This window comes from Homo sapiens, chromosome 13, assembly GCF_000001405.40.
Source record: "Homo sapiens chromosome 13, GRCh38.p14 Primary Assembly".
Classification (NCBI taxonomy): domain Eukaryota; kingdom Metazoa; phylum Chordata; class Mammalia; order Primates; family Hominidae; genus Homo; species Homo sapiens.
The window spans coordinates 81,004,579-81,076,667 of NC_000013.11; the positions used below are offsets into that span (position 1 = coordinate 81,004,579).

The 72,089-nt window shown below is 36.1% G+C and overlaps 1 long non-coding RNA gene across 1 annotated transcript, besides 2 other annotated features; it reads left to right on the forward strand.

The window, feature by feature from the left end:
- Positions 11,704-12,205: an enhancer, noted in NCBI's record as "H3K27ac hESC enhancer chr13:81590417-81590918 (GRCh37/hg19 assembly coordinates)". NCBI's record gives its function as "activates a minimal SCP1, AML or CMV promoter by ChIP-STARR-seq in primed H9 embryonic stem cells {active_cell/tissue: H9 hESC(primed)}" and the evidence as "EXISTENCE:reporter gene assay evidence [ECO:0000049][PMID:30033119]".
- Positions 12,206-12,705: an enhancer, noted in NCBI's record as "H3K27ac hESC enhancer chr13:81590919-81591418 (GRCh37/hg19 assembly coordinates)". NCBI's record gives its function as "activates a minimal SCP1, AML or CMV promoter by ChIP-STARR-seq in primed H9 embryonic stem cells {active_cell/tissue: H9 hESC(primed)}" and the evidence as "EXISTENCE:reporter gene assay evidence [ECO:0000049][PMID:30033119]".
- LINC00377 (long intergenic non-protein coding RNA 377) lies at positions 13,813-39,864 on the forward strand. Its single transcript, NR_125770.1, has 4 exons — positions 13,813-13,882; positions 16,028-16,228; positions 39,093-39,272; positions 39,389-39,864. It is a non-coding gene; the product is annotated as a long intergenic non-protein coding RNA 377 (long non-coding RNA).
- Positions 39,865-72,089: the final 32,225 nt, after the last annotated feature.

Here is a 72,089-nt window from a genome sequence, read left to right on the forward strand (position 1 = left end):
ACAATGAAACATGCAAACTTTGTATTTCTGTGCCTGGCTTATTTATTTTACTTAACATAATGACCTCCAGCTCCATCCATGTTGTTGCAAATGACAGGATCTCACTTTTTATAGCTAAATAGTACTCCATTGTGTATATGTACCACATTTTCGTCATTCATTCATCTGTTGATGGACACTTAGGTTGCTTCCAAATCTTAGATATTGTGAAGAGTGTTGCAATAAATATCAGAGTGCAGATATCTCTTTGATATCCTGATTTCTTTCTTTTGGTTATGTACCTAAAAGTGGTATTATTTCATTGTATGGCAGCTCTAATTTTTGTTTTTTGTGGAAACTTCAAACTGTCCTCCATAGGGGTTGTGATATTTTACATTCTCTTTGATGGTGTATGAGGTTTCCCTTTTCTCCACATTCTTGCCAGCATTTGTTATTGTCTGACTTTTGGATAAAAGTCATTTTAACAAGGGTGAGATAATATCTAATTGCAGTTTTGATTTGCATTTCTCTTATAATCAATGATGTTGATCACCTTAATGTATACCTGTTCGCCATTTGTATGTCTACTTTTGAGAAACATCAACTCAGATCTTTTACCCATTTTTTAATCAGATTATTAGATTTTTTTCCTATAGAGTTGTCTGAGCTTCTTATATATTCTGGTTAAGAATCCCTTGTCAGATAGGCAGTTTACAAATATTTTCTCCCACTCTGTGGGTTGTCTCTTCACTTTGTTAATGGCTTTCTTTGCTGTGCAGAAGCTTTTTAACATGATGTAATGCCATTTGTCCATTTTTTACTTTGTTTGTGATTGCGGGGTATTACTTAAGAAATTTTTGCCCACTCCAATGCCCTCATGAATTTCTCCAAAGTTTTCTTTTAGTTGTTTCATAGTTTGAGATCTTAGATTTAAGTCTTTAACCCATTTTGATTTGATCTTTGTATCAAAGATCAAATGGTGAGAGATAGGAATCTAATTCCAATCTTCTGCATGTGGATCTCTAGTTTTCCCAGCACATTATTGAAGAGAATGTACTTTTTCCAATATACATAATTTTTGTCAAAAAAGTACAAAGATGCTTTTGACAAAGCATCCTTGTCAAAAATGAGTTCACAGTAGACATAAGGATTCATCTCTGGGTTCTCTGTTCTCTTCTTCTAATCCATGTGTGTTTCATGCCACAAACATGATGTTTTAATTACCATAGCTCTGTACTATAATTTGAAGTCGGATAATGTGATTCCTCCAGTTTTGTTTTATTTCCCTTAGGATATCTTTGGCTATTTGTGGTTCCATATACATTTTATAATTGTTTTATCTATTTCTGAGAATAATGTCATTGGTATTTTTATTGAGATTGCATTAAATCTATGGGTTGCTTTGGATAGTATGGACATTTTATTAAAAATATTAAGTCTTACAGTCCATTAACGTGGAATATCTTTCCATTTCTTTGTGACTTCTTCAATTTATCACATCAATATTTTATAGTTTTCATTGCGGAGATCTTTTACTCCTTTGCTTAAATAAATTCCTGGGTATTTTATTTTGTAGCTATCATATGGTATTATTTTCTTGATTTCTTTTTCTGATTGTTTGCTTTCAGCATATAGAAATGCTACTGATTTTTGTATGTTGATTTTGTATTCTGCAACTGTACTGAATTTATTTATTAGTTCTAATAGTTCTCTTGTGGATTCTTTAGGTTTTTCCAGATATAAGATTATATCATCTGCAAACAAGGATAATTAGACTTCTTCTCCAATTCGGTTTATATCTTTATATAATGCCCTTTATATCTTTCTATTGTCTGATTGCTCTAAGTAGGACTTCCAGGACTGTGTTGAAGAACAGTGGTGACAGTGAACATCCTTGTCATGTTCCAGATCTTACTGGAAAGGCTTTCAGGTTTTCCCCATTCAGTATAATAGTAGCTGTGGGGCTTATGTACGGCTTTTATTATGTTGAGAAGAAAATTTAAAAATTTCTTGAAACAAATGATAATAAAAACACAAATACCAAAACTTATGGAATTCAGTAAAAAGTAATACTAAGATGGAAGATTGTAGTTATAACTTCCTTCATCAAAAAAAAGAAAAACATCAAATACACAACTTAAAGGTGCATCTTAAAGAGCTAGAAAAGCAAGAGCAAACCAAATTCAAAATGAGTAGAACAAAATAAATACTAAAGATCAGAGTAGAAATAAATTTGAAATAAAGAATATAATACAAATAATCACTGGTCATTCAAGATCATATTTTTTAATTTCCATGTGTTTGTATAGTTTCCAAAATTCCTTTCATTATTGATTTTCAGTTTTATTCTATTGTGGTCAAAGAAGGTGCTTGATATTATTTCATTTTTTAAAATGTTTTAAGACTTACTTTGTGACCTAAAGTATGGTCTATTCTTGTGAATGATCTATGTGCTAAGGAAACAATGTCTATACTGCCGCCATTGGATGGAATGTTATGTAAATATCTTTTTGTCCAATTTGGACTACAGTGCAGATTAAGTCTGATGTTTCTTTGTTGACTTTCTGTCTGGAAGATCTGTATAATGTTGAAAGTGGGGTGTTGATATCTCTGGCTATTATCATATTGGGGTCTATCTCTCTCTTTAGCTCTAATAATATTTGCTATATGTATTTGGGTGCTCTAGCATTGGGTCCATATATAGTTACAATTGTTATTATTTTCTTTTTTTTCTTTTTTTTTGAGATGGAGTCTCGCTCTGTCACCCAGGCTGGAGTGCAGTGGTGCGATCTCAGCTCACTGCAAACTCCATCTCCTGGGTTCATGCCATTCTCCTGCCTCAGCCTCCCGAGTAGCTGGGACTACAGGTGCCTGCCACCACACCCGGCTAATTTTTTGTATTTTTAGTAGAGACGGGGTTTCACTGTGTTAGCCAGGATGGTCTCAATCTCCTGACCTCATGATCCACCCGCCTCGGCCTCCCAAAGTGCTGGAATTATAGATGTGAGCCACCACACCCGGCCGTTATTATTTTCTTGATAAATTGATTCCTTTATCATTATAGTGACCTTCTTGTTTCCTGGACTTTTTGTTTTGAAATCTATTTTGTCTGATATAAGTATAGCTACTCCTGCTTTATCTTGTTTCTGTCGGCATGGAATAGCTTTTTCCATCTGTTTATACAGTCCATGTGTGCATGCATAGGTAAAATGTAGGCAACAGATCACTGGGTATCTTTTTTAAAAAATCCATTTAAACACTCTATGTTGTTTGATAGGAGAGTGATATGGTTAGGTTCTGTGTTCCCAACCAAATCTCTTCCTGAATTTGTAATCCCCAGGTGTTGAGGGAGAGACCTGGTGGGAGGTGATTCGATCATGGAGATAGTTTTCCCCATGCTGTTCTTGTGATAATGTGTGAGTTCTCACAGGATTTGATGGTTTTTTAAGTGTTTGACATTTTCTCCTATACACACTCTCTCTGTCTCTCCCATCCACAGTGAAGAAGGTGCCAGCTTCCCCTTCTGCCATGATTGTAAGCTTCCTGAGGCTTCCCCAGTCAGGTGGAACTGTGAGTCAATGAAACCTCCTTTGTTTATAAATTACCCAGTTGCAGGTAGTATTTTTATTGCAGTGTGAAAATGAACTAATACAGTAAATTGTTATCTCAGAAAGTGGGGTACTGCTATGAAGAGTGGGTATCCAAAAATGTGAAAGCGACTTTGGAACTGGGTATCAGGCAGAAGTTGGAACAGTTTGGAGGGCTCAGAGGAAGACAGAAAGATGTGGGAAAGTTTGGAAATTCTTAGAGACTTGTTGAATGGTTTTGACCAAAATGCTATTATGGTCAATGAAGTCCAGGCTGAGGTTGTCTCAGATGAAGATTAGGAAGCCCCCACACAGAGTTCCCACTAGGGCATTGCCTACTGGGGCTGTGAGAAGAGGGCCACTGTCTTCCAGATCCCAGAATGGTAGATGCACTGAGAGTTTGCACCATGCACCTGGAAAAGCCACAGACGCTCAATGCCAGCCATGAAAGCAGCCGTGAAAGCAGCTGTGGAGTCTGTACCCGGCAAAGGCATAGGGGCAGAGCTGTCCAGGGCCATGGGAGCCCACCTCTTGCATCGGCATGAACTGGATGTGAGTCATGGGGTCAAAAGAGATTATTTTGGAGCTTTAAGATTTAATGACTGCCCCACTGGGTTTTGAACTCATATGGGGCCTGTAGCCTTTGTTTTGGCCAATTTCTCTTATTTGGAATGGGAGCCTTTACCCAATGCCTGTACCCCCATTGTATCTAGGATGTAACTAACTTGCTTTTTTACAGGCTAATAGGCAGAAGAGACTTGCCTTGTCTCAGATGAGACTTCAGACTATGTACTTTTGAGTAAATGCTGAAATGAGTTAAGACTTTGGGGGACTGTTGGGAAAGCATGATTAGTTTTAAAATGTGAAAAGGCATGAGATTTGGGAAGGGCTGGGGCAGAATTATATGGTTAAGCTTTGTGTCCCCACCCAAATCTCATCTTGACTTGTAATCCCCAGGTGTTGAGGGATAAACCTGGTGGGAGGTGATTGGATCACTGGGGCGGTTTCCCTCATGCTGTTCTCATGATAATGCATGAGTTCTCATGAGATCTGATGGTTTTATAAGTTTGACATTTGCTCCTACAGACACTCTCTCTGTCTCTCCTGCCACCTTATGAAGAAGGTGCCTGCTTCCCCTTCTGCCATGATCGTAAGTTCTCTGAGACCTCCCCAGCCAGCGGAAACAGTGAGTCAATTAAACCTCCTTTGTTTATTAAATTACTCAGTCTTGGGTAGTGTCTTTACAGCAGTGTGAAAACGGACTAATACAGAGAATTTAGTCCATTTACATTCAATGTAATCAATAATAAGTAAGGAATTACTTCTGCCATTTTGCTGTTTGTTTTCTGTTTGTTTTGTGGTCTTTTCTTCCTTTTTTCTTTCCTTCCTGTCTTCCATTTAGTGAAGGTGATTTTTCTCTGGTTTTAGAATTTGATGTCTTGCTTTTTATTTTTTGTATCCTTTGCATGTTTTCACATTTGATGTTAACATGAGGCTTGTAAATACCTTCTTATAACCCATTATGTATGCTGATAACAACTTAACACTCTTTGCATAAACAAACAACAAATAGAAAACTAATAAAAATTCTACATCCTATATCCCCCACTTTTTAGCTTTTTGTTGCTTTTACTTATATCTTTTTTTTTTTTTTTTGAGTTGGAGTCTCACTCTGTCTCCCAGGCTGGAGTGCAATGGCATGATCTTGGCTCACTGCAAGCTCCGCCTGCCGGGTTCACACCATTCTCCTTCCTCAGCCTCCCGAGTAGCTGGGACTACAGGCGTCTGCCAAGCCTGGCTAATTTTATTGTATTTTTAGTAGAGACAGGGTTTCACCGTGTTAGCCAAGATGGCCTCGATCTCCTGACCTCACGATCTGCCCACCTCGGCCTCCCAAAGTGCTGAGATTACAGACGTGAGCCACCGTGCCCAGCCCACTTTTCCTTATATCTTATGGTACTATTTTTGCCTTGAAAAGTTATTATGGTTATTATTTTTGATTGGTTCAATGTTTATTCTTTCTACTTAACAGTAGTTTACATACTGGAGTTACGTATTATATTATTCTGTATTTATCTGTGTACTTACTATTACCAGTGAGATTTGTATCTTCAGATAATTTCTTATTGTTCATTAATGTTCTTTTCTTTCTAATTGAAGTACTCCCTTTAGCATTCCTTATACGATGGACCTGATATTGAAGAATTTCCTTAGCTTTTGTTTGTCTGGGGAAGTTATTTCTTCTTCATGTTTGAAGGCAAGTTTCACCACATGTACTATTCTAGGATAAAAGTGGATTTCCTTCAGAATTTTAAACATATCATGGCATTCTCTCTTGGCCTGTAAGGACTTTCAGACATTTCTACTGAAAAGTCTTCTTAAGTTATATTGGAGCTTTATTATATGTTATTTGTTTCTTTTATCTCGCTGGTGTTAGGACCCTTTCTTTATTCTTGATCTTTGGGGATTTGATTATTAAATGCCTTCAGGTAGATTTTATTATTAAATGCCAACTGCTTGGTGGTCAATAACCCTTTTGTATTTCAATATTGATATCTTTCTCCAGGTTTGGAAATTTCTCTGTTATTGTCTCTTTGAATAAACTTTCTAGCCTTCTCTTTCTACTTCCTCTTTAAGGCCAATAACTCAGATTTGCCTTTTTGAGGCTATTTTCTACATCTTGTAGGTGGGCTTCATTGTGTGTGTGTGTGTGTGTGTGTGTGTGTGTGTGTGTGTGTGTGTTTTGGCTCCTCTACGTATTTTTAAATAGCCTGTCTTCAAGCTCACTAATTCTTCCTTCTGCTCAAACAATTCTGCTATTAAGAGAATCTGATGCATGCTATAGCATGTCAATTATATTTATCAACTCAATAATTTATGCTTGATTCTTTTCAATTATTTCAATTTCTTTGCTAAATGTATCTGATAGGGTTCTCAATTCCTTCTTTGTGTTATCTTGAATTTCTTTGAGTTTCCTCAAAAGAGTAATTTTGAATTCTCTGTCTGAAAGGATTGGTCCCTGGTGCCTCCTATAATTTGTTGGTTGAAGTCATGTTTTTCTGGATGGTTTTGATACTTGTTAATTTTTTTAGTGTCTGGGCATTGAAGAGTTAGGTATGTATTGTAGACTTAGCAGACTCAGCTAGTTTGTACCCGTCGTTTTGGGAAGGCTTTCCAGATATTTGAAAGGACTTTGGCATTGAGATCTAAGCAGTATCTGCATTAGGGGAAACTCCAAGCCCAGTAATGCTGTAGTTCTTGCAGAATCATAGGCATAATGGCTTTATGGTCTTGGATAAAACTGAAAAAAATTCTCTGGATCACCAGGCAGAAACTCTTGTTGTCTTTCTTTACTTTTTCTCAAACAAACGGATTGTCCCTCTGTTTTGAGCCATCTCGAGTTTGGGGTGGGATGAAATGAGCACCTCTGTAGCCTCTGCCTCTGAGACTGTGTTAGGTCTGACCTGAAGGCAGCACAGCACTTGGTCTCACCCCAAACCCACTGTAACCACTACCTGGCTACTGCCTGTATTTGCTTACGTCACTGGGCAGTGACGTAAATCAGCAGGCAGTGAAGCAAGCCAGGCTTCTATCCTTTCCTTCAGGATGATGAGTTCCCTTAAGCCCTGGGTGAGTCCAGTATTATCTTCTAGGAGCCAGGGACTGAAGTGATACAGCTTAGAAGTCTACCTGATGTTCTATTTACAGTGCAGCTGAGCTGGTACTCAACTATGGGACACAATTCTTCTCACCCTTTCCTCCTTTTTCCACAGGGAGAGGCACTTCACCTTCTGGTAACCAACACCACAGGCTTATGGGGATTACTGCAAGGTGATGAGAGATGTTCCCTTAAGCCCCAAGTGCTCTTCAGTCATTTTGTGATGAATGCTGTCAGACCTAGGACTCACCCTTCAGTGCAGTGGACTCCTCTCTGTCCCAGGGCAGGTTCAGAAATGCTCAGAAATGCCACCCAAGAGCCAAGGCCTTGAATTCAGGACCCCAAGAGCCTACTTGGTGTTCCGACCTATTGTGGTCAAGCTGGTACCTAGGGTGCAAAACAAAGTCCCCATTATTTTTCTCCAGCAGAGGGAGTGTCTCCTAGTAGCCAACACAGCTGGGATTATGCCGAGTCTCACGTGAAGCCTACATGTCTTGGAGTCTCACCCAAAGCCCACAGCATATGACATGAGTATCATTGCTGATTATTCAGAGCTCAAAGGCTCTTTAGTCAGTAGGTGATGGGTCCTGCCAGGTCTAGATTCCTTCCTGCAGGCAGTGGGTTCCGTTATGGTCAGGATGTGTCTAGAAATATTATCCAGGAACTAGGGCCTGGAAAGGGGGCCTCATGGCTCTGACCAATTTCTCTGGCTACTACTTCCAGTGCTATACTGAATAGGAGTGCTGTTGGATTCAGTTTGCTAGTATTTTGTTGAGTATTTTTTCATCTTTGGTCATCAAGGATATTGGACAGTTGTTGTCTTTTTTTACTGTGTCTTTGCTAGGTTTTAGTGTCAGGGTGATGCTAGCTTTTTAGATAACTTAGGAAACAGTCCATCTTCAAATTTTTTGGAATAGTTGTAGCGGAATTGGTACCAGCTCTTCTTTGCATGTCTGATAGAATTTGGCTGTGAATCCATCTGGTACAGGGCTTTTGTTGATTTATTTTTTTAAAATACTGCTTCAATTTTAGAACTTGATATTGGTCTATTAGGGTTTCAATTTCTTTCTTGTTCAATCTTGGGAGGTTGTGTGTTTCTGGGAATTTATTTTCTCTATATTTTCTAGTCTTTGTGCATATAGGTGTTCATAATAGTCTCAGCATATTTTGTATTTCTGTGAGATAGGTTGTAATGCCACCTTTGTTGTTTCTGATTTTGCTTATTTTAAACTTTTCTCTTTTGTGTTTATCTAGTTATTAGTCTATTGATCTTGTTTATTCTTTCAAAGAACCAACCTTTGGTTTCACTGACCTTTGTATTAAATTTTGGGTCTCAATTTCATTCAGTTCTGCTCTGATTTTAGTGATTTTTTTCTGCTACCTTTGGGGTTACATTGTTCTGTTTTTTTCTAGTTCCTGTAGGTGTGACTTTAGATCATTAATTTGAGATCTTTCTAACATTTTAAGGTTGGTGATTTACACTTTAATCTTTCCTCTTAACACTGCTTTTGCTACGGCCCATAGATGTTGGTATGTTGTTTCTCTATTTATTTCAAATAATTTAATTTCTGCCTTATTTTGTCGTTCACCTAAAAGTCATTCGGGAGAAAGTTGTTTAATTTCCATGTAATTGTGTGATTTTTGAGATTTGTGATTTTTGGTATTGGTTTCTATGCTTATTCCACTCTGGTACAAGAGTATGGATGGCATGGATTTCATTTTTTTTTTTTTTTGTGGAAATTATTGAGGCTTGCTTTATGGGAAACTATGTGTTTGATCTTGGAGTATATTTTGTGTGCAGATGAGAATTTATATTCTGTGTCTGATAGGTGAAGTATTCTGTAGAAGTCTATTAGGTTCTGTTAGCCAAATGTTGAATATAAGTCCAAAATTTATTTGTTAATTTCTGCCTTGAAGATCTCTTTAACACTGTCAGTGGGGCACTGAAGTCCCTCGCCATTATTGTGTAGTTATGTATGTCTTGTTGTGGGTTTAGAAGTAATTACTTTATAAATCTGGGTGCTCCAATGTTGGACATGTATATATTTAGAATAGATAAGCCATCTTGTTAATTGAACACTTCATTATTACGTAATGCTATTCTTTATCCTTTTTTATTATTGGATTAAGGTCTGTTTTGTATGATATAGTCATAGTGACACCTGCTCATTTTTGTTTTCTTTTTCTTTTTTCTTTGAGATAGAGTTTCACTCTTGTTGCCCAGGCTGGAGTGCAATAGCATGGTCTCAGCTCACTGTAACCTCCACCTCCTGGGTTCAAGTAATTTTCCTGTGTCGGACTCCCAAGTAGCTGGGATTACAGGTGCCTGCCACACCCAACCAATTTTGTGTTTTTAGTAGAGATGGGGTGTCACCATGTTAGTCAGGTTGGTCTCAAACTCCTGACCTCAGGGGATCCACCCTCCTTGGCCTCCCAAACTGCTGGGATTACAGACGTGAGCCACCGCACCCTGCCTTGTTTTCTTTTTATGTGGTAGATTTTTTTCTCACTGTTTACATCAACCCATGTGATACAGGTCTTTTGAAAATAGAAGATGGATGGGTCTTGTATTTGTATCCATCCTGCCACTCTGTGCCTTTTAAATGGAGGCATTTAGACTGTTTAAATTCAAGGTTAATATTGATATGTGAAGTTTTAATCCTATCATGAAGTTGTTAGCTGGTTCCTCTGTAGTTTCTACTGTGTCATTGCTTCATAGGGTCTGTGGGCTATGTTTTTTAGTATGGTTTTGTGATAGCAGGTTTCATTCTTTTATTTTGACATTTAGAACTCCCTTAAGGATCTATTGTAAGGCTTTTTTATTGGTAACTAATTCCCTTAGCCCTTGCTTGTTGGGAAAAGCAACAAAGCAAATAATCAAATTTCTCTTTTGATTATGAAGTTTAGTTTGGTAGGATATAAAAATTCTTGGATGAAATTTTTCTTAAAGAATGGTAAAAATAGACCCCTAATCCTTCCTGGATTGTAAGATATCTACTGATAAATCCACTGTTAGCCTGTTGGGCTTCCCTTTATACATGATCTAACCTTTTTCCCCTGGCTGCCTTTAAGAATTTTTCTTTAACATTGACTTTGGAGAGTCTGATGACTATATACCTTTGGTGATGTTTGTTTTCTACACTATCTTGCAGTTATTCTCTGGATTTCTTGCATCTAGATACCAACCTCCCTAGGAAGAGTAGGAAATTTTTTTTTGAATTATTTGTTCACATTATTTGTTTGTCTCCTTCTCTTTTGGCAATACCAAATAATTTTTAGGTTTGCTTACTTTGAATTATCCCAAATTTCTCAAAGACTTTGTATATTTCTAAAAATTGTTTTAAAAATTTTTGTCTGATTATATTTGTTAAAAAGACTGGTCTTCAAGCTCTTAAATTATTTCTTTTTCTTGGCCTGACTGTATTAGTTAGAAAGACTTGTCTTCAAGCACTTAAATTGTTTCTTTTTCTTGGTCCAGTCTAAATTGCTAAAGCTCTCAATTGTATTTTGAAATTCCTTAAGTGAGTTTTTCAATTCCAGATGCTCAGATTTATTTCCTTTTAGAATGTTTATCTGTTTCATCATTTACTAGATTGCTTTAGAAGTTTCATCATGTTGATTTTCTTTGTGTTGTCTTGGATCTTTTTGAGCTTCCTTGCAATCCATGCTTCAAATTTTTATCTATAATTTCTCAGTTTCCATTTTGATTACATTGCTGGAGAGCTCTTTCCATCCTTTGGTGTGTCATTACATTTAGATTTTTCATGGTGCCCAAATTCTTGTGCTGTTTCCTTCTCATCTGGGGACATTAACATTTACAATTTTGTAATTATTTTCATACAGGTGAATATTTTATTTTTGTTTTATTCCCTATATATTTTTTTTCTTTTCCTTTCCCTCTTCACTATAGGGTGTGACTCTTGAGAGTACTGAGCAGGGTCTTTTGGCTTTGTTTCTATAGCCCTATGCACGTCTGTCACTAGGTTTTATACTGGGCTGTGCAGTTTGACCTACAAGCCAGTAGATGGTACTTACAGGTAACAGCCAGCTGCAGCCAATGTGGCTGAGTATATACTTGATCTTGTTACTGAGATAATCTCTCTGTTTCCTCAGGAAATGGGCTGATTCATGAAGTACACAGTGGTCTTAGCTCCCTGCTTAGTCTTGGGGGACTGGGGCCAAGATAGGCAGGGCTGGCCTAGGCAGGTTCACCTACAGGTCCCCCAATTGCCAGCATAAGCACCAAAACTGAGGAAGAATTCAGTGGGTGGCCACCAAGCACCCACAAATATGTCTAAATGTGGATTTAGGAAGCCTTTCTGGCCCCAGGTTCTCTGCATTGGGATGGTGGCTGGTCTAAACTCCTAATTTTAGAACAGTGGGTGCTCCAGATGCCTGGAGATCTCCCTGTATATCAAGCATGGAGTCCCCTCCATGCACCAGGATTTCTGCACAGGAAGTGTGGGGTAGCTCAGGCCACTATTTGAGGCAAACAGGTGCTCTAGATGCCTAGAGATGGGCCTGGGTTGGAGTAGAGAGGGCTTCTATGCAAGAAGATTTCTGCATAGGAAGAGTAGGGTGAGAGAGACTGCCAATCCCAGTGAGCAGATGTTCTGAATGCCTGGATCTCTGCCTGGGCTTAGAGCAGAAAGAACCTCACTGCACCATGATGTAAGCCCAGGAAGAATGGGGTATATGAGACTGATGAACCAGTTGAATGATTACTCCAAATACCTGGAGATCTGCCTGGGCATGAAGCAGAAAGTTCCTCCCTGCACCATGATCTATGTCTAGGAAGAGTGGAGAAGGTAAGGCTGTCATCCAGGCAAGCAAGTGCTCTAGATGGCTGGAGGTATGCCTGGACATGGAACAGAGAGAATCCCACTCACCACGATCTACATCTAGGAAGGGTGGGGCGAGTTGGGCTGCTAATACAGCTGAGTGGTTGCTTCAAATGCCTGGAGATCTGTCTAAGCATGGAGCAGAGAGGGCCCCACTATACCTTGATTTATGTCCAGGAAGAGTGGGGCACCTCAGGCTGATGGTCTAGGCAAATGATGCTCCAAATGCCTGAATTTCAGCCTGAGGTTAGAGCAGAGAGGATCTTGATGCACCACTATTTCAGGGGAGCAGGCTGGTAAACCCAGTAATAGCACATGCAGACCAGGTCAGCACAAGCTGACCCTGGTGGCAAGTCTTGCCCAGGCAAAATTGCAGCTGTAGCAGCTCCCTTTTGCCCTAGGTTTCTGATGTGGGAAAGCACAATTCAAAGACATGTTTCATGTTATTTTATCTGTTCTTATAATACTATATTTTATTCTATATTGAATAAGAATGAAAATAGTAAATAATGACTCAATGTAGTATCAATTAAATATTGTAATTAAAATGCTTACACAAGTGATTGACAAAAACAGACACTAAATAAATATTGGCAATTGTTATTTGGTGGGTCCTCACTGAATTTTCAACTTTTGTTCTTTCCTCTAGGTCAGTCTTGTTTGCATTTTGTTTCAAACTGGGTTAACCTAGCAGTAGTGTGCTATTCATTTGAGAACGTAGAAAATAGGAATACACATTCAGTACGAATAATTCCTAATCCTAAACACAGAAATGTAAGATAAATTATACTACATAAACACCACAAGTCATGCCAAACACAGACTTATTTTTGTTCACTGTCGTGACACTAGGGAGACATCTGACTCTTTAGCTCTGTGACACTGACATTTCCGGCTTAGAATTCATTTCCGTTAAAAATCATCTTAATATCATTTAAAATAATATGCTGTGACTTTTGGGATCTGCAAAATTATTACCGGTTAAATATAAAAGCAAGTCCATAAAAATACAAAATAAAATGAATATTGTTTTTACCTGGCAATCCTTTGTGTCTCCACGGCATGTAATTTAGAAGAGGAGGACATGTTCTAACAGAAGGAAAGGGTGCCCTCTAGTGTTTTAGTTAAAAGTGAACAATTAGCTAACATACCTCTCAAACTTATATTTATTAGATTCTCAACTGAAAATAGTCTCTAGAGTAAAGATTAGACTAAAAAAAAATAAAGCTACTAGTAGTATAAGGTGTTAGGAAAACATATGGTATTTATGATGCATTCTTCTTGAGCTTAAACATAGAAAAGTGTAGAATGAAAGATTAAGTCAATCTATCATGTTCTCCTTTTCCATCACCTAATAAATTACAGTTACTCTATCTGTGGAGTTTGCCTCAAGCTTGGAATTGCTAAACATTTATGATAATATTGCAGCTGTCATTGTCCAAAAATACATAGATATGAACATTTTTGTCACAAAATGTTGACTGTATACATTTCCTTCAAACTGATTTTTTCAATATTTTTAGTAATAATTTTAGCCAGATTAGATTAAAACACAATATAAATTACTTTTTATATATTTAAAATACTTCACTAAATATTTTATGCATTTCTATGTCCTATTTTATTAGAATTAATAATAATATAATGTATTGTCAATTTTCTCCCTAAATTGAATATATTTCTCTACAGTTTTCTCAAGAGGGATTTGCAGAGACAGGATGCTATGAAATTACCTCTCCCATGCCCTCCACAGTACTAAGACTGAGGTACCTGTCTACATCAAAAGATGAGTACTACAATGCAGATGACTTAGCCAGGTGATTCTTTACCTTTACACCATCTCCTATTATAAGCTGAATTGTCCCCTTCCCCAAATTCATATATTGAGTTTCTAACATTCAGCTCCTCATTTAAAGACAAGATTTTTTAAAAGGTGATTAAAGTAAAATGAGGTCACTGATGTGGGCCTAATCCAATAGGACTGATATTCTTAGAAGAAAAAAGATTAAGACACAGACAGAAGAAAGACCATGTAAAGGCACAAGGAGAAGACAGCCATTTACAAGCCAAGAAGAGAGGTCTCTGAAAAACCAACCCTGCTGGCACCTTGCTCTTGGACTTCTGGCCTCCAGATTTATGAGGAAGTAAATTTCTGTTGTTCAAGCAACCTGAATTGGTTTACTTTCAAATGGCAGCCCCAACAAACTGATAGGTCCGCAGAGTTCTTTTTCTTTCCACGATGTAAACATTTTAAATTCATTTTTTTCAGAAAGCATTACTTCCACCTCAATTTTGAGTTCCAGTAAACAAAACTTAAACATCAAATGGTGATAAACAGTATAAACTTGCATCTAATACATGATAAACAAATATTAGCAATAACTTTTATTAGCTGGGCCAATGGCTTGCTCTTTCTCCGTCATTAAAGTGTCCCCAGTATATCCTCTTTTCTCCTGTTTTCTTCAAAGCCAGACAAATTGGCTCCACTTTCCAGCAAAACAGTGGGTCCATCTGTCAGTAGAGTACAAAAAGAACAGAAAATTCCGTACCTCTAACTATATTAATCCATAGCTACATGCAATTTGCACAATCTCAGTGTGCACATATAATAACTCATATCTTACTTTCACTTATATCTATAAATCATGGTGTCAGGGGAAGCAGACACGAGTAAACCAAAACAGATAAAGATATGTACTCACACATAAATTAAAATTCAAAAATAACTTTTTGATTAAATAGTTCATAATTTGGAAACCTCTTTACTCAGTTTTGATTGTAAAACATAGGGATATCTCAAATAAATTGAGATCTCTATCATTCTCCTATTCATTTGTCATATTTTCAAAACAAAATTATTGAACACCTAATCTCTGCTTCACATTAGTAAATAAAAATAGATAAGTCAAGGAATTAGCATTGGGTTGGTCTTAGAGAAAAGCAAAAGAAGTGTAGTACTTGGTCAGGTAACTCTCTGATGTAAAATGTATTTTCCCCCTGTGTGTTTATCTCTCTCTCTGTATGTGTATTTCCCTAACTAGTTGTAGCCATAACATTAGGTAACATGTATAAAATGCTTAGGAAAGCTCCTGGCACAAATTAAGTATTTAATAAACCAAGATAGTTAACTAATTAGCCTATTTAAATTCCAGTTTCTACATCCATGAAAAGAAGAAAAATATATTTATTTGATGCGGATGTTGTCGGGATTGAATGAGATAATGCATGTAGCCCAAATTTTACATATACAGTTTAATTAATATTAACCCCACCCCCTAAAAAACTGCATATGATATGAACACAGGATGATTTCCACAAATTATGTTAACATCAACTGAAAAATTATTCATTTAATTCTCTTATGCAGTTGATAAACTCTGAAGTCTCAAATATACTTTGAATATAAACAACACTGATTTATCAAGCTTTCTGATTATCCTATGGGATGAGATCCATATCTAATCCTTTAGAAAAGTGAAACTTTGAAAAAGTGTCTAGTTAGTGGTGAAACGGTATTTTGACAAGACAAATTATTTCTTTTTTTGAGGTAAATTTTAATGCTGAATCAGTAGATTTATTGCACTGATTTTTTATTAGTAAAATTATTACATTCAAACTCATGCACAGAGTATTTTACTGAATGACATTCTGTAGTAAGACCTGTTATGAATATTGCCGAGAGACACAGAGTATAATTCCTACTTGAAACTTAAATTATAAAACTCTCAAGGATCTTCTCAAATAACATTGAATAAATCCATGCTGTGTCATTGGAAGGGAAATACTTCCAAAGTATGTTACACTGATTGTCACTGTTAAACATTTTTTTATTTGTGTGTATGTGTAACGGTTGCTTTAAAACTAATTTCAGAATAAATGAAAACCAATACAAAGAATGCTAATCACGAACTTACTTTTACCTTAAAAGTTTTCACAGTTTTTTTTCTCTTTTTTTTTTCAAGTTGGCTGACTAGGGATGTTGGATGCCAGGTCTCCTCAGAAAGATCAAAGTTACAGGTGAATGCCCATGATTTAAATGGAAATCTGAGGGAATGAAGCAAGGACCTGTTGGAGCACCCATGGGAAGAACCTGGGGCACAAAAGAGGAAAGCAGCAAGAGACTGACAGAGATTGTCTCCCTAGAAACCTGGACCACGAAAAGGGTAAGTCATGGCTTCTCTTGTCTCCTCACCTGTGTGACAATCTGATGTTCTCCGAAGTGTTGGGGAGCCCCTCTGCCCTCACAATCCAGACAAGGATGTCAGTGGTGATTTGGGACCTTGCTAAGGACAATAAATTGGGTGGTCAGTTCATGCAGGTATGCCCATAATCCCCTCAGACCCAAATTGAAATGGTAGGTGCCACACTGGTTTTACATGCACTGTTCTCCCCAGGGGACTTCAGCCCTTAGGTCGCCACATCACCAGATACCCCACAAATATAGCCCATGACCTGCTTGGTCTTTGGCAACCATATGGTACCAGCAGATCCTTGAGGAGCTGTGGGTTCCTTAAAGATCTAGCCCTCAGTGTGGGCTGCCCTTAGGTAAGAGGGGAGCACAGCCCTCCAACCTGCCCTTGGGACAAAGGAAACATGGACATGGAGTCAATTGATGAAGGGGGTGGCATTGACTGCTAGAAATAGAAATGAGAAAGAGGTTATCTCCTGTTGCCCCCATCCACTGTTGCAGACACAACAGAGCGAAGGATAGGACCCATCTCCTGCTCTTTACATAAGGCAGTAGCATTCTGTCAATAAAGGGCAGACAAATCACAGAGCTGTCTGTCTGCTCTGGACCCAGGACTTAGCCCCGAACCCTGTTTTGTAGTAGCCACCAGAAGGGCATTTCTTTGGTTCTTGGCTACAGAAAGGAGGCAGAAGTTAATGATTATATGAACTAAAGGTCACAAACCCTGCAACGGGGCCCTGATATGAAAGCAGAGCATGTTCCTCCTTGCCCAGGATAAGTAGCTAGTGCAACACCTCAACCCTGACCCCGAGATCTCAGCATACCCCAACATGCTGATTCCCTCCTTCTCTTATTAGGGTAGTTCCTCCCCTCAATTATCAGGGTCCTGGAGAGTGGGTGGCTCTTACTCTTAAGTGAAACTTACTGCGTGGAATACTGAACTGTACCACCAAATAAAAAGCTGCTGTCTGAAGGGCCCAGTGCTAGTGAATGAGATAAGTTTTATGAGACCTGTGTACTCTCAGCCCTGTGGAAGATAGTGTATCAGCTCATATGTCCAATACATCACTACAGCGAGCAGCATGTGAGAAAACCACAACAGAGAGGGTATCCACAACCAAGAAACCTATATAGAGACTTGGCCCCCTGAAAGCACCCAAAAATGAAGCCAAATAATCATATGCAATACACATCACAGTCATATCCTCAAGGGAAAAAAGAATAAGACATAAAAATTCCATTCAAATGATAGCAAATTACACAAAAAATAAAAGCAACTGCTGCTTCAGATGAGAAGGAATCAGTGTGAAGACACTAGCAGAACAAAAAACCTGAGTGTTGACATCTCTGAAGGAAGACACTAATTCTTCAACAAAGGATCCTAACCAAAATGAAAATTCTAAAATGACAGATACAGAATCCAATAGGAAGCACAATGAGATTCAAGAAAAAATTGAAAATCAAAGCAAAGAAACCGGAAAAATGATTCAGGATATAAAAGAAGAGATTGCTATATTTAATTGAAAAACAAGTAGAAATTCTGGAATTGGAAAATTTACTAAAGAAATTTCAAAATATAGTTGGAAGCTTTACTAAGACTAGACCAAGCAGAAGAAAAATTTTCAGACCTTGAAGATCTGTTTTTTGAATTAACCTAGTCAGACAAAAATAAAGAAAAAAATTGTTTTTAAATAAATAAAACTTTAGAGAAATATGGGATTACCTAAGTTGACCAAAGCTTATAAAGCATTCTTGAGAGAGAAGAAAAAGTAAGCAAATTGAAAAAATGTGTATTTGAGAGAATAATTCAGGAAAATTTCCCTAGTCTTCCCAGAGAGGTAGACACCCAGATACAAGAAATTTAGAGAACACCTGTAAGATAATGTACAAGAAAAACTTCACCAAGACATATGGTCATCAGACTATCAAAGTCAACACTAAAAAAAAAAAAAAATTCTTAAAGGCAGTTAGATAAAAGGGTCAAATCACCTATAAAGGTACACCCATCAAACTAACAGTGGATTTCTCAGCAGAAACCTTACATGCCAGAAGAGATTGTGAGCCTACTTTTAGCCTCCTTAAAGAAAAATAATTCCAGCCAAAATTTTATATCCTGCCAAACTATGCTTAATAAATAAATGAGTAATCAAGTCATTCCCACACAAGGAAATGCTAAGGGCAATTGTCACAACGAGACTGGTCCTACAAAAAATGCTCAGAGTAGTTCTAAATATGGAAGTGAAAAGATGATACTTGCTACAATAAAAGCACTCATAAATACAAAGTACACATACCCTATAAAGCAAATACACTATTGAGACTACAAAGCAACTACCTAAAAACACTATGACAGGAACAAAACCTCACATGTCAATATTAACTTTGAATGTAAATGGCCTAAATGCTCCACTTAAAAGATGTAGATTGGCAAATTGGATAAAAATAAAAACCCAACCATCTGCTGCCCTCAAAGGACCCTTAATGAATAATGACACCCACAGGCTCAAAGTAAGAGAAAAATATGTTATGCAAATGGAAAACCAAAAAGACCAGGCATTGTTATTGTTTTACTATATAAAACATACTTTAAATCAACAACAGTAAAACAAAACAAAACAAAACGTAACAAAACAAATTAAAGAAGGGCATTATATAATGATAAAGGGGTTAATTCAACAAGAACATTTAACTATCTTAAATATATACACAGCCATCACCAGAGCACACAGATTTATTAAAGAAACAGTACTAGACCTAAGAAAAAGAGATAGATAGCTATATACTATAGTGTGGGAATTCAACACCCCAGTGACAACACTAAACAGATCTTTGAAGTAGAAAACTAACAAAGAAACTCCGGATATAAATTAAACTCTTGAGCAAATTGACCTAATATATATCTATAGAACATTCTACTCACCAACTGCAGAATATACATTTTTCTCATCTGTGCATGAAACATTCTCCAAAATTGACCATATACTTGGTCACAAAGCAAGTCTCAATAAATTCAAAGGAATCAAAATCATATCAAGTATTTTCTTAGACAACAGTGTAAAAAATAGAAATCAATACAAAGAGGAACTCTCAAAACTACACAAGGACATGGAAAATAAACAGGTTGCTCCTGACTGATTTTTGGGTAAACAACAAAATTAAGGCAGAAATCAGAAAAAAAAATTGAAACAAATGAAAATATATACACAGCATCTACACAGTAACCCCTGGGATACAGCGAAAGCAACGTTAAGAGGAATGTGTATAGTGCTAAATGTCTATATTAAGAAGCTGGAAAGATCTCACATTAACACAAAAAAATTAACATTGCACTTCAAGGAACTAGAGAAACAAGAACAAACCAAAGCCAAAGGTAACACAAGAAAATAAATAACAAAGATCAGGGCAGAACTTAATGAAATCGGAACCAAATAAATCATATGATGTATCAACAAAATGTAAAGTTGGTTTTTTGAAAAGGTGGTGGAATTGGGTGATCTGAAAGAGGAGATGTAGTCAGCCAACAAGAAGACCTGGGGAAGAATCTCTCAGGTAGAGGGAGAACAAATGCAAAAGTCTTGAGGTGGGCATTCATGAGTGGCTATGAAGGAAGAAACAGGAGCCAGCGTGCCTAAGAAGAAATAAAATTGATGGACCACTGCCTAGATTAATGAAGAAGAAAAGAGAGAATATTTTAATAAGCTGCACCAGAAATGATACCCATGATGTTACAACTGATACCACAGGCATATATGTAAGATTATCATTGACCATTATGAACATCTCTATGTTCACTAACTAGAAAACCAGGAGAAAAAGGATAAATTGCTAGATACAACCTCCCATGATTGAATCAGGAAGAAATTTAAATCCTGAACATAACAATAATGAGCTATGAAGTTGAATCAGTAATAACAAATCTACTCACTAAAAGAGCCCTGTATTAGATAGACTCACACCTGACTTCTACCAGCTATGCAAGAAAGGTCTAGTACCCATCTTACTGCAAGGGTTCAAAAAAATTGGCAAAGAGGGACTTCCTGATACCAAAATCTGGCAAAGACCCAAGAAAAAAAAGAGGAAACCTCAGGCAGAAATCCCAGATGAACAACCTCCAAAAATTTTCAACAAAATACTAGCAAACTGAATCCAGCTGCACTTCAAAAACATAATTCATCATAATCAAGTGCGTTTTATTCTGGGGATGCAGGGGTGTTTTAATACAGATTAATAAATCTGATACACCACTAAACAGAATTAAAAACAAAAACCATATGATTATCTTAATAGACACAGAAAAAGACACATTTGATAAAATCCAACATCCTTTCATGATAAAAACCTTCAACAAACTAGGCATTGAAGAAACATAACTCAAAATAATAAAAGCTGTATATGACAAACCCACAGCCAGTATCACAGTTAATGGGAAAATGTCAAAAGCATTTTCTCTAAGAATTGGAACAAGAAAAAGATGTTCAGTCTCACCACTCCTAGTCAACATAATATCGAAAGTATTAACCGGAGCAATCAGGCAAGAGGTAAAAATAAAAGGCATCCAAACTGGAAAAGAGGAAGTCAAATTATCTCTGTTTACTGATGACTAGATCTACCTAGAAAACTTTACAAATTTCTCCAAAAGCCTCCCAGACCTGACGAACAATTTCAGTAAACTTTCAGAATACAAAATTAATGCACAGAAATCAGCTGTATTTATATGCACCAAAAATGCTCAAGCTGAGAACCAAATCAAGAATACAATCCCATTTAAAATAGCCACAATAAAATTACCAAGCAATTCATTTAACCAAGGAGGTGAAAAACTTCTACATGGAAAGCTACAAACACTGATTTAAAAAATTGTAAATGACACAGACAAATGGAAAAACATCCCATGCTCATGGATAGGAAGAATCAATATTATTAAAATAAATATACTGTTCAAAACAATCTAAAAATTCAAAGCTATTACTATCTAATTCCAATGCCACTGTCAATTCCAAATTAGTAATGAACATAGATGCATGACTGCCCTTCTTAATCTGAGTCATTTACCAGTAATACTGTCATTCTTTTTACTTTCCCCTTAAGCATTTTTCTTAAGCTTTAAATAAGCTAAATTAATCCTGCTTCCCCCAAAGCCATTGTCTGCAATATACTCATGTATTTAGAATGATCATCCCAAGGAATCCCACCTGTTTTGTCTGCTAGTGACATTTTAAAACTCACTCTGAGTGTATCTTCTTGAGATTCTTTTACCCACCACAATTATTTCTCCACTCACTTGATTAAAAAAATAGAGCAAGTTAAGGGCCTTGCATTACTTAATATATTACAGGCTTCATATATAAATGCACTCCCACTATTGGATTCCTACCTCTTACTTTGTCCTCTGTGCCCTTACTATTTTGTAGGGACCCATGAAATTGTACACTTTATTATCATCACCAGAGTTTTTTTGTTTTTTTTAATTTTTATTTCTTTTTTGAGACAGAGTCTCACTCTGTCGCCCAGGCTGGAGTGCAGTAGCGTGATCTCGGCTCACTGCAAGCTCCGCCTCCCGGGTTCACTCGCCATTCTCCCGCCTCAGCCTCCCGAGTAGCTGAGACTACAGGCACCCACCACCACGCCCGGCTAATTTTTGTATTTTTAGTAGAGATGGGGTTTCAACCTGTTATCCAGGATGGTCTCGATCTCCTGACCTCGTGATCCGCCCGCCTCAGCCTTCCAAAGTGCTGGGATTACAAGCATGAGCCACCGCGCCCGGCCTATCATCACCAGACTTTTAATTGTCAAAGGCAAATTGTCTAATTTGCTTGTTCCACAGCATATTAGTCCATTTTCATGCATCTGATAAAGACATACCTGAGACTGGGAAGAAAAAGAGATTTAATGGACTTACAGTTCCTCATGGCTGGGGAGGCCTCATATGGTGGAAGGCAAGGAAGAGCAAGTCAGGTCTTACACGGATGGTGGCAGGCAAAGAGAGAGAGCTTGAGGAGCTCTCTTGAGACTTATTCACTATCATAAGAAAGACCCGCCCCCATGATTCAATTACCTCCCACTGGGTCCTTCCCAGTACATGTGGGAATTGTGGGAATTACAATTCAAGATGAGATTTTTGTGGAGATACAGCCAAACTATATCACTCAGTTTAGCACAAAAGAAAGTAAATAGATCCAGAAGAAAATAAGTGGCAAAATTTGTAAAGGGAAAATGCTATGCTGATAATCTATCTTTATCAACTTTATCAAATTGAATTTCTATGGAATAAATTATCCTTTCTAAGTACACAGTTTAGTGAGATTGACAAATGTGTGCAGTCATGTTATCATGACCACAATCAAGATTTAGAATATTTTCATCATCTTAGAAACTTCCCTCATGCCCCTTTGCAGTCAATTATCTGTAGCCTCTTTTGATCCCAAATGCTACTTTGTTTAATGTGATTATAGTTTGGTCTTTTCTAGCATTTCATATTAAGGAGAATATACAGTATCTAGTCTTTTTGGGCTTGGCTTATTTTACTTAGCATCATGTTTTTGAGATTCATCTATGTTGTGGTGTGTATTAGTAGTTTGTTCCATGTAACTGTTGAGTAGTGTTCCTTTGTATGGATACATCAAAGTTTACTTATCTACTCACCAGTTTGAGGCAATTATGAATAATACTGCTTTGAAATAAAGACCAGTCTTTGTGTGGGCATACGTTTTTATTTCTCTTGAGTAGATAACTAGGAGGGAACTGTATATCAAGTATGCATTTACCTAAAAACAACTAATAAACAAAAGAAAACATAAGAATAGTCAAAAGGTATTTTAAAAGATGCTAAACATCACCAATCATCAGGGAAATGCAACTCAAAGCCACACTGAGATATCTCCTCACATGTTTTAGCATGGCTGTTATCAAAGACACAAAAGATAACAAGTGTTGAGAATGTGGAGAAAATGGTACAATGGTATACTTGTGCATCAGTGTTGGTGCATATATATTCATAATTATATCCTCCTGCTGAATTGACCCCTTCATCATTTTATAGTGACCTATTTGTCTCATCTTATACTTTTTATCTTGAGATCTATTTTGTGTAAAATAAGCATAGCTACTCCTACTACTTTTTGTTTTCTATTGGCATGGAATGTTTCTCAATTTGTTTATTTTCAGTCTATGTATGTCTTTATAGCTGAAGTGTGGTCGTTGTAGGCAAGAGATCACTTTTCCATTTGGCCACTCAATGTCTTGTGATTTGAGAATTTAGTCAGTTTTTATTAATCGTTATTATTGATAAGTAGGGACTTACTCCTGTCGTTTTGTTATTTGTTTTCTGGTTGTTTTTTAATCTTCTCTTCCATCTTTCTTTCCTTCTTTCCTTCCTTCCTTCCTTCCTTCCTTCCTGTCTTCCTTTTATGTTTGTATTTTTTTTCCTGTCTTCCTTTTAGGGGAGGCATTTTTCTCTGCTGGTGTGTTTTAACTTCTGACTTTTTATTTTTTGTGTATCTATTGCATGTTTTTAGATTTGAAGCTTGCACTTATCTTATAGCCCATTATTTTAAAATGAGGCAACGTAATAGTGATTGCACAAATTACCATATAAGCAAAGAGAAAACTAATAAAACCTCTACACTTTAAGTTTGTCTCCTCACTTTTTATATTTTTGTTGTTTTTATTTATATATTACTATGCTGTCTATGCATTGGAAATTGTAGTTATTATTTTTAATGAATTCATCTTTTCATCTTTCTACTTAAGATAGGAGTAATTTATACACCACACTTACATCTTTATAATATTTTGTGTTTTCTGTATACTCACTATTCACAGATAGTTTTGCACCTTCAGAAGATTTCTTATTGCTCATTCACATCTTTTTCTTCGGATTGAATAAGTCTCTTTAGCATATTTTTGTAGGACAGATCTGGTGTTGATCAAATCTCTTAGCTTTTATTTGTTTTGTAAAGTGTTTATTTCACCTTCATGTTTTAAGGATATTTTTCCCAGATATACAAATTCTAGGGTAACCGTTTTTTCCTTCAGAACTTTATGTCATTACTCTCTCTCCTGGCCTGTAAGGTTTTCACTGAAAAGTCTGCTGTAGGTTGTATTGAAGCCCCATTTTATGTTATTTATTTCTTTTCTCTTGCTGCTTTGAGGATCCATCCTTCATCCTTTGGGGATTTGATTATTAAATGCCTTCAGGTAGTTTTCTTTGTGTTAAATTTGCTAGGTGTTCTTTAACCTTCCTGTACTTGAACACTGTTATTTTTCTCTAGGGTTGAGAAGTTCTCTGTTATTGTCCTTTTGAATATAAGTTTTAGCTCTCTCTACCTCCTCTTTAAGGCCAATAACTCTTAAATTTGCCCCTTTGAGGCTATTTTCTAGATTTTCAAGGTGTGCTTTATTCCATTGTATTATTTTTTGTTTTGTCTTCTCCAACTGTGTATTTTCATATAGTGTATCTTCAAGATCACTTATTTCTTCTGCTTGATCAATTTTGCTATTAAGAGAATCTGATGCATTCTTCAGCATGTCAGTTGCATTTTCTTTCTTTTTTAAGTTTTTTTCTTTGAGAAATGGTCTTACTGTCTCACCCAGGCTGGAGTGCAGTGGCATGATGAGGCTTATTGCAGCCTCTACCTCCCAGGCTCAAGTGATCCTCCCAGCTCAGCCTCCCAAGTAGCTGGGACTGCAGGCGTGTACCACCACACTCGGCTAATTTTTTATATTTTTTTTGTAGAGATAGAGCTTCACCATGTTGCCCAGGTTGTTCTCAAACTTCTGTGCTCAAGCAATTCATCTGCCTTGGGCTTCCAAAGTGTTGGGATTGTAGGCATGAGGCACTGTGCCTGGCCATCGATTGCATTTTCAACTCCAGAATTTTTGTTTGGTTCTTTCTAATTATTTCAATCTCTTTATAAAATTTTTCTAATAGAATTCTGAATTCCTTCTCTGTGTTATCTTGAATTTCTTTGAGCTTCCTCAGCACACCTATTTTGAATTCTCTCTCTGAAAGGTCACACATTTCTGCTTCTCCAGGATTGGTCCCTCGTGCCTTATTTACTTCATTTGGTGAGGTCATGTTTTCCTGGATAGTCTTGATGTTTGTGGATGTTCGTTGGTGTGTGGGCATTGAAAAGCTAGGTATTTATTGTAGTCTTTGCAGTCTGGGCTTGTTTGTACCCATTCTTCTTGGGAAGGCTTCCCAGGTATTTGAAGGAACTTGGGGGTTGTGATCTCAGTTTTTGGTCACTGCAGCCTTATCTGCATTAAGGGATACCCCACAGTAGGCAATGCTGTGGTTCTTGCGGATTGTAGAGGTATTGCCTTGGTGGTCTTGGATAAAATCCAGAAGAATTCCCTGGATTACCAGACAGAGACTCTTGTTCTCTTTCCTACCTCCTCCCAAACAGAGTTTCTGTGAGCTGAGCGCCTGGAGATGCCGGAGGGTTGACACAACCACCCCAGTGGTCACCACCACTGGGGCTGCACTCGGTCAGACCTGAAGCCTGCACAGAACTGGATCTCACCCCAAGCTCACTGTAACTATTACCTGGCCACCGCCTATGTTTGCTTAAGGTCCTAGGGCTATATAATCAGCAGGCTCTATCATTAGCCAGTCTTGTTCTCTTCTTTTGAAGAGAGGGGTCTACAGGCAGGTCCAGAGATGCTCTCTGGGAGCCAGGGTCTGGAGTCAGAAACCTTAGAAATCTACCTGGTACTCTATTCTAGTGCATCTGAGCTGGCACCAAAACAACAAGACAAAGTCCTTCCCACTCTCCCATCTCCTTTCCCCAGGCAGAGGAGTGTTTTCCATGTCCAACCACCACAGGCCTTTGTGGAGTCCTGCCAGGGTATTGTCAGTGTTCACATAAGGCCCAAAGACTCTTTAGTCAGCTTGTAGTCAGCAAGTGATAAATCCTGCTAGGACTGTGTTCTTCCCATCAGGGCAGTGGGTTCCCTTCTGGCCCAAGGTGTATCTAAAAATACTGTCCAGAAGCTAGGGGCTGGGATGTGGGCCTCGCAACTCTGCTTTGTACCCTATTCTAGTGTGGCTGAACTGGTATTCAAGCGGCAAAACAAAATCCTCCTTAATTTTATCTCACCTTTCCTCAAGCAGAAGGAAGGACTCTCCTTTGGAGCTGTAAGCTGTGGTGCCTTGGGTTGAGGAAGGGGTGGTACAAGCACTCCCCTGGCCACCCTTGCTGTGTCTCACTAGATCATGTGACTCCCAAGTCCACTGGCTCCAAGCACAGCACAGCACTAGGACATGCCTAGGAGTTGCAGTCCCTGTGGCCTAGACTCCCTTTCAAGTTTATTTAGAGCCCAGACTAATTTAGCCCATGGTGGCCAGCGTTGCTGATACTGAAGTTCTGACTACTGGGATGAGCAATTCTCCTCTTGATAGGGCTGTTCTAAATGTTCCCTCCATGGGCATCAGCTGAGTTCTGCCCAGCACTGTGGGCCTCTGTATTAGCAGCACTGTATTCCCACGCAATGTCCCACAGGTGCACAGAATTTCTGTCAGCACCATGTGGCCACTGCCTAGGGATGGGGAAAGGGTGATGTCAGCAATTCAAGACTGTCTTTCCTACCCTTTTCAGTACCTCTTTAAGCAATATGAAGTTACACCCAGGTGCTGTGATTGCTTACCTGATTTTTGGTTCTCATGAAGGTGTTTTCTTGTGTAGATAGATGTTAAATTTGGTGTTCTGGTGGGGAGGACAATTGATGGAGGCTTCTATTCAGCCATTGCGTTAGTCTCTTCCCACACTGCTATAAAGACATACCTGAGACTAAGTAATTTATAAAGAAAAGAGATTTAGTTGACTCACAGTTCTGCATTGCTGGGGAGGCCTCAGGAGGCTTACAATCATGGTGGAAGGCGAAGGGGAAGCAAGAGAGTGAAGGGGGAAGTGCTTCACTTTTAAAGTATCAGATCTTGTCAGAACTCACTCACTATCATGAGAACAGCAAGAGGGAAATCTGCCCTCGTGATCCGATCACCTCCCACCATGCCCTTCCTATAACATATGGGGATTACAATTTGAGATGAGATTTGGATGGGGACACAGGGCCAAACCATATCAACCATCTCATTCTGCCTCTTGCCTCCACTTCTTACTTTTCAAATTTGCTCTCTTTGTTTTCTGAAACCACATTATCTGGGTTTCTTTCTGATCTCCTGGGCCCTTCTTAGTCTTCTTTAATGCATTTTGTTCTTTTTTCTGAATTACAATGTTGGGGTATCCTTAAGTTCAGTCTTAATCTCTGCCTCTCTATCCACAATCCTTCACTATCAGAAAATAACTAAGTTATTTGTACATTGTACAGTGTACAAACATTTGTACATTGGCAACTCACACATTTCTGCAGCCAGATCTGACTCATAATTTAAGTGGCAGATATTTTTAGCACTCTCTTGATATAACCACTCAAATAACCGCTCTGTATCTCAAACTTTACATATTCAAAGAAAAATTTTGGTTTCTACTTTTGTAATGCTGTTATTTTCCCAAGGTTGTCCCCCCAATAATTACATAATACTTTACTACATATTAGATCATTAATTATCCCTGATATTTTTTCACCTTCACCTCTCTCACAGATTGAATTCATCAGCAATTTCTAGAAGCTTAAAATCCAGAAAACATGCTAAATTCATGCACTTCTGTTCATTTCATACCACTGTCCTTGTTTATATCATTTTCAAAGTACTTCACCTGCTACATAAACTACTTCAATGCCTTCTAACAGATCTGACTGTTCCCACTTCTACCATCTTAATCTATTTATTCTTCATTCAGAGACATCATTATTTTCTAAAGTATCATAATTATTTCATAATTACCCCCAATTAATTTGAGAAACTTCGAAGAAAAAATAACTTGAATTATGTATTATTTTCCTATTTAAGTTTTCCAATTCCAATGAATCTCAACAAGAAAAGTCAGTAATAAAATACTTGTCCTATAATAGGCAATCTCAAAAATTAATTATAAAATAATGTCAAGTTGATGCATTCCTGTCAAAGAAGACTATAAGGAAATATTTGGAAATTCATATTCTATTAAGCTATTTTATTAAGTATAGTATATAATGTTATTTTCTTTTGATTTGTGATGACAATATTTGAACACTAGAAATCATGATTCAGTTGAAAATTTTCTTTTCAATAAATACTTATCCATGTTTTGCCCAAAATGTTATAGCATGACTTTGACAGAAATCCCTTGGGAACATATCAGATATATATATATATATATATAACTCACTTTTCCACAGATAAAACAGTTATGTAAAAACAATTGTTTTTATTTTAATGGTAAGGTTTATTAGAGTTAGAATTTTTATATTACCATGGTGTGAAAATGTTGTTTTTACTTTAACCAAAATGTCAGAGTGTTTCATGAAATTGAACCAATAATGTGTGAACTGTGATAGCTATGGAAAACTAGTTCTTGGGCTGCTAAGGACCATTCTTCTGTCCTTTCAAAAAGGTAAACTACTTCATTGTATACGCCAGGTTTTTATCAAAATTCTTTGCTCCATTTATAACTTTAGCAGAATTATATTTAGAAGGGTACTTTGCCTGAATCTTACCTTCATCCCTAGAAAAATCAGCACATGGGTGCTCATGTGCTCTGCCTGTTTTTTAGAGATGATAAATGTGAGGTGCAACAACTTGCCCCTAAAATTAGAAAGCACACTCCAGACCACTGGACCACAAGCATCTTCGTGGATGTAAAAGAACTTGACTCTTCACCAGTTTTCATCTCCTCTTTGGGAAACATTTGCCTAAACAGAGCCTCCAGGATACTTGTTACTTCCAGCCCAATATAATTACAATTAGTAAAGTATCACCAATTCAATAGTACAATATTCTGTGGAATGCAAGATAATAATGTGCCCAGCAGACTAATTTATGGTAAAGAGCAGGAGAATAAATATTGTCCTGGGGCAATACAGATAATGTGCATTGTCCTGTAAAGACAAACAGGTTTTTATTGTTTTTATTGATGGGGACTGAAGAGAATACATGTGTTAGATCAATAATGACATTACAAATGATAAAGGCTGTGTTGATCTGCTCTGGTAAACACACAACATCCAGCATGGTGGTTTAGGATTATCATAGCCCATTGTCATCTGCCGCAATCCATCTGGTTTTCAAAAGAGAGGCGAGACAACCTATTTTTTAAGTCTTTTAATAAGTTAAGTTGCATTAACTTCTGCAACTCTTTCCAGAATGTGATTTTTTAAAAAATTACTATTTATTCTAGTGGTACAATCCTTCTTGGAACCATTTGTAATTAGGTTCCTTTATAGCCCTGTCGGATCCTGGACTAAATTTTCAGTGCAGTCTTTTCTGTGGCTATAAGAGACAATATATTAGAGTCTGCCCCTAAAATCCATGGATAAGAACTATTGACTTTTCACAGTATGAAATGAGTTGCCCAGTGGCTTTTCTAAGCCCACCTTGTCATTTTGCAAAAATTTCAATGTCATTTCAATTGTCATTGCATTTCAATTCAAAGCTACTGACTTTTCACAGTATGAAATGAGTTGCCCAGTGGCTTTTCCAAGCCAACCTTGTCGTTTTGCAAAAATTTCAATGTCGTTTACAGAAGCCAACCATCTCTAAAATCCATATAATTATCATTGCCATCACACAAGTCAACTGCAACAACCACTGCTCTTTCCAACACTTCAGCTTCTGCCTGCACCCTCTCCCAATTAAACATGTTAAAGCCTCAGTAGCTTTATTGCCACTTTATGACAGAGATTATCACCATCTCACCTCTATAAGCCAATGGTGTCCACATTACCATCAGTCCATTGAATTATTCCACTCTAAAGTCCTATTGAAAGTAACTATTGTTAAAGGTGAATTTATTAACAACTGTCCTAACTGGTGTTGTTAGAAAGAAAAACGTATTTTCTCCTACACCCATTAGCCAAACTCACTCCTTTGAAGCACTAACTGTGCATTAGGGTGCTGAATAGAACCAGGGAATTTTAGAGCTTAGGAGGCAGAAGATATGACATGTGCAAGGCAAGGAACTGTGGGGTTTATACACATAGGTGGAGATCACCTAGAGTTGAAATATATATCAGTTACTGCAGTGAAAACAAAATTACTGAGGATCTCACGGACAGAAGCCGAGAGATTCTGAGGTGGCCCAGTAAAAGTTTTCTGATACATATACTACTCAACAGATTTTAAAATCTCAATCAATCACAATCAAGATAAGTGAAAAGAAATATACATTTGGAAATAGTAAAGTAAAAAAGCACAGATAAAAAAGAAAAGATCATAAAGACACCCTGAGAGATAAGGCTGACTACCAAAGAAGGAACAGCCATTAAAAGGACAATTCCATTTCATGGCAGCATAAAATGCCAAATGAGAATGAAATATCATCTTCCATATTTTTAGAGAAAATAAACTGCCCAGCTTTAATTTTAGACATATAAAAGATCTTTTAAGAATGAAAAATACTTTTAGATCAAGCTTAGGGTATTTGCATTATGGTATCTTCAAAAAGGAAATTCTAAGAGATGCTATTTCAGAACACAGAGAAGTATTTTAAAATGGAAGATTTTAGATAGAATAGGAATAGAGAACAAAAATATAGATGTGTTCAAGAATCCAAAGAAATATTGAGGGTAACATAAAATTAGATTGTCCTATGTAAATTGAAAAGCAAAACTAAAATATAAAGCAACAATAGCATATCAGAAGGGGTTGAAAGACAATGTCCTTGTATTATTATATAAAGACAAAAGTCCTATTATTTTACAGATATTGATTAGTTTTAGGCCTAAGTTACTAATAATTACTAAGTTAATTATTTATACTGCAGTTCTTGAGATAACCATTCAAACTAGAAAAATTGTTCATTATTCCAAACCAGGAGAAAAATATTAAAATAAAATTAGTTCAAAAGAATGAAAAAAAAAGAAAAAGAAATGGGAAAATAGAACACGTAAATGAGTTAATAGGTATAAACTCAAATATGTAAAACAATATGATAATTATCAGTAACACAACTAGTATTTCTAGCAAACATATATTATATATAGTCTTCTTCCAAGCAGGGCTTAGACACTCCCTTTGGAGACTGATACTAAATTTCATGTGTAAGTTACATTTAAAACTCAATTGTCTTCCAGTGTTACATAGCAAAATCACTTTTGCCAACAAACACATTCAGTGCTTTAATCTACAGCTGCCTTTCAGTTACATCCATGAAAAAATATACATGTTTAAAAGTGTTTGCCAAACTTGTATATTGAAAATCATACTATACTCTAAATTCAGGATGGTTATTAGACAAAAATAACACACATCTGGATATGCAAGAACTGGAAGTTAAGCATGCATTTAGTTCAATGGTCTAAATAATAATTTTATCACATACTTGGAATAAAGTAATCTCATACTGTCTGAAGGAAGAGCAAACTGGTAATACCTTCCAGAAGGTGATCAGAAAATGGTATAAAAGCCTTTAAAATGTTCGTGCCCTTCGACTTTGCAATCCTTTTATTGGGATTCTACCCCAATATGATAGAGTTACAAACAAACATTTGTAAAGAATACTATATTGTAATATTCAAGAAACTTTGAAAACTAATCATTCATAAATATCTTACACAAGTTGTATTACATAAGCACCATTAAAAGCATGTAAAATTATATCACATTTTAAAAATATTTAACTATTTAAGTTATAAAACATGCTCCAGTGAAGCACCCAGATATATAAAGCAAATATTATTAGAGCTAAAGAGAGGGATAGGCCCAGATACACTATCTATTGGAGACTTCAACCCTCCACTTTCAGCTATGGAAAGATCTTCCAGACAGAAAATCAACAAAGAAACATTGGACTTAACCTGCACTATAGGCCAAATGGATCTAATAGGTATTTAAAGAACATTTCATCCAACAGCTACAAAGTATACAATGTTTTCCTCATCACATGTATCATCCCTAAGTATAGGTGTTAAGATGTTAGGTCATGAAACAAGTCTTAAAACATTCAAAAAAAAAAAAAAAAAAAACAGAAATAGCATCAAGCATCTTCTCTGACCCCAATGGAATAAAACTAGAAATTAATTACAAGAGGAATTTTGGAAACTATAAAAATACATGGAAATCAAACAATATGCTTCCGAATAACCAGTGGGTCAATGAAGAAATCAAGAAACAAATTGAAAAAATTTATTGCAACAAATAGTAATGAAAACATACTAAAACCTTTGAATTTCTGTAGTTTCAGTTGTAATGGGATATGGCAAAAGCAAAACTAAGAGGAAACTTTATAGCTGTAAGTGTCTACATCAAAAAAGAGAAAAAACATCAAATAAATAATCCAATGGTGCATCTTAAAGAACTACAAAAGCAACAACAAACCAGCCCAAAATTAGTAGAAGGAAAGAAATAATAAAGATCAGAGCAGAAATAAATGAATTTGAAATGAATAAGACAATGCAAAAGATTTATGGCATAAAAAGTTGGTTTTTTGAAAAGATAAACAAAATTGAAAAACCTTTAGCTAGACTAAGAAAAAAGAGAGAAAATACAAAGAAATAAAATTAGAAATGAAAAAGGAGACATTACAACTGATACTACAGGAAATCAAAGCATCATTATGGCTACTATGAGTAACTATATGTCAATAAATTGGAAAATCTAGAAGAAATGGACAGGTTCTTAGATACATACTACTTATAAAGATTGAACCAGGAAGAAATTGAAAACCTGAATAGACCAGTAACAAGTAATGAGATGGAAGCTGTAATAAAAATTCTCCTAGTAAAGAAAAGCCTGGGATCTGATGTCTTCACAGCTGAATTCTAGCAAACATTTGAAGAACTAATACCAATCCTACTCAAGTTACTCTGAAAGATAGAGGAGGAGGAAATACTTACAAACTCATGCTACCAGGCCAGTATTACCCTGCTACCAAAAACCAGACAAAGACACATCATAAAAAAGAAAACTACAGGAAAATATCTCTGATGAATATTGATGTAAAAATCTTCAACAAAATATTAACAAAGTAAATTCAATAATGCATTGCAAAGATCATTTATCATGACCAAGTGGGATTTTCCCTGGAATACAAACATGGTTCAACATACACAAATCAATCAATATTCTACATCATATCAACAGAAAGAATGATAACAATCATGCGATCATTTCAGTTGATGCTAAAAAAGCATCTAATAAAATTCAACATTTTCTTCTTAGTAGAATAAAAGGTCAGAGTATGATAAAAATCCTCAAAAAAATTGGGTATAGGAGGAACATACCTCAAAATAATAAAAGCCCTATATTACAGATCACAACTAGTATTATGCTGAATGAGGAAAAACTGAGAGTCTTTCACTTAAGATCTGGAAAACAACAAGGATACCCACTTTCACCACTGTTATTTCACATAGTACTGGAAGTTCTAGCTAGAGCAGTCAGACGAAAGAAGGAAATAAAGGACATCCAAAATGGATGGAAGACATCAAATTATCCTTGTTTGCAGATGATATAATCTTATATTTGAAAAAACCTAAAGACTTCATACAAAATCTATTAGAACTGGAAAACAAATGCAATGAAGTTGCAGGATGAAAAACTAGCATGCAATAATTCATAAATTCTATATGCCAATAGTGAGCAATTTGAAAAAGAAATAAAGTAATCCCATTTACAATAACCACAAATAAAATTTAATACCTAGGAATTAATTTAATCAAACACATAAAAGCTCTCTATAATGAAAACTATAAAACACTGATCAAATAAATTGAAGAGGATCCCCCAAAACTGATAAATTTTATATGTTCATGGATTGGAAGAATCAATATTATTAAAACGTCCATACTACCCAAAGCAATCTACAGATTCAATGCTATCCCTGTCAAAATACCAATTACATTCTTCAAAGGAATGGAAAAAAAATTCCTAAAATTTATATAGCCAAAGCTATTTTGAGGGAAAAAAAACCTGGAGGAATCACATTACCTGACTTCAAATTATACTACAGAGCTATAGTAATCAAAACAGCATGGTACTGGCATAAAAAGAAACACATAGGCTGATGAAACAGAATAGAGAACCCAGAAACAAATCCACACACTCACAGTAAACTCATTTTTGACAAAGATGCCGAGAACCTATGCTGAAGAAAATACAACCTCTTCATTAAATGGTGCTGGGAAAACTGGATATCAATATGCAGAAGAATGAAACTAGATCCTTATCTCTTGCCGTATACAAAAGTGAAATTAAAATGGATTAAAGACTTAAATTTAAAACCTCAAACTTTGAAACTACTACAAGAAAATATTGGGGACAATCCCCAGGACATTGGTCTGAGCAAAATTTCTTGAGTAATACCTCACAAGCACAGGCAATCAAAGCAAAAATTGACAAATGGTATTACATCAAGTTAAAATGCTTTTGCATAGCAGAGGAAACAATCAACAAAGTGAAGAGACAACAGACAGAATGGGAGATATGTTTGCAAACCACTCATCTCACAAGTGATTAAGAACCAGATATATAAGGAGTTCAAACAATTCCATAGGAAAAAGGTACTAATTAGATTTTAAAAAGGGGCAAAAGAATTGAATGGACATTTCTCAAAGGAAGACATACAAATTGCAAACAGGCATATGAAGAGATATTTAACATCATTAATCATCAAAGAAAAGCCAATCAAAACTACAATGAGATATATTTTCTCCCCAATTAAAATGGCTTATATCCAAAAGGCAGGCAATAAACGCTGGCAAAAATGTGAAGAAAAGTGAATCTTTGTACACTGTTGGTGGAAATGTAAGTTAGTATAACCACTATGGAGAACAGTTTGGGGATTACTGAAAAAACTAAAAATAGAGCTAGCATATGATCCAGCAATCCCACTGCTGAGTATATACCTAAAGAAAGAAAATCAGTTGATTGAAGAGATATCTGCACTCCCTTGTTTGTTGCAGCAGTGTTCACAATAGCTAAGATTTGGAAGCAACCTAAACGTCCATCAACAGATTAATGGATAATGAAAATGTGGTACATATACACAATGGAGCACTATTCAGCCATTAAAAAAAAAAAAGAATGAGATTTGTCATTTGCAACAACATGAATGGAACTGGAGGTCATTGTGTTAAGTGAAAGAAGCCAGGCACAGAAAGACAATCTTCACATGTTCTCATTGATTTGTGGGAGCTAAAAATTAAAACAGTTGAACTCATCAAGATAGAGAGTAGAAGGGTGGTTACCAGAGGCTGGGAACAGAGGGACAAGGGGGTGAGGATGGTTAATGGGTACAAGAAAATAGTTAGAAAGAATGAATAACACTTTGTATTTACTAGTACAACATTGTTACTGTAGTCAATAATAATTTTATTGTATATTTTAAAATAATTAAAACAGTATAATTGGATTATTTGTAACACAAAGGATAAATGCTTGAGGTAATCGATATCCCATTTATCCAGATGTGATTATTATGCATTACATGTCTGTATCAAAATATCTTATGTACCCCATAAGTATATATGCTTATTATGTACACATAAAAATTAAAAATAGTAAAATAAAAATATTTTAAAAATGAAATTCATTTTGGAAAGGAAGAGGTAATGATTTATCTCTACTCATAGATAAGATGACCTTCTATATATAAAATCCTAAGAAATACACACACAAGCATAAGCAAACACACCCCCACAGCTGATTATGTCTAATATGTCTAATAAATTCAGTAAGGCTGCAGAATACATAATTAGCATACAAAAAACAATAATAATTCCCTATACTAACAGTGAAGAATATAAAAATTATGTGAAGAAAACAATTCCATTTCCCATGGCATCAAAAAATAAATAAAACAAAGAAATACATTTAGCAAAAGAAATTCAAGGCTTGTGCAATGAAAATTACAAAATATTGTTGAAGGTGAGAAAATATCTAAACAAACATAAAGCAATTCCGTGTTCAGTGATTGGTCAACTAAATATCATTAAAATTGAAATACTCCACGAACTAATCATATTGTGGATTCAAACAATCCCAAACAAATTCTCATTTTTTTATGTCTGTGGAATGTTAGAAGCTAATACCAAATTTTGTATGGAAATGTAAAGGATGCAGAATATTTTAAACAATCTTTAAAATTAGAACAAAATTAGAAGACATATTTCTCCTAATGTCATAACTTAGGAAAACATTTTCAGTAATAAGGACAGTATGGTACTAGAGTAGAAGAGATATTTACACCAATGGAAAAGAAGTGGCATCAAAAAATAAACACTTATGTTCATAATAAAGGTATTTTTGACAAGGGTACAAAGGCAACTCAAGTGGGAGAGTAATAGTCTTTTAACCATATGGCTGAAATAATTGGTTATCCATGCAAAAAAAAAAAAATGAAGTTGAACTCCTACCTCGCACTATATATAAAAATGAACTTAAAACTGACCGTTGACCTAAATGTGAGTGCTAAAACTATACAAATTAAAACAAAACATAGGAGTAAATCTGTGAGGTTGGGTTAGACAATGGTTTTCTATATATGACACCAAAAGTACAAGTAACCAAAGACAATATATAAATACTTTGGATTTCATCACAATCATTTGCAACAACATGGAAAAACATGGAAGACATTATGCTAATTGAACTAAGCTAGGCACAGACTGACAAATTCCACATGAGCTCATTTAAATGTGGAATCTAAAAATGTTGATGTCATAGAAATAGAGAGTAAAACCGTGGTTACTAGAGATTGAGGTTGTTGGCAGGAATTGAGTGACTAGGAGATGTAGATCCCCGGATACATAATTACAGTTAGAAGAAATAAGTTCAAGAGATGTGTTGCACAAGGTGGCTGTATGGTGACTAAAGTTAATGATGATATATTGTGTTCTTGAAAAATGCATAGACAGTGGATGTAAGCATTATTATCCCCAAACTATAACTATTTGAGGCAATACATTATTAATTAGCTAGATTAAACTATTACATAATATATACATACTTTAAACTATCATGTTGTACATGACAAATACATAACAAAATTTTGCATTTTAAGAACACCATCTGGAAAGTGAAAAGACTGCCCACTTATAATCCCAAAATAGAAACGACTTAAATATGCATCAACTGAAGAAAGGATTAACATATGTTGCATATCCATATATACTGTAGTATACTACAAATGTTATTTGGATATGAAAAGGAATGAAATACTGATACCTATGACAACATGGTTGTACCTAAAGAACATTATGCTAAGTAAAAGAAACCAATCACAAAAGACCACATGATACCATTTATAGTAAAATCTAGAATAGGCTAATCCATCAAAATAGAAAGTACACTATTGGCTGCCTATGACTGGAGAAGTGGGGATTGAGGAGTAATTCATAATGAGTATGGGTTTTCCTTCTGTAGTGATGAAAATATACTAAAATTAGGTAGTGATGATGTTTGTATAACTGAATATACTAAAAAAAGATGAAATGTATACTTTAAACAGATGAATACAAAAGACAAAAGAATTACTAATGGTAATATTCCTGTTTATCTGTGCTTGAAATTAATATAAGCTGAATATTTCAATTTTATGGTAATAAATTTCCATCTTATTTAAGGCGGTTTTGATCAAATTTTCCGTAATTTGCAAAAAAGTGTCCTAAGTTTTTTTGTGCTGCTCATAGACATAAAGGCAGAAACAATAGATACTAGGGGCTTCCAAAAGGAAGAGAGAGGGAGGGGGGCAAGAGTTGAAAAACTACCTACTGGATCCAGTGTTCACTATTTGGGCAGCAGGTTCAGTAGAAGCCCAAATCCCAGCATTACGCATTATACCTATGTAACAAACCTGCACATGTGCTCCATGAATCTATAAGTTTAAAAATGTTTTATGTACTGCATACCTAACTTATATAAAGGCAGTTAGGTAATGCCCCAAGAACAGATATCAGAAGGAAACTAAAAATAAAGTTAAGCCATGCTAGTTTTTAATCCCAATGTTAGCTCCAATTAAGTTTGATAAATTTTTTTAGACTACTGAAACAAGGTACATCAAACTAGATTTTTGTTTTTTTAGCATTTGTGGACCGTTTTTTTTTTCAAAATGCAGTAGCAAAAAAAGAAACAAACAATCCCAAACATCCCTACAGCTTTCATTTATAGGAAAAAAATGCCATTATTTTTTGCAATACACTGTATAAAGATCAATTTACTTTCATGAATGCATTGGTAAGGCTGAAATTATATTTTCATTAATAGAGTTCTAGGCCTGAAGATTTAATATATGCAAGAGAACAGCAATTTTCAATAGCATATCCCTTAAAATTATTGTCACTTTAATGGCTTGAGCTAAACAGAATTATTTAAGTTATAAAAGGCTATTTAGATCATTGATTCAATTAGGGCAATTCACCATGTTGTCATTTTTTTATGAACTCATCAGTATACTTGTCACACAAGGTGAACCAATACAGTAAATGAATCATGCCAAAAATCTCTCTATTAGACAAGTTTCATTATCTGGGACAGAGCAGTTATTTAAATATCATTAAAACAGGCTTAAAAGAGGACTAAAAGTGAGTAAAAAGCTGAAATAGAGCAACACAGAGAGAGAAATAGTGATTTAGTGATTTTAATAACTATAAAATATTTCTTCCTTTGATTTGCTTGGAGAAGAAGTGATAACATATCTTTCTTCATCTATTGGACTTAAAACATAACTTTGATCATAAAGCTATGGGACTTGATAATCTTTCCCGGTATACTACTTTTTTGATATTCTTTATACATTCTACAGGTGGAGAGGAGAAAACTCTGTGCTAAATATTACTCCTGGAAAAGTGCATTTGCTTCGGAGAAATCTTTATCATGGGTCTCTAAGAGGAAGGAACAATAGCATCTTCTATGTGCCGAGGTAGCGCAATAATGAACTCTGTTCAAGTGGATCAAAAGCCATCAAGGTCAAAATTAGGCACAGGTGAGGCAGGACTTTTCTGATAGAATTGTATATTAGTCCATTCTCACATTGCTGTAAGTACTTGGGACTGGGTAATTTATAAAGAACAGAAGTTTAATTGGCTCATGTTTCCACAGGCTGTACAGGAAGCGTGATTCTGGCATCTGTTTGGTTTCTGGGAAGGCCTCAGGAAACTTAAAGTCATGGAAGAAGGGGAAGGGAGAGCAGGCACGTCTTACATGACCAAAGCAGGAAGAAGAGAGAGAAGTGTGGAGGTGCTATACACTTTTAAACAGCCAGATCTTGTGAGAACTCTGTCAGAAGAACAGCACTAGGGAAATGGTGCTAAACCATTCTTGGGGACTCCATCCCTGTGATACAATCACCTCCCACCAGGCCCCACCTCCAACACTGAGAATTACAACTCAACATGAGATTTGGATGGGGACACAGATCCAAACCATATCAAATTTTCACACCTTTCAGTAAAGCTTTATATTTTTTAAGGATATTTAAGTACTTGGAAGTAGAAGTAGAGAGTAAGGGGAATATTGTACAGCCATCACAGCCTTTGTCTACTAAAGAAGTCAGTTTCATGTGACAAATGTTCATTTTAATATTCGCTTCTTCAGTCCATCTGGGGGTGTTTCCTTATTTCTATAAGATGCTGCTTTTCAAAAAAATTACCGAAAGCATTCTGGAAATCCAAGAGTAATTGTGTGAACTATAAGCATTAGAAAACACAGACATAAGTTGAAAATATTTATGAACCTAAATAGATGTAAAGCTAGTGACTCATATTTTATAATGTATTCACAGATGATATTTCTTAAATAAAGTAGGCATTTCTTTAAAATAAAAACTCTAATAATATATGTTATTAAGAAGAAAACTAGAAAAGGAAGAAAAAAAGTGATGGTATGTTTGGAAGATGCTGAGGTGAGCTGGTGATAAAATTATCTCCACTGAAAAAGGAATACAAAGAGCAGACACTGAATAAGCCAGACAATGTTTGAGTTTTTTCTGAAACCACTGTGCAGTTTTGGACTTTGACCTGATTTAATTTTCACCTCTGTTCTTCCTCCCACTCCTTCTCTTCCTTCATCTCATCCTCCTCTGCCTTTTACCTCTTTTAAAAATTGCATTTTGCAAACAAATACATGTTTGCCATCAATGAAACTATTTCAAGAGTTCTATAGAGATCAAAATGAAGGGCTTCCTGCGTTGATGGTTAATTCTACCATCTTCCCCAGGTGCAACAGCTGTTAGCAGTATAGCCTTCAGTTACCAGTTTCAGGCATTTACCTATGCGTCTGAACAAATGCATTAAAAAATAATGAACACACATGCAAACTGGTTTGTTTCCATTTTACTTAGCTCTGTAAGGTGCCATGTTTTACATATTCTGCAAATTCTCCCCATGTACAATACACATAAACCCAGTATTATTTTTAACATCTCCAATATTTTGGTACACTTCAATTTATTTACCACTTGTTCCCAATTCTTGGTGATATCAATGTGTCAAGCTCTTTCAAAAGAACTTTGGTTTATCATCCGCCTTTCACCCTGACCATTTATATGTTCATTTTGCTTTGACAAGCAGGACTTGACTTCTTTCAGCTTCCTGACTCACTTGGAATTGTATCAACAGGTGACTGTTATGCTCAAAAACCAATCCACAAATCATAAAAAGTCACTGGAACTTTTTTTTTGAAATGGAGTTTCACTCTGTCGCCCAGGCTGGAATGCAGTGGTGCGATCTCAGCTCACTGCAATATCCGTCTCCCTGGTTCAAGCAATTCTCCTGCCTTAGCCTCCTGAGCAGCTGGGATTACAGGCGCCCACCACCATGCCCAGCTAATTTTTGTATTTTTAGTAGGGACCCGGTTTCATCATATTGGTCAGGCTGGTCTCAAAACTCCTGACTTTGTGATCTGCCCACCATGGCTTCCCAAAGTGTTGGGATTACAGGTGTGAGGCGCTGGCCCTGGCCGGGAACTTCTGAAGATAGCATTAACATCTCACAACTATCAGGGAAAGAATTTGATATTAAAACTTTCAAAATTAAAACCATAAAGGTTCCTCCGCACAGTGTCACTTTTTTAGTCTATCCACTGAATAAAATATTAATTAAAATACATTTATATACAAGGAATACTGCTGCAATATTTTTGTACCTGCAGAAAATATAGACAATATAAATGCCAATGGGGAATGGTTAAATAAAGTGGATTCCACTCATAAAAGTGAATATTATGTCAATCCACCCATGTCTTTTGATCTGGGTGAATTATTTTTATTTTTTAATAAAGAAATGAATTCATTATTTTAATCTAAAGTATAATATTTTTGTTTACTAATACATTTTTATTATTTAAATTATAACTACATAATTTTTCAGAATCAAGTAGCATTTTTTTCCCTTTTATCTTTTGGTACTTATTGGTTACAGCAAAGCAGCTTTTATTATTTACTTTTTAAAATTTCAACATTTATTTTAGATTCAGGAGATACACATGCAAGTTTGCTACTTGGATATGTTTGTGATGCTGAGGTTAGGATGCAATTGATTCTGTCGCCCAGGTACTGAGCACAGAGCCCAATAGTTAATTTTCAATCCTTGACCCGCTCCCATCCTCCCTCTTTGTATTAGTCTGTTCTCACATTGCTATAAAACAAAACCTGAAACTGGGTAATTTATAAAGAAAGCAGGTTTAATTGCTTATGGTTCCATAGGCTGTACAGAAAGTATTATGCTGGCATCTACTTGGCTTTTGGAAAGATCTCAGGAAACTTAAAATCATGGCGGAAGGCAAAGGAGGAGCCAGCACTTCACATGGCTGGAGCAGGAGTAGGGGGAGGTGACAAACACTTTTAAATAACCAGATGTCACCCAGAACTCACTATCATAGGAACTGCACCAAAGGGGAAATCTGTCCCCACGATTTAATCACTTCCAACCAGGCCCCACCTCCAACACTAGGGATCGCAATTTGACATGAGATTTGGATAGAGACACAGATCCAAACCATATCACCCCTCTAGTAGTCCCCACTGACTATCGTTGGCATCTTTATGTCCATGAGTACTAACATTTAGTTCCCATTTATAAATGAGGACATATGGTATTTGGTTCTCTGTTTCTGTATTAATTTGTTTAGGATAGGGGGCTCCATCTGCATACATTTTGCTGCAAAGGGCATGATTTTGTTTTTGTTTTTAATGCTGTGTAGAATTCCATGGTATATATGTACCCCATTTTTAAAATCCAATCTACTATTGACGGGGGCCTAGGTTGCTTACATGTCTTTACTATTGTAAATAGTGCTGCAATGAATATATGAGTGTATGTGTCTTATTGGTAGAATGACGTATTTTCTTTTGGATATTATATATACCCAGTAATGAGGTTGGTGGGTTGAATGGTAGTTCTAAGTTTTTATCTTCATTGTATTTTTCTTACTTAATAATTCACTCAGATCAGAACACTTATACACTGTTGGTGGGAATGTGATATAGTTCAGCCACTCTGGGAAGTGGTTTGGAGAATTTTCAAAGAACTTCAAAAAGGGGGAAATCTGTCCCCATGATTTAATCACCTCCCACCAGGCCCCACCTCCAAAGTGCTAATCTTGCCTACCTGTAGTGGGTAGGACAGGGGTTGAGGGATGATGTGAGGGAAGAAAAACAATGGGCTGTATGTATAGATAGCTATGCATATTTGAGAGATAATACATAATATTATACCTAAGTATTATGTATATGTAGATATATAAATATGTCAAAATTGATCATTCAAAGACATGGTCTGGAAGCTCTTATGACCAAATTAAAATAGAAATTTTATTTTGGAAGATGTTAACAAGCAATTTCTTCTTAGATTTCCATTGTTTCAAAATCTTGTCTGTAATAATAAAGGGCAATTTTTAAAAATAATAAAAAGGATAAACATCCTAAATCAGAAGAGGAAAGAGTGCCAACAATGCACTAGAGATTTCTATACAGGACATAAATAGATATGAGCTACCAATACAAAGAAAATATTTTTATGTGTTCATGTTTTATTTTGCTTCTAAACAGAGTAAATGAAATTATCAGAAAGCACTAGAAAACTCCCAGAGTTTGATTAGCAGAAGCTTACATCAAGATGAAGCAATGGGGTTGTTGGTAGGAACAAGCTGAGTTGTTCAGAAAATGGTGACAGGGCTACCTCCGTGATGCCCTGGACACAAAACTCATCTCTAACCAACACTTGGCATGAAATGTGCCCCGAGTAAAATGTAGGCATTGTAGTGGGCTTTGTGAAAGGGCAATTGTATCTTTTAGAAAAGAGGAACTGTGCATCAACTATCCTTGAGCTAGTACTGAAACACAGAACAAACCAAACGAAACCTTGAGCAACGGTGTCTTGTGCTCTACTCTAATTGCCCTGCCTGGCAGTTTATTCCAGTAGAATTCTGACTTGGCATTGATCCTTGTTAAGCTCACAATCTGGCAAAAGCTGAGGACGCTGTCAAGCTAGCAAGTGTGGTGGTTACAGGGGAGCAGGTGCCCCTAAGCATGACTCAGAATCTACAGTTACCAGAGTTCCTGCCTGGAGCAACTCGACAAAATACGGGCCCCCTCCCTAGTTTACAGCTGCCCACATGGTTAACTCAGCCTTAACATATTATGGCAAACTGGATCAGTAGAATACGAAAAAAAAAAAAAAAATCAGAGTAAACACAAATTTCTTCCTTCTCCCTTTATCTGTAATACAGGTATTTGAAGATGGGTCTGCAATATATCTGACAGAACACATTTAAACTTCCAAAAAGAATGTATTAAAAGAGAGAATACAGAAATATCATTAGGCACATTAAATGACTCCATGGTTGGAAGAAAAATGATTATTTTAGAATTTTGAAAAGAATATTGTAATTTGTAAAAGGCACCCTGTCTCCTTACAGTATGTTGTACATAGTGCCTACAATATTTGAAAACAAATGCCATCAATATAAAGAAAACAAATTGAGTCTGGAGAATATGCTTTCAAGAAACAAACAAAAATACCATATTAAAATGCTATCAAGGGGGCAATAACCATAAGATTAAACAGTAGAGAAATCGAGGTCAAGATATTTCTTTTTTCCTTTTTTTCTTTTTTTGAGATGGAATTTTGTTCCCGTTGCCCAGGCTGGAGCGCAAAGCCCCAGTCTCAGCTCGCCGCAAACTCCACCTCCCCTGTTCAAGTGATTCTCCTGCCTCAGCCTCCCGAGTAGCTGGGATTACAGGTGTGGGCCACCACCCCAGCTAATTTTGTATTTTTAGTAGAAATGGGGTTTCTCCATGTTGGTCAGGCTGGTCTCGAACTCCCGACCCCAGGTGATCCGCCCGCCTCAGCCTCCCAAAATGCTGGGATTACAGGCATAAGCCACCGTGCCTGGCCATATTTTCTTAAATTTAGAAAAAATATGATTTTGCAAAAAGATCAGTTACAAGAGGAGCAAGTTGGAGAATGGAAGTAGGTCTGATATACATGAATTAGGAAATACAGAAAAAATTGAAGATAAAAAGAATAATAATCAATTAAATAATGGAAGAAACTTTCTTCCACATAAAAGAGGATATGCATCTTCATAACAAAATGATTCATTGTTGATCAGGCAAAGGGACTGGAAAAATATTTGTTCATGTATTAGTGTATGTGTGTGTGTGTGAAATTTTATGTTGTCTGATAGCGAAATTCAAAATACTACCAAATTGCTCTCCAAAATGTATTGCTCTGATTTATACTCAAAATTCAGTTCTCACAGTCCTAAAATATGATGCATATTTTTTCCAAATTAAACAAACTTCAAAATTAAATTATACAAAATAATACAAATGTAGATATTAAGAGTTTCCTTAAAAGGTGGTAAGGCTTGAGATGAATAAGGTGAAAAATATCAACTGTATGTATTTCCTAGTAAAAGCAATTCTGTAATTAAGTACTTGACAGGGCTGATGTGATGACACTTTAGTAAGAGTGATATCAAAGTGACTGTGGCCGAATACTCTATTTCATCTGAAGATAGGCACTGTCTTGTGATTTATTGGTCACAGATCAAAGGTAAAAATATTTCTCCCTGCTACAACATATATTTGATTTCCAAAACTGTGAATTCTAGCTTTTAATTCTAGCATATTCTCTGAACTCAATAAATAAAGTCTAATAAAGTAGGCAAATGGCCAAAAGCCTGCTTTAGAAATGTAGGAATATGTCCTTACCCAATTTTGAAACCTTTTAGCTAAATGTTGATCTGAAATTGTATGTAAGCCCACAGTTCCATCTAGAAAATAACTGAGTTTTTGAAAACAGTTGTGACTACTGCAGCCATGCCATATGGCCATCTTTTAGTTGTATTAACTAAGATTACTGGGGAATTTCTAAGTTCCTTATTTTTTTCAACAAATTAGTTTATTCAGTAAAGAATTTGTGACAAAATGAATTTCATTAAAGTCTGCCTAACATACACAAGGTTAGGTAATTATGATAATTATAACCACAAGATTGTAACCTTTAAAACTATCAAAACCACAACTTCTTCTTTAATGATTAAATAAATAATATAACTATTTTACATTAAAAAAGTGATTATAAATTTTTCTTTCATTCAACATTTCTTATTCTTGACCTTTGATTAAATATCTTTAAAGGCACGGTGATCTTCTTGGGTTATAGCAGCTTAAGACTTTTAAAATTGTATATATGTTTTTACTCTAGTGCAGAGAATGCAGCCAACTGATTTTTGAAAGATCATGGCATGGGCTGGGTGCAGTGAGTGGTTCACACCTATAATTCCAGCAGTTTGGGAGGTGGAGGCAGGCAGATTGCTTAAGCCCAGAAGCTCAAGATCAGTTTGGGCAACATGGTGAAACTATTTTCTCTAAAAAAAATTAAAAAAAAAACAACAACAACAACAAAAAAACTAGCTGGCACTGGTAGCACGTGCCGCTAGTCCCAGCTACCCAGGAAGTGGAAATGAGAGGATCACTTGAGCACGGGAGATCTAGCTGTAGTGAGTTTCGATCGCGCCACTGCACTTCAGCCTGTGTGGCAAAATACGACCTTGTTTATTAAAAAAAAAAAAAAAAAAAAAAAGACCATGGCATGGCATGTTCTATAAAATTCATAGTATTTCTGTTGCTGTAATTATGCAAAAGTTTATTTAAAGGACTCCTGGGCCAATTATTGCAAAAGGAAATATCATATTAAAACGTATAGAATATAAAGGATGGGATATCCAATTTTTGTGAATAATTTCAAAAGACATTACACATAAACTTATCTGACATGTTGTAATATGGAGACAGTGAGAGCCACATTTATCTGAATATAGAAAGGAAGACTCAAATCCATGCATTAACACTAACTCAGTTTGGAGGTCAAGCATTGAGGAAGCATGTCCTAAAGGTAATAGAGGCAAAAAACCAAAACATAACCAAAATAAAACTAAAGGCTTATGACTGCTTCCTACTATAGATTTTCCATAAATGCAGAGATTATGTCTGTTCTTCAGAGAAGCACTGTCCTACAATACTGTATAAAATAAACAAAGTCTAATAAAATGGTCTAATTGCCCAGTGCTCCTAAGTTAATGAGAGGACAGTAGTATTAGTTTAGCACACACACTTACCCCATTTATATACATCTTATATTTTACCAGGCATTATTATTGATAGCTTATTTAATTAAATCTTTACATCAAACTTGAGGTAAAGAGAAAAACTATTATAAATATTTTATAATGGATAAAACAATTATGAATATTTAAAATGTTATCAAATGTTTCAGTGTGAGAAATAATATGTTATACGCATAAACTGTAAACATTAGTGGCAAACAATTCAACATGTTGTTATTGTCTTTGTTCTGTATATTTGGAAACCAGGAAATTGAAGTCAATATGGTGTCATACATTGCATTTGATGGAGCTAAAAATGAAATCTAGATCTGTGTATTTCCAATGCCCTTGGTCGTTGTGCATTAAGGTTTTTTACATATTTAGTGCCATAGAATTAATATCTGCTTTTGGCAAAGGATGCTTCAAAATAAAACCAAGATACTTAAATTTGAAGAGATAATAATTTAGAGGAAGCCATGCTTTATCAATGTTAAGAGTTAGGTGGGCAAAATTTTGTTATACTGTCAGACTCATGAGTATGTATACAAGATTGGCTGCCCCTACATATGTAAAGTATAAGCAGTGGAGCTCTGGCACCCTCTCCTGACCCTGTGGAAAGTGAGTGTTTCTGCTGTCTCTTACCCCTTTTTCTCTAACTTGTTTTCATCTAGCTTTTCTCTAGTTCCTGCCTGATCAGGTAGCCATTGATAAAAATAGAGACTTCCTGTGAGCTTTTAAATTTTTAAATTTGCCTCTTCTTTGGATATTTTGAATATTTAAATTTCTTAAAACTCTATCCCAGTGGAATGAATCTTTAATAGTGAGATATGAGTCAGTATGATGTGTGCAGGGGGTATTCAGATGTTTGGAGCTGCACTGCCCTTCAAATTATACCTATCAATCTTGAGTTCCTTAAAAGGTGACATTATAAAAACATAATAATGATTAATTTAAATCCCAATAACTTTGAGAAAAAGGCTTATGGTGAAAAATATTTGTACAAAGTCATTTTAGTCATTATTTGCCAAAGTGCAAGTTGGCAAAAATGAAAAAAGATTGGGCAATTTCTCCTTATTCTATAGTGAAGTTGCAGACACTGAGAATAATACAATAAATGCACTATCTCATTAATGTCATCTATCAGTATAGGCAGAATTGGACATTATTTTCTTTGAATTCTGCTTTAAAAAAGGAAACTAGTTGTAGACACTTTATTTTTTAATACACATTTTTTTCATAGCTGTACAGAGTGAATTTTACTTCAAATGTAACTAATAGTTTATAAACATGAATGTCCAAAAATATTGATATAAAATACTTATACATAATACCCATTATATTTATTATATTTAATGCACATATGCAGGTATGTTTAATCTAAATCCCATGTGAAAACTCTTTAAGGTATAGGCAGTTCACTGTATAGGTGTGAAGTGCTACAGTTTCTAAGTCATTCTTTCATATTATTCAGAGGAACATATAAGCAATCACACTTTGCAATTTATTTTATGTGCCAGTAGATGTATATTGTAGATTCAGTGGTAGCTGAATCTATAATTATTTATTTATTAGAATACTAATAAATTTAGAATATTTTAAATGTTTATCCAAATGACTATGCAGACTGTTTGAAGAGGTTACAAATATCACAGACAGTTAATTAGATGCTCAGGAGAGCTACACATGAGAGACTTTCCCGGCTGCTTCATGGCCTCAATTTAAACTACTCTAGGTCCTCCTATTTAGACGTAAGGCCAGATGTCCTTGATCATCTGCAAGAGTAGTGAAAGGAGTTGTTTCACGTATCACTGTTTAAGGTACAGGCCGGTGACACCATCTGTGAAAAGGAAAATCTAGCTCAGTTTTTGTAGAGCAATTTGAAAGGAGATAATTCATAGAGTTTTAGCACTAGAAATGCTGTGTCATTTGGCTTCGTACCAGAGCAGGACTGAAGGACAGTGCTAACTTTTGCCATACAAAATGTCATTTCCAGTACCCCAGACTATTATTTTCATCATTAACATAGATTGCTAGGTTTTTTTTTCCCAGAAAACATATAGTTTGATTAATTCCCAATCTTACAATTAAGGAGATTTAAAATCCTAATACAACTAGACAAAAGAACATGGAGCAAAAGAAACTGTCATTTATTATTGGTGGAAAACTAAAATGGTACAGCCACTTTGGAAGGCAATTTGCAGTTTCTTACAAAACTAAACCTCATCTTATGATAAGGTCTAGCAATCACACTCTTGGTATGAGTATTTACTTAAAATATATGTCCTCACAAAAACCTGCACATTAATGGTTATAGCATTTTTTTCTTAATTGCCACAATTTGGAAGCAACCAAGATGTAATCTTGTAGTTGAATGGATAAGCAGACTGGTAATCCATGCAATGGAATATTATTCAGTCATAAAAACATGAAGTATCAAGCAACAAAAAGACATGGAGGATACTCATATAAATATTGTCAAGTATTAAATAAAAGTAGTTACTCTGAAAAGGCTACATACTAGACTGATTCTAACTATATGTCTTTCTGGAAAAGATAATAAAAACAATAAGAGCTGTGGTTTCCAGTGGTTGGTGGGAAGTGGGGGAGGGATAAACAGTTGGTTATGATACTATAGTGGTGGTTACCTCCCATTATGGTTTTGTCAAAGCCCATAGCTTGTACAATACAAAGAGTGAACACTAATGGAAACTATGGAATTTTGTTAATAGTAATGTATCATGTTCTCTCATCGATTGTAAGAAATGTGCCATAGTATTTCAAGATATTTATAATAAGGGAAGCTGTGTGGAAGGAGTGTTAGGTGAGGGGAGTAGAGAGCAGCTTACTGTAGTTTCCACTCATTTTTTTCTACAAACCTGAAACAGCTCTAAACAATAACGTCTATTAATGTTTTAAAAAGTATATTATGTCCAGAAGTAGATCTTCATATATACAGTGGGGAAAGGCTGATTTTGTTACTATATAATGCCAAATGAATTGGAAAATTGTATAGAAAATAATTTTCTCTTGATCCTTAATTGCAAGGATAAACATAATCAATCCATATTAATTGTAGGTCTGAATGTACACAGGTAACCAATAAAGTTTTGAGAAGAATACACAGGAGGATATTTGTATGTCCTTAGAGAAAGGCACAAATCTTTATCTAGGACACTGAGAGCACTCAAATAAAAACCTGGAAACTAGCAAATTAGACTTCATTACTTTTAAGAAACCATGTATCCCAAAATATGAGAAAACATATTCACAATAAAGATATTTAGCAAAATATTATTATCTATAACATATAAAAATTACTATAAATATTAGTAAATATAGAAATAAAGATTTATTATAAATCATTTTCAAAAAGATTCTAGTAGAAATAGACAAACGAACAAGCATTTCACAGGAGATAATACATTACCTACTGTCATTGTTAAAATACTTTTTAATTAAATACAATATACTGGCAAAAACATTTAGCAACCAGAAAAGTTACAGAATATTGGTGAAAAGAGAATATCTGACAAACACCTTAAAAAAATCTTTGCCAGCATCTGTTAAAGATGAACATCTGAATACCCTATGATACAGAAATTCCATTTTTAGGTTTAAACCCAGCAGAAACACATAAATATGTTTATTTAATGGCCTTTAGTTAGCTGCTGTTACCAGCTCTATTCATCATAGCCCCAAATTGAAAACTCATAAATTATCAGCATAATGTATATATAATATTTCATATATTTATAGAGTGAAATGCTATATAACATTCATTTTTAATGGAGTGATATCACTCTTAATAGTTTTGGGGATCACAAAATATTTTATACTCTTTTTATGTAGAAAGTGTGTATATATATATTTTAAGTGTATATATATATATTTACACACACACACAAACACACTATGTATATATATATTCACACATATACACACAGTCTCATATATTGAATTCTTCTATTATTAGGGAATAGAGTTTTTAGCTGAATTAAAAATAATATTGTTATTGACCATATCTTAGGCCATACTAAAATAATTCTATAAATTATAAAAATGAAAATCATATAAAAATATTGGAGCAAAATGCAATAAAATCAGAAATTAAACACAACTGAAAAAAAAGCCCCCATCCACATGGCAAAAAGAAAACATGCCTTTATACTATGTTTCTGCCTAAGAGAGACACAAGTATATATAATTGCAAAACATCAAAAATAGCAGTAAAGATAGTCCAACATACTAGAATCTCTGTAATCAATCTGGAAAAATCCACTGAGGAAAATCCATAAACTTCACTTCCCAAATAAAGAAGAAAAACAAGTGAATTAAATTTCAATCTAAAAAATCTATGACAAGTACAGCACAGTGTATTACAATATATTGAATAAATAAAAAAATACGAAGCCACCAAAATGTGGGAGTAATAATAAAAAGTTATATATATCTATATATGTATATATAAAGTGCTATCAAAAATAAATTTTAAAAGTTGGAAATTGACAGGCAATACTTTGTGCTATTCTTTTAAAGTTGCTTCTCACCCCTTTCTTAATCCATATCAATCACTGATATGTTCTCCATATCTCTGATTTTGTTATTTTGAAAATGTTATACAAATGAAGCCACACAACTTTTTAAGATTAACTTTTGTTCACCCAAGATAATGTTCTTGAGATCCATCCAAGTTGTTACATGTATTAATCGTGTGTTACTGCATATGTTTGGGTATTATTATTATTATTTTTTTATTTTGAGACAGTCTTGTTCTGTCGCCAGGCTGGAGTGCAGTGTCACGATCTCAGCTCACTGCAACCTCTGCCTCCCAGGCTCAAGTGATTCCCCTGCCCCAGCCTCCCCACTAGCTGGGACTATAGGCACGCACCACCACGCCTGGCTAATTGTTTGTATTTTAGTAGAGACGAGGTTTCACCACGTTGGCCAGGATGGTCTCGATCTCCTGACCTAGTGATCGGCCTGCCTCAGCCTCCCAAAGTGCTGGGATTACAGGCGTGAGCCACTGCGCCCGGCCCTGGTTATTATTAAATTGGATGGATATTGAATAGATATACCAGAGTTTAACAATTTATTTATTGAAGGATATTTGTGTTTTTAGGAGAGAAAAAATAATATTATTTTTTCACTCAACTCAAGGTTTACTGCTGAGATGTCTATAACAAAAGATAAATTAATGACAGAAAAATATACACATTTATTTAATATGTGTTATGTAACACAGGTACATTCAAAAATGAAGACCCAAAGAAACGGAAAACCCCACGCATTTTTATGTTAAGTTTGATGAAGGGTAGACAGTCATGTAGAAGTACGATTGCACAATGGGGATCTGATCTAATGGTCATAAACTAAGTTCTAGGAATTTTGTAAGGCCTGTATATTCAGATTCTTCTTGGCGTCTCTGTGTCTTCTAGGATATGGATGTTACTTTTTCTCCAAGCATAGGGAAAGTGCCTCTGAAATAAAGATTTTATGACTTGCTTCAGGAAAGAAGAGCAAGAGGAAGGTGACGGTGATCTTCCTGAATCTGCTGTTTTCTCAAATGCCCAGGTACCATATTTTGGTGTAACGTCCCCATCACATCATTGTCACCAGTTTTGGGATATTACAAATAAGATTTGTAATGAATATTCATAAGCAGATTTTTTTTTTTTTTTTGAGACGGACTTTCGCTCTTGTTGCCCAGGCTGAAGTGCAATGGCACGATCTCGGCTCACTGCAACCTCTGCCTCCCAGGTTTAATTGATTCTCCTGCCTCTGCCTCCTGAGTAGCTGGGATTAAAGGTATGTGCACACACACCCAGCTAATTTTGTATTTTTAGTGGAGATGGGGTTTCACCATTTGGTCAGGCTGGTCTTGAACTCCTAACTGCAGGTGATCCATCCGCCTGGGCCTACCAAAGTGCTGGGATTACAGCCATGAGCCACTGCGCCTGGCCACATGAGCAGAATTTTGTGTGGAAATAAGTTTTCATTTCTTTGAGATCAGTTATGTATTTGTTCTGTTTCTTTTTCCAACTTTTTAAAAAATTTCAGCTGGAATAACTTTTAACTAATTGTCTTCAAATTCAATGATTCTTTTCTCTGCTGTGTTCAATTTGCTGATAACCCACTGAGGACATTCTCATTTCTTACACATATGTATGCGTGTGTGTATGTTTGTGTGTGTGCGTGCATGCGTTTTCATTAATCTCATTTTTATAGTTTCCATTTCTGTGTATTATAATATTCTATCTCTGGTTATGCATATTTGATACCTTTTCCACTAGATTCTTTATAATGCAAAAGTTATTTATAAATATTTTTTTCCCTAGTAATTCCAACATTTGGGCCCTTTATGTATCTTCTTCTTTTGATATCTATTGAATGTGGATGATTTATATTCATGGTGTGTATGTGTGTATACATTTCTTTATTGGATTACAGACATATTATGTATATAAACAATAAAAATTGAGATAAATAATCTTTGTGCCCAGTAATAGACATGCCTTTTCTTTTTTAAATTGTTAAAGGTTATGTCAAAAAGACTCAGGTGTCATATTGAAGAGGCTGCCACTGGGCAAACATGATACAATTTGAGCTCCAAAAGTGGTAATATGTAAGACTAAATTAAATTCATCAAATATGTTTAAAGTCATAATTTCTTAATAATAATAATTAGACAATTTTAGGAAAATAATAGGGAAGCAAATCATTATCCTTAAAATAAGATATAAAAGGAAAAGATTTATCCTGTCCTTCCAAAGGAGTTATATTACTATGAAACCAAATAGTAGTTGCTATGGTCTGAATACTCATGTCTCCCCAAAATCTCTGTTTTGAAATCCTCACTCCCAAGTTGGATGGTTTCAGGAGGTGGAGCCTTTGGGCAATGATTAAGTAATAGGTTGGGCCCCTCGTGAGTAAGATTCATGCCCTTATAAGAGGTCTGAGAGACATTCCTCATCCCTTCCACCATGTAAGGACACAGAAACAAGGCACTGTCTATGAGCCAGGAATTGGGCTCTGACCAGACACTGAATCTGCCTTGGCCATGGACATTCCAGCTTCCAGAAGTAAGAGAAATAAATTTCTAGTTTGTGGTTATTTGTTATAGTGGCCCAAGTGGACTCAGGCAGTAATTGAACCGTGTTTTTACCTTTAATTTGGCTATTGCCATTTGCTACTCACTAGGCAGCAGCAATTGATTTAGTCATGGAAGGTCAACCACTGATTATACCACAAGACGTGCTTCTTGATAAAACAAGACAATACCTATAGTCTTGCCAAAGGAATTGAAAATGAATCTGAGGAAAACTCTGGGGCCAACTGGCAATTTGCAAAAAGTATAAATGACAGAGGAACATCCTGAAATGAGTATGCAATCAGCAAAATCCAGACTGCAGAAAAACCTAAATGTCAAACATCACATGATTTTCAACAAATAAGTTACAAGGAAATAAAAAGGACAGAAGGGAATCTGTAAATTAGAAAAGACTGAAACATAAAATTAAAATAAAGTTGGCAAGACTAAACTGTTATTTGGGAAGCACACCTGGAGGATAAAACGTTGATAATATGAAAGGAAATGACTAATATAAGAGTCAGGATGCTGGCTAATCTTGAGGGAAAGGGTGGTTTTGAGACTGAATCTGAGCCCATGAGGAGCCTCTACTGTTTGTGGCTTTGTTATATTTCTTGGATTTTGTAGTTTTTACCTTATTAAAATTTATAAGAATTTACTAAGCCATGTGACTGCTGTTTACAGTTTTCTTCCATCTGTATTCTATTTTACATTTAAAGAGGCTTTTTAAAAAGACAGAGAAGATCATTTTACATATTAATCCTTAATAATTCAGAAGGGCACAATGAAACTGCACTGAGATACTAATAGAAAATAAAAACAAACACGTTTTTCTTTTTCTTTTTTTTTGAGACCGAGTCTCACTCTGTCGCCCAGGCTGGAGTGCAGTGGCATGATCTCGGTTCACTGCAACCTCCGCCTCCTGGGTTCAAGCAATTCTCCTGCCTCAGCCTCCTGAGTAGCTGGGATTACAGGTAGGTGCCACCATGCCTGGCTAATTTTTGTATTTTTATAGATAACACGGTTTCACCATGCTGGCCAGGCTGGTCTCAAACTACTGACCTCAGTTGACCCTCCCGCTTCAGCCTCCCAAAGTGGTGTAATTACTGGTGTGAGCCATCGCTCCTGGCCTACATTTTTCTTTATGTGAAAAGAATCAAAGAACATCAATGTACTCTTTCTTGTTAATAGTTTCCAAAAAGTCATTTATTTGATGACTGGGTAGATCCCATTATTTAATTATTTTGAAAAGTACATATTTTATTTTATTCATGAGTCATGGTCATTTTAAGAGTTTGGATTTCACCTGAACAGAATTGTGGTTTATTTTAACATTCAATGAAATAATAGATCAATTCAACAAACTACACATTTCACACTTGCTTTGAGATAAATTGACCTTCACCGAATTAGCTTCTCTTCACAAGGTAACCTATATAAAAAATGCCAATTTGCATGAAGACCTTTTAAAAGACAGCAGGGGTTCAGTACAAGCTACTGAGAGTTTTCTTGTTCTCTAACAGAAATTCACTCAAGAATAATGAAAAGTGACTTTTTCATGCACCTTCCTTTATTTTCGTGCCTGAAATCACAGATTGTACACAAAGGGAATGTGCTAAGCTGAACATAGGCAAGAAACAGCAATGGCAGCAACAACAAAAGTTAGTGATGCATTGAAATCTATATATCGTTATGTAGTCCCTCCCCATATATATATACAGACATAGAAGGGACTACATAACGATATATAGATTGTATATATGTATATATATATATAGAGAGAGAGAGAGAGACAGATTTCTCTCTATTTCTTGATTATATATTATATAATATATAATATGCTATATTATATATTACATAATATGTAACATTCTATTTCTTGATTATATATTACATATATATATAATCAGCAAACTGCTATTCCCAGAAAAATTATTTAAGCAATACCTCTTTCACTTCCTTAAGAAAAAGCAATACTGGATTAGAAATATTTTTTAAAAATTAAACATTCTATGAAAGTGACCTGTGAATGCACAATCAGTGCTTTTTGCTCTTGTTATACATGCAAAGAGGTATGGAGAGTGCCAGTAGGTTTTAATGTATTTACAGCATTGAACATAAAGGTCAATCATCTAAAAAGAAAAAGGCATCAGCAGTTAGAAACTGCATTCCAATGCATAGATTTGCAGCCAAAGAATTTTATTATTAATGAGACACAAAGAGAGCAAATAATTTTCAGATGCAATTTATGAAGATTAGATATCATCTGTATAACAGAAAGAAGCAAAGATCAATATATTCACATTTTACTTGTTTTGCTGCTAAGCATGTCTGTCGATTTATTTTTGTAAATATTGTCTTTTTATTGTTATTACTTCTATGATCTACATTAACAAGGTTAGTAAAAAATCTTCCTGTCGATGGCGACTTTACTATAATATATATATATATGTAATTTTTTTTGAGACGCAGTCTTACTCTGCTGCCAGGCTGGAGTGCAATGGCACAATCTCGGCTCACTGCAACCTCCACCTGCCGGGTTCAAGCAATTCTTCTGCCTCAGCCTCCCGAGTAGCTGGGACTACAGGCACGTGCCACCATGCCCGGCTAATTTTTCATATTTTTAGTAGAGAGGGGGTTTCACCTTGCTGGCCATGCTGGTCTCAAACTCCTGACCTCGTGATCTGCCTGCCTTGGCCTCCCAAAGTGCTGGGATTACAGGCATGAGCCACCGCGCCCGGCCCTTTACACTATTTACTTACCATAATTTTTACATTCTAAGTATGAAGAATTCATTCTAGTTGAATTTTTCCCCCACTGGGTGTTAGATTCTTAGTTTTCCTCTAGATGGCGGAGTAGTATTCTAAATGTAAAAGATGTCCTTTGTGATAAACATTTTAAACATTTATGTTGTATTTGCCAGCCTGGTTGAAAAATATTTTTCCCCTTTTCTGCAGTTAAAACAGAGTACATTCATGTGGTATATTTTGAAATTGGCATATACAATGAAATAAGGAACAAGTAAGTGCAATATTTTTAAAGTTAATTAAGTGATAGCATATGGAAAAGTGTAGTAATGTTTGATATATTTACATTCACCAAATAACCTATAAACAGTCCAAGAGGCTTTAACATACCATATCTTACCCTCAAGAGTATTGCTTGGCATTCTGTTTTGCAGCTTTTAGTATTTGTCGCAGAGTTCCTGATGAAAGAACGCTAAGAAAAACCCCTTGTGGTAGTTTAGTGCAACTTGCGACAAGAGAATTTCCCATCAAACTTTCAGGACAAATATGTTGAAGAGCAGTTCTCAGTCTAAAATGGAGTTTCAGCAACACTGTTGTGAGCTCTTCCAAATGTCCTGTATTCCCTTTCTCCACATGTTCTCAAGCAATAAATTGAAGCAGCTTACAAACTATCTATTTCCTCTGCAAACACACAGGGTGGTTGCGATTCTGAATTAAGAGACTTACAAACTGAGGAAGCCTTTCAGTCTTTCCCCATTTCTAGCCTCATTGCCATAAGAGTATTTGTATGGCATTTACAGCTTCCAAGCAGCCATTTTTGGTATTTCGCTGATGGCATCATATGTGAATTTGATTTTTATGTGGAACATCTATATCTTCCCTGGTTTCCTATATAGAGCCCAAAATATAGAAGCACAAAGTATGACAGATAAACAACAGATTTAGTAAATAAGACAGTGGTATTAAACTTAATAAGAAGAGATAATGTCAAAGCTATCCTAGTATGATAAACGTATGAGATCTATAAAGAATAACGTCAACAAAACTTACTAAGAAGGGAACTATTGTTAATCTTTTCCTCCTGAGTCAAATATATCATTTCAGGTTTTCAGTACCTGGGACATGCAAGTAAAACAAGGGCAATAATTATTAATTGGGAGGGAGATAAGCAAGTATTTCTCACTAGAATCAAGTTAATTGTTGGAAAGCAGGCATTCCAGAGACAATTGCTTAAAATGCAATACTTTTGGCCTGGAATGTTGTACTCCCGTATGTCAGAGAGAAGACATTACTCAACTCTTCTTAACTTAATTCAATGAAAATATAATTTTATATAAATGTGAACTATTCTTCCTCTTTTGTGGAAATATAAAGGTAGGATTGCAATCCTACTTTATTCTTATCTTTATTCCAATGTTCTTATTGCTTAAGAAAGACTGGGACTTATTAAATGGAAAATGAAGAACATTTTGAAAAAATAGTATACAATGTGCTAATTTATCTAGTCAAATTATAAAAATAAAATTGTACGGTAAAGATACCATTTCAACAAATAAGATAAGAAGGCTTTTGCTTTAAATATTCAGATATCTAAGATTTAGCATTTGATTCTGATTATATTAAGAAAAATTCTTGTATTAGTCTGTTCTCATGCTGCTAATTACCACAGACTGGGTAATTATAAAGGGAAGAGGTTTAATGGACTCACAGTTCCACATGGCTGGGGAGGATATATTTATTTTGTTGCCATTATGTATTTAATTTTCAATTATTTATCCAAATCACATGCAATATTGTACAACCAATATTTTAGGCCTCACAATCATGGCGGATGGCAAAGGAGGAGCAAAGGCATATCTTACATGGCAGCAGACAAGAGAACATGTGCAGGGGAACTGCCCTTTATAAAACCATCAGATCCCAGGAGACTTATTCACTATCATGGGAACAGCATGGGAAAGACCCGCCCCCAAGATTCAATTACCTCCCACCGGGTCCCTCCCACAACACATGAGGATTATGTGAGCTACAATTAAAGATGAGATTTGGATAGAGACACAGCCAAATCATATTAATTCTCTATTCTCATCTTCATTTTACATATGCGTTGGGAATAGGCCCCCAAACTCTGGCCATAAGGGGCCCCAAAACTGGCCATAAACAAAATCTCTGCAGCACTGTGACATATTGGTGGCCATGATGCCCACACTGGAAGGTTGTGGGTTTACTGGAATGAGGGCAAGGAACACCCAGCCCACCCAGGGCAGAAAACTGCTTAAAGGCATTCTTAAACCACAAACAATAGCATGAGTGATCTGTGCCTTAAGGACATACTCCTGCTGTAGATAACTAGCCCAACCCATCCCTTTATTTCGGCCCATCCCTTTATTTCCCATAAAGAATACTTTTAGTTCAGCTATAATCTATAGAAACAATGCTTATCACTGGCTTGCTGTCAATAAATATGTGGGTAAATGTCTGTTCGAGGCTGTCAGCTCTGAAGGCTGTGAGACCCCTGATTTCCCACTCCACACCTCTATATATCTGTGTGTGTCTTGTAATTCCTCTAGTGCCACTGGGTTAGGGTCTCCCCTACCAATCTGGTCTCCACACATATGTAAGCATGAAAGTGATATATTTATTTTGTTTCCATTATGTATTTATTTTTCAATTATTTATCCAAATCACATGCAATATTATACAACCTATATTTCCTATATTTTAGGCTATGCTTTTAAAATGTATAAGTGTGTATTAACTATATAAGAATTTTCTTTTTAATTTTATTATTATTATACTTTAGGTTTTAGGGTACATGTGCACATTGTACAGGTTAGTTACATATGTATACATGTGCCAGGCTGGCGTGCTGCACCCATTAACTCGTCATTTAGCATTAGGTGTATCTCCTAATGCTATCCCTCCCCCCTCCCCCCACCCCACAACAGTCCCCAGAGTGTGATGTTCTCCTTCCTGTGTCCATGTGTTCTCATTGTTCAATTCCCACCTATGAGTGAGAACATGCGGTGTTTGGTTTTTTGTCCTTGCGATAGTTTACTGAGAATGATGATTTCCAATTTCATCCATGTCCCTACAAAGGACATAAACTCATCCTTTTTTATGGCTGCATAGTATTCCATGGTGTATATGTGCCACATTTTCTTAATCCAGTCTATCATTGTTGGACATTTGGCTTGGTTCCAAGTCTTTGCTATTGTCAATAGTGCCGCAATAAACATACATGTGCATGTGTCTTTATAGCAGCATGATTTATAGTCCTTTGGGTATATACCCAGTAATGGGATGGCTGGGTCAAATGGTATTTCTAGTTCTAGATGCCTGAGGAATCGCCACACTGACTTCCACAATGGTTGAACTAGTTTACAGTCCCTCCAACAGTGTAAAAGTGTTCCTATTTCTCCACATCCTCTCCAGCACCTGTTGTTTCCTGACTTGTTAATGATTGCCATTCTAACTGGTGTGAGATGGTATCTCATTGTGGTTTTGATTTACATTTCTCTGATGGCCAGTGATGGTGAGCATTTTTTCATGTGTCTGTTGGCTGCATAAACGTTTTCTTTTGAGAAGTGTCTGTTCATGTCCTTCACCCACTTTTTGATGGAGTTGTTTGTTTTTTTCTTGTAAATTTGTTTGAGTTCATTGTAGATTCTGGATATTAGCCCTTTGTCAGATGAGTCAGTTGTGAAAATTTTCTCCCATTTTGTAGGTTGCCTGTTCACTCTGATGGTAGTTTCTTTTGCTGTGCAGAAGCTCTTTAGTTTAATTAGATCCCATTTGTTAATTTTGGCTGTTGTTCCCATTGCTTTTGGTGTTTTAGACATGAAGTCCTTGCCCATGCCTATGTCCTGAATGGTGATACCTAGGTTTTCTTCTAGGGTTTTTATGGTTTTAGGTCTAACATTTAAGTCTTTAATCCATCTTGAATTAATTTTTGTATAAGGTGTAAGGAAGGGATCCAGTTTCAGCTTTCTACACATGACTAGCCAGTTTTCCCAGCACCATTTATTAAATAGGGAATCCTTTCCCCATTGCTTGTTTTTCTCAGGTTTGTCAAAGATCAGATAGTTGTAGATATGCGACCTTATTTCTGAGGGCTCTGTTCTGTTCCATTGATCTATATCTCTGTTTTGGTACCAGTACCATACTGTTTTGGTTACTGTAGCCTTGTAGTATAGTTTGAAGTCAGGTAGCGTGATGCCTCCAGCTTTGTTCTTTTGGCTTAGCATTGACTTGGCGATGCGGGCTGTTTTTTGGTTCCATATGAACTTTAAAGTAGTTTTTTCCAATTCTGTGAAGAAAGTCATTGGTAGCTTGATGGGGGTGGCATTGAATCTATAAATTACCTTGGGCCATATGGCCATTTTCACGATATTGATTCTTCCTACCCATGAACATGGAATGTTCTTCCATTTCTTTGTATCCTCTTTTATTTCATTGAGCAGTCATTTGTAGTTCTCCTTGAAGAGGTCCTTCACATCCCTTGTAAGTTGGATTCCTAGGTATTTTATTCTCTTTGAAGCAATTGTGAATGGGAGTTCACTCATGATTTGGTTCTCGGTTTGTCTGTTATTGGTGTATAAGAATACTTGTGATTTTTGTACATTGATTTTGTATCCTGAGACTTTGCTGAAGTTGCTTATCAGCTTAAGGAGATTTTGGGCTGAGACAACGGGGTTTTCTAGATATACAATCATGTCATCTGCAAACAGGGACAATTTGACTTCCTCTTTTCCTAATTGAATACCCTTTATTTCCTTCTCCTGCCTAATTGCCCTGGCCAGAACTTCCAACACTATGTTGAATAGGAGTGGTGGGAGAGGGCATCCCTGTCTTGTGCCCGTTTTCAAAGGGAATGCTTCCAGTTTTTGCCCATTCAGGATGATATTGGCTGTGGGTTTGTCATAGATAGCTCTTATTATTTTGAGATACGTCCCATCAATACCTAATTTATTGAGAGTTTTTAGCATGAAGTGTTGTTGAATTTTGTCAAAGGCCTTTTCTGCATCTATTGAGATAATCATGTGGTTTTTGTCTTTGGTTCTGTTTATATGCTAGATTACATTTATTGATTTGCGTATATTGAACCAGCCTTGCATCCCAGGGATGAAGCCCACTTGATCATGGTGGATAAGCTTTTTGATGTGCTGCTGGATTCAGTTTGCCAGTATTTTATTGAGGATTTTTGCATCAATGTTCATCAAGGATATTGGTCTAAAATTCTCTTTTTTGGTTGTATCTCTGCCCGGCTTTGGTATCAGGATGATGCTGGCCTTAAAATGAGTTAGGGAGGATTCCCTCTTTTTCTATTGATTGGAATAGTTTCAGAAGGAATGGTACCATTTCCTCCTTGTACCTCTGGTAGAATTCGGCTGTGAGTCCATCTGGTCCTGGACTCTTTTTGGTTGGTAAGCTATTGATTATTGCCACAATTTCAGAGCCTATTATTGGTCTATTCAGAGATTCAACTTCTTCCTGGTTTAGTCTTGGGAGGGTGTATGTGTTGAGGAATTTATCCATTTCTTCTATATTTTCTAGTTTATTTGCATAGAGGTGTCTGTAGTATTCTCTGATGGTAGTTTGTATTTCTGTGGGATCAGTGGTGATATCCCCTTTATCATTTTTTATTGTGTCTATTTGATTCTTCTTTATTTTCTTCTTTATTAGTCTTGCTAGCAGTCTATCAATTTTGTTGATCTTTTCAAAAACCAGCTCCTGGATTCATTGATTTTTTGAAGGGTTTTTTGTGTCTCTATTTCCTTCAGTTCTGCTCTGATTTTAGTTATTTTTTGCCTTCTGCTAGCTTTTGAATGTGTTTGCTCTTGCTTTTGTAGTTCCTTTAATTGTGATGTTAGGGTGTCAATTTTGGATCTTTCCTGCTTTCTCTTGTGGGCATTTAGTGCTATAAATTTCCCTCTACACACTGCTTTGAATGTGTCCCAGAGATTCTGGTATGTTGTGTCTTTGTTCTCGTTGGTTTCAAAGAACATCTTTATTTCTGCCTTCATTTCGTTATGTACCCAGTAGTCATTCAGGAGCAGGTTGTTCAGTTTCCATGTAGTTGAGCGGTTTTGAGTGAGTTTCTTAATCCTGCGTTCTAGTTTGATTGCACTGTGGTCTGAGAGACAGTTTGTTATAATTTCTGTTCTTTTACATTTGCTAAGGAGAGCTTTACTTCCAACTATGTGGTCAATTTTGGAATAGGTGGGTTCTGGTGCTGAAAAAAATGTATATTCTGTTGATTTGGGGTGGAGAGTTCTGTAGATGTCTATTAGGTCCGCTTGGTGCAGAGCTGAGTTCAATTCCTGGGTATCCTTGTTAACTTTCTGTCTCGTTGATCTGTCTAATGTTGACAGTGGGGTGTTAAATTCTCCCATTATTAATGTGTGGGGGTCTAAGTCTCTTTGTAGGTCACTCAGGACTTGCTTTATGAATCTGGGTGCTCCTGTATTGGGTGCATATATATTTAGGATAGTTAGCTCTTCTTGTTGAATTGATCCCTTTACCATTATGTAATGGCCTTCTTTGTCTCTTTTGATCTTTGTTGGTTTAAAGTCTGTTTTATCAGAGACTAGGATTGCAACCCCTGCCTTTTTTTGTTTTCCATTTGCTTGGTAGATCTTCCTCCATCCTTTTATTTTGAGCCTATGTGTGTCTCTGCACGTGAGATGGGTTTCCTGAATACAGCACACTGATGGGTCTTGACTCTTTATCCAATTTGCCAGTCTGTGTCTTTTAATTGGAGCATTTAGTCCATTTACATTTAAATTTAATATTGTTATGTGTGAATTTGATCCTGTCATTATGATGTTAGCTGGTTATTTTGCTCATTAGTTGATGCAGTTTCTTCCTAGCCTCAATGGTCTTTACAATTTGGCATGATTTTGCAGTGGCTGGTACCAGTTGTTCCTTTCCATATTTAGTGCTTCCTTCAGGAGCTCTTGTAGGGCTGGCCTGGTGGTGACAAAATCTCTCAGCATTTGCTTGTCTGTAAAGTATTTTATTTCTCCTTCACTTATGAAGCTTAGTTTGGCTGGATATGCAATTCTGGGTTGAAAATTCTTTTCTTTAATAATGTTGAATATTGGCCGCCACTCTCTTCTGGCTTGTAGAGTTCTGCCAAGAGATCCGCTGTTAGTATGATAGGCTTCCCTTTGTGGGTAACCCGACCTTTCTCTCTGGCTGCCCTTAACGTTTTTTCCTTCATTTCAACTTTGGTGAATCTGACAATTATGTGTCTTGGAGTTGCTCTTCTCGAGGAGTATCTTTGTGGCTTTCTCTGTATATCCTGAATCTGAATTTTGGTCTGCCTTGCTAGATTGGGGAAGTTCTCCTGGATAATATCCTGCAGTGTGTTTTCCAACTTGGTTCCATTCTCCCTGTCACTTTCAGGTACACCGATCAGACGTAAATTTGGTCTTTTCACATAGTCCATATTTCTTGGAGGTTTTGCTCATTTCTTTTTATTCTTTTTTCTCTAAACTTCTCTTCTCACTTCATTTCATTCATTTCATCTTCCATCACCGATACCCTTTCTTCCAGTTGATCGCATCGGCTCCTGAGGCTTCTGCATTCTTCACGTAGTTCTGGAGCCTTGGCTTTCAGCTCCATCAGCTCCTTTAAGCACTTCTCTGTATTGGTTATTCTAGTTATACATTCGTCTAAATTTTTTTCAAAGTTTTTAACTTCTTTTCCTTTGGTTTGAATTTCCTCCTGTAGCTCGGAGTAGTTTGATCGTCTGAAGCCTTCTCTCAGCTCGTCAAAGTCATTCTCCGTCCAGCTTTGTTCTGTTGCTGGTGAGGAAATGTGTTCCTTTGGAGGAGGAGAGGCACTCTGCTTTTTAGAGTGTCCAGTTTTTCTGCTGTTTTTTCCCCATCTTTGTGGTTTTATCTACCTTTGGTCTCTGATGATGGTGATGTACAGATGGGTTTTTGGTGTGGATGTCCTTTCTGTTTGTTAGTTTTCCTTCTAACAGAAAGGACCCTCAGCTGCAGGTCTGTTGGAGTTTGCTAGAGGTCCACTCCAGACCCTGTTTGTCTGGGTATCAGCAGCGGTGGCTGCAGAACAGTGGATTTTCGTGAACCACGAATGCTGCTGTCTGATCGTTCCCCTGGAAGTTTTGTCTCAGAGGAGTACCCGGCCGTGTGAGGTGTCAGTCTGCCCCTACTGGGGGGTGCCTCCCAGTTAGGCTGCTCTGTGCTCAGGGGTCAGGGACCCACTTGAGGAGGCAGTCTGCCCGTTCTCAGATCTCCAGCTGCGTGCTGGGAGAACCACTGCTCTCTTCAAAGCTGTCAGACAGGGACATTTAAGTCTGCAGAGGTTACTGCTGTCTTTTTGTTTGTCTGTGCCCTGTCCCCAGAGGTGGAGCCTACAGAGGCAGGCAGGCCTCCTTGAGCTGTGGTGGGCTCCACCCAGTTGGAGCTTCCTGGCTGCTTTGTTTACCTAAGCAAGCCTGGACAATGGTGGGCGCCCCTCCCCCAGCCTTGCTGCCCCCTTGCAGTTTGATCTCAGACTGCTGTGCTAGCCATCAGCGAGATTCCGTGGGTGTAGGACCCTCTGAGCCACGTGCGGGATATAATCTCCTGGTGGGCTGTTTTTTAAGCCCGTCGGAAAAGCGCAGTATTAGGGTGGGAGTGACCCGATTTTCCGGGTGCTGTCTGTCACCCCTTTGACTAGGAAAGGGAACTCCCTGACCCCTTGTGCTTCTCGAGTGAGGCAATGCCTCGCCCTGCTTCGGCTCACGCACGGTGCACTGCACCCACTGTCCTGCACCCACTGTCTGGCACTCCCTAGTGAGATGAACCCAGTACCTCAGATGGAAATGCAGAAATCACCCGTCTTCTCCGTCACTCATGCTGGGAGCTGTAGACCGGAGCTGTTCCTATTCGGCCATCTTGGCTCTCTCCCCTATAAGAACTTTTATATATGCTGTTACTTTAATGCCCCAAGAATCTTGAACTAAATATATATTTATTTCAGTTTGCAAAATAGGAAAATTTTAACTCAGAAAAATTAAATAACTTGATCAAGACAATAAATAAATAACTGGAATTTGCCCCCTGTAGCTTCAGCCTGATGTTTTAATTTGCTTTCTATTATTCATTATATTTAATTAATCTAATCTTCTGATATTCAGTATATCTCCTTCAGGCTCCAATATTTTTATTCATCAAGCTAGCTGGATCTGATTAAATTAGTAGACTTTCCAAATTAAGAATGCCAAGTAATTTTATTATGTTTGCTCTGTTTCTTAGGACTGCTTTCTCTCTAATCACTTGCCTTATTAGTTGGTCATTGACTGTGAAAAAAGAAAGCCTTCCAGTTTTATGAGATAGAACTTAAATGGTCCTTTGGAGATTGTGAACTTCACATCCTTAGAGGAAATGTCAGGAAAATTGAAGTCCTCATGGTTTGTGAGTAGCATGACCTTTGCATTAGCTTTTCTAACTGTTTAAATTGTTCCTAATCTGTATTCTAACTCATGATGACATTTATGGCTGCCCTCTGAAATCGTCACATTTCACTTAACTGTATCATATTAGAAATGCAGGTAAACTCTTATGACTTACATACATTTACTTGCTAGATGCATTCTCCAGATAGGCCTAAAAGAAAAGCAGTACTCTTCCTGACCTGTGATTTTAATAATGTCTACATTGCCAATGATTCTCATTCAGCTTTCAATCAATAAATGTCTCAAAAGTTATTTTAATTGTCGTTCATTTAAGCAAAGTAAGTTTTTACTCTTTTTAAATTGTTTAGGCATCAGCTAAATTGATTTTTATTTTTTAAAATTCAGTTTCCATACCGATGAAGCAAAGGAGTTAAATTATTTTATTCTTAAAAATTTTCACAGCTTTAAAATTCAATGTACTCTATGATTCAATTATTTTTACTTACTTATAATTAAGCTACACAAATATTTGTAAAATTCCCTTTGAGGATCGATCTATCTATCTATCTATCTGTCTATCTATCTATCTATCTATCTATCATCTTTCTTTGGTGAAAGTTTAAATGCTGTTTAATTCATATACAAACACACACATTAATATTCACAGTTACATTTAATTTGATTACTTTCTTAGTGTACCGATAACTTCAATATTCTTACTGTATTTATAAAGTATGATTCATCTACACTTAGAAGCAATATAATTCTTTATTTCTAGTCTTTGTTAATAATTGATTTTAGAGCCTCAAAATAAATATAGACTAATTGTTACCCTCGAAGATACTTTTTGTTTACTTTAATCCTTACAAGAAGATAAAATTTTCGGAAGCATGCATGGTTATTTCTTTGCTCTCTTTTGATACAGAGAGCTGAAATTGATTTTCATTTTCTCTCTTATGTGAAAAGCAACATTTTGAGTTCAGTTGCTTTTACCTTGAGAATACCATCTCATGTTTTCAGGTCCCTAGGCAATGGTCATGGCGTATTTCCAAAAAGTGAATCTCTATAAGTTGTCAGAAAACATTTCCTGTGGCCTGGTTGCCATCCCATCTGGATGCCAAAATCTCTTCCACTATGAATTGTGGTCTTTGATCCAGAAATTGGAAGAATAGAGTGAAGAACAATGTGACTTTTCATCACCTGCAAATAGCATATCCATTACTCAAACATGGGTTATGAATTTGTATTTCTTTATTGCTGTTACATATATGAGATAAAAACAAAGAAATGTACAAGAAGAGAAAGAAGTGAAATGAAACACAAATATTCATTACCTCAGTGGTCACTTTTATTATGATGACAAAATTGGTAACTTAAATTTGAAACACTTGGAGCCTGTTTATATAGTGAGTTTGTATGATGAAATATTATAGAATCATTTAAAAATCATGTTTATTAATACTCATTGACATAGAAAATTTTATATGTTGTTAAATAGAATACTAATATAAAAATGTTAAGACATGCATGCAATATTGTCATAATCCACAGAGACAGACACACGCACACACACACACTGCATGTACCAAAACTGTGAATAGTTTTAAACTTGACTAATGTGAAAAAAGAGGCAAGTATTGTTGCAATAGTGTGAGTGCAACACAAAACAGGAGTTACAGCAAGAAAACATATACTCCTCTAAAAACATCTTTAGAAAACTATAGCCAAACTCTGAGAAATGTCCAGCATTAATATATCCTATTTTTATGATTCTGAGAAATAAATATGGAAAAACTACATACAGAATATTGCTGCCGCTAACTTATAAATATATGATCAGAGCTGAAAATACACCACTTTGTCTTTTCTTTCAACCAGTGACACAGATTATTTCTGGCAGAAAATAGTAAGTGCTGCTCTTTATTGGAGCCTTTCACTGAAAATGCACCTCATGCCTAATTCAATTCAACTAGTCAATTTTTATTGAATATACCGTGTGTTTAGGGTATATTCAATTGTGCATTTTGGTTAGGCACATTCAGAGAAGAGGAAACACCCCCGAAGTATGTTTTGGTGCTAAAATATATAATAGAGAGATTTAGTTCTGTGGGACACAGAGAAGGCCAGGACTATTGTGACCTGTAATGGTTGGAAAATAGTTTTGAGGCCCATGGCAGTGTTTGTCATATTTACTGCTGCATGTCAAGTGCCTGGGACAATGCTTAGAACCTAAGGGTGCTACTCCAAAGCACCTGCTCTTAAAAATAGCACAATAATGTCCCTAAACACATCAAGGTTAATAAGACATAACAAAAATAATGAATACTATTACAAAGCATTCATTTCTGAGGACTTATAAAATTTAAAGCATTCTAGATCTTTATAAAATCGAATTCTTCCATGAAATATTCAATCACCCTAAATAAATCCTTTTCAATCTGAAATCCATTTAACTTATTGAGAGAAACGAGAAAAATCTTCAGCATGCTTACCACAAACCCCTTGCCTAGGATGTATTCACGAAATACCTAAGACATATTTCTTAAATGAATTTTTACTCAATACTTCTTAAATGAATACTTCTTAAATGAATACTTCTTAAGTGAAATACTTCTGGTGTTTTGTTTTTTGTTGTTTTTTTTTTTTTTTTTTTTTTTGCAATGTAGTCTCACTCTGTCGCCCAGGCTGGAGTGCAGTGGTGCGATATTGGCTCCTTGCAACCTCTGCCTCCTGGATTCAAGTGATTCTCCTGCCTGGGCATCCTGAATAACTGGGACTACAGGTGCCTGCCACCATGCCTGGCTATCTTTTGTATTTTTAGTAGAGATAGGGTTTAACCATATTGGCCAGTCTGGTCTGAAACTCCTGACCACTTGATCCGCCCTCCTTGGCCTGCCAAAGTGTTGAGATTCCAGGCATGAGCCACCGCGCCCAGCCTGAAATATTTCTTAAAGGAATACTTCCTAAATGAATGTTTAAATGAATGTTTACTTCCTAAGCACTCCAGCCTTGGAGTTAACATTGGACACCGGAATCAAAAGCTAAAGTTTTTATGTTTATAACTTTTCATTGGGTTACATAAAAAGTTTACTTAAAAACTCAAGCACTTCTTATGTTGAGACAGTATTCCCCAAATTGATCATAAAAAACATGTTGATCATCACTAAAATACAGATTTCCAGGTCATTGTCTTGACATACTAATTCAGTGTCTGTTACAGATCCCAGAACTAAAATTTTTTTTTTAAAAAAAACCAGGATTTTCTAAAACACTACCTGAAGACATACTAACTCTAAGGGAGAAAATGAATATATTCAATAAAGTAATAAAACTGATACTGAGGGAGAAATCCAGTAATATTAAACATTATAAAGATGGAGAAAATAGACACAAATTCTTAGTGTATACTTAAGCTTATAGTAAGTTGCATAAAATAATTGGACCATTAAAAGATAAAGTATAAAGAAGCAAACATTTATAAATATATTTTTTAAATTTCATAATGAGAACTTCTGTAATGCCTTTCAATGGTGGTTGATTTATCTAGCACCAACGTCAAGGGACTTGATTAATGTTGAATTTTATTTTTTAATGTAAGGTTGGTGTTTCAACTTCAGTCATTGTTTTCTCCTAAAATTTATTGAGGAATTTTATTTTACTCTATATAAATATTAATCAATTAACCTCTCAGTATTTTATGGATGCTAGCAGAAGACTTGAGGCTTTTGGGACAGAGACAAAGCATTTTATTACTTATGATAAAGCAAGTAGCAGGAGCATAGGAGCATCCGTTTGTGTATCAGCACCCTGTGCCGAAAGCCACATAAGGGTGGCATAATTTGTGACCGGATAGATAGATGCCTGCACAGGCAATGGTTTATGTTCTAGAACAGAAGCACTGAACTTCAGTAATCTGCCATTTTATAGCAAGCAGTTAGTAAGCCTGCTCTTTGTCCTGCATGTAGGTTGACAAATGTAAACACAACTCTGAGAGAATGCCAGAGAATAAATGGTCAAGGACTTGCTTGTTGGCATACCCAACAAGACATGGAGGAGTACATGTGTTCCATGGAATACTGTGTCTCCCAAAATGTTCACTCCGCCAGGTCCTATAACAATGTTGTATATACAACTCTATTCTTCAGCCCCACACTATAAAGCTGGTGTAATATCCACATACATACACACAAACACATGTGTTCCTGTTACTCACACAATGGTGGGACCAACCACTTACAGGTGGCCACAAACAAGGAGGATTTAACAAGGGGATTGTATTACTTGCAACAAGTAAAGAGGGCACTGAGGATAGTTCCCAAACAGTGCCTCCCCAGGCAACAAAAGTAGAAACAGGGCTTTTATTGGTTAGCTGAGTTATTGTATGTGGAGATGGAGTAAAGGCTACAGAGGTGCAGTCATCAGTCATGTTACTACTTACACTGTGTGTATAGAAAATAGCAATAAGTTCCTCCCTGGGTGGACATTTTAGTGTGATTATGAGGAGATTTTGCCAAAATTTATCTCCAACTCAGACATCTAGGGCTTCAATTAGTTTTTTTATTTTTTTTTCCAGGGCTGAATATTCTTCCTGGAACTTTTTGAAACAAGAACTCAGTGTGCAACAGTTAAATTGGATAACTTTTTCACAGCGCGTATCCCAAAACCCTGGGACCCTAGGTTACATGCCATTTCCACATCTCCTCTTTTCCCACTACTTTGTTATTTACTGATTGGGTAGAGAAAATGAGACTGTTTATTAAAATTCACACATACATAGAGACTTTATTTAAACATAGGTGTGTGTAATTTTCAATCAAAATGGTGTCTAGTGTTTTGCTTTGTTCCCAGTACAATAAATTATGTATATTTAATAATTTTAAAAAATAAAACCAATGATGGATACTCTTAAGGTTTAGGTTAAGATTCCAAATGCTACTAATCAAGGTTTGAAACAGACAGTTCCTTTAAAGGGATAAACAGGCAACTCATGTAAAACATACGCTAACTGGAGTAACATAGGCTCTGACAATTAACTAAATAAAGAAAATGGCATCATGGAGGGTAGATGTTCAGAATCCAGAAGCAAATTTGGAGAAATATTATTGTGATATATAAGAATGCAGAAAAAAAATTCAGGAAATGCAAAAATGATCTGTAAAATGGTAAATGTTTTAAAGAAATTATACCATATGCATGGAACATTTTAATGACTTGTAGATATCTCCTCATATGCAAGGTATCATTCTGGTTGCTATTTGCTAAGTGGCAAGAGATAGCACCCTCTCAGTGGAAGAGTAGGGAAAGGGGAGTCACTGTATTCTCACTTCTCATGTACACCAGCTAACTAATTTTGGAGCAACTGACAAAATATTATCAAGCTGCAATGTTAAAGAAAAAAGAGATCCCATTTGTCAATTTTGTCTTTTGTTGCCATTGCTTTTGGTGTTTTAGACATGAAGTCCTTGCCCATGCCTATGTCCTGAATGGTATTGCCTAGGTTTTCTTCTAGGGTTTTTATGGTTTTAGGTCTGACGTTTAAGTCTTTAATCCATCTTGAATTGATTTTTGTATAAGGTGTAAAGAGCTTCTGTACAGCAAAAGAAACTACCATCAGAATGAACAGGCAACCTACAAAATGGGAGAAAATTTTTGCAACCTACTCATCTGACAAAGGGCTAATATCCAGAATCTACAATGAACTCAAACAAATTTACAAGAAAAAAACAAACAACCCCATCAAAAAGTGGGCGAAGGACATGAACAGACACTTCTCAAAAGAAGACATTTATGCAGCCAAAAAACACATGAAAAAATGCTCATCATCACTGGCCATCAGAGAAATGCAAATCAAAACCACAATGAGATACCATCTCACACCAGTTAGAATGGCAATCATTAACAAGTCAGGAAACAACAGGTGCTGGAGAGGATGTGGAGAAATAG